Genomic DNA, 71,827 nt, shown 5'->3' with positions numbered 1-71,827 from the left:
TTTAAACACATACCAAAATTGTTTAGCTTTTCCATTTCTAACCCCATGCCAGAAAGACCTTTCGACCAATCTTAGAAAAATGCTGAGTCAAGCAAATGAAGATGGCTCGTAATACTCTGGTACAAACAAGAAAAAGAAAGTAAAAACAAGAGAGTCTTATAGGTGAAAACCCAAACGGGCACCATAAGGCGACGGAAGTTGAGAGAAGAGTAAAAATGAGAGAGTCTTATAGGTGAAAACCCACATGGGCACCATAAGGCGACGGAAATTGAGAGAAAAGTAAAAATGAGAGAGTCTTATTGGTGAAAACCTTTGTAGGCACCATAAGGCGAAAAGGAAGTGAGAAATGAACAAATGAGGAAGATTTATCGGTGAAAACTCTTTGAGACGTTACAAGTCCAACAGGTCTGTGAAATGAAAAATGAAGTTGAGTTATGGAAATTTTGGCAAAAACAAAAATGAGACAATTGAAAGGAGATTGATTAAAAGACTGGGTTGATTAATCCAAAATGCATACCATGATCATTGGTGCCAGTAACTCCAATCAGATAAGTTTTCATTCTTGCTCCAACAGTCATCCAAAATTGGATTTTTCTTTTCATTCTATAATTGTCGAAATCAACATGTTTCGTCACTAATAATCTTACTTTTCTAAAAAAAGCTTTAAAATAAGTTTTATTCCAAATAAATAAGAAGGAATGTCAAGGTATACTACCAAGATTCAAGGTTACAAAGTACGGCCACAAAAGGTGGGAGATAAAAGATATAAGAAAGGTGAAATCAAAAGTGGATCAGCAAAGTCAGAAGGGACATATGATTACAGTTAAAAGGTTTTGAAGGAAAACATACAGAGGAAAATCCTATAGTCAAGAATCAATTACAAAGACAAAACAGTCTTTTCAACCATTCTAAGGCAACAAAGAGAAACGAAGAGAAGCATCACCATCGGCAAGAAAACCCCAGTCAACCACCCTGCTTTAAACTAACGAAGTTTTCTTTGATTTAAAACAGGGGCAAATACAATATTTGTATCAGGAAATACCTGATGAAGAGAATTAAAGAAGTCAGGCGTCCACCTGGAGAATGAGGATGAAAATTGAAGAAGTCAGGCGTCCACCTGGAGAATGAGGATTAGAATTAAAGAAGTCAGGCGTCCACCTGGAGAATGAGGACAAAGAATTGAAGAAGTCAGGCGTCCACCTAGAGAATGAGGATGAGAATCGAAGAAGTCAGGCGTCCACCTGGAGAATGAGGATGAGAATTGAAGAAATCAGGCATCCACCTGGAGAATGAGGATGAAGAAAAGAAAAAGTCAGGCGTCCACCTGGAGAATAAGGATAAAGAATTAAAGAAGTCAGGTGTCCACCTGGAGAATGAGGATGAGAATTAAAGAAGTCAGGCGTCCACCTGGAGAATGAGGACAAAGAATTGAAGAAGTCAGGCGTCCACCTGGAGAATGAGGATAAGAATTGAAGAAGTCAGGCGTCCACCTGGAGAATGAGGATGAGAATCGAAGAAGTCAGGCGTCCACCTGGAGAATGAGGATGAGAATTGAAGAAATCAGGCGTCCACCTGGAGAATGAGGATGAAGAAAAGAAGAAGTCAGGCGTCCACCTGGAGAATGAGGACAAAGAATTAAAGAAGTCAGGCGTCCACCTGGAGAATGAGGACAAAGAAAAGAAGAAGTCAGGCGTCCACCTGGAGAATGAGGATGAAAATTGAAGAAGTCAGGCGTCCACCAGGAGAATGAGGATAAAGAAATTGAAGAAGTCAGGCGTCCACCTGGAGAATAAGGATGAAGAAATTGAAGAAGTCAGGCGTCCACCGGGAGAATGAGGACAAAGAATTAAAGAAGTCAGGCGTCCACCTGGAGAATGAGGACAGAGAATTAAGGAAGTCAGGTGTCCACCTGGAGAATGAGGATGAAAATTGAAGAAGTCAGGCGTCCACCTGGAGAATGAGGATGAAGAAAATTGAAGAAGTCAGGCGTCCACCTGGAGAATGAGGATAAAGAAATTGAAGAAGTCAGGCTTCCACCTGGAGAATGAGGATGAAGAAATTGAAGAAGTCAGGCGTCCACCTGGAGAATGAGGACAAAGAAAAGAAGAAGTCAGGCGTCCACCTGGAGAATGAGGATGAAGAATTGAAGAAATCAGGCGTCCACCTGGAGAATGAGGATGAAGAATTAAAGAAGTCAGGTGTCCACCTGGAGAAAGAGGATGAAAAAATTAAAGAAGTCAGGCGTCCGCCTGGAGAATGAGGATGAAGAAAAGAAGAAGTCAGGCGTCCACCTGGAGAATGAGGACAGAGAATTAAAGAAGTCAGGCGTCCACCTGGAGAATGAGGACAAAGAATTGAAGAAGTCAGGCATCCACCTGGAGAATGAGGACAGAGAATTAAAGAAGTCAGGCGTCCACCTGGAGAATGAGGACAAAGAATTGAAAAAGTCAGGCGTCCACCTGGAGAATGAGGATGAAGAATTAAAGAAGCAGTCAAGGCACCCACCTGAAGAACGAGGGAATGAAATCGAAATGTTGAAATCAAAAGCCCGCTCATATGAAAAAGAAGCACACTTAGAATCAATAAAGCAGAGGAGTCCAACAGAATCCCCAGCAAGAAACAACAAGAGTCCCAAAAGAAAATTCGGGACATAATGAAAAAGAATACGGAATAAGCCAAATGCCCAAGAGTCACCAAGATATCAAGACAACAAAAAACACAAGGGCATGATCTAGATAAGATTTTTATAATTCTTGTACCATAATCTAGTTTAATTTTGTATTTCCTTTAAAGTAAGGTGTAATAAGGAGGTCAGCAAGCAGTAAAAACAGCACGAAGCAGCAGCAACATCACAGTCCCACGGTAGTCCCAGCTACCCAAAAATTCCCGAACTACATTGACCTGATTCCTTTATAGCCAAGGATATGTAGGAAACCTTTGAAGCAGAGGTTCGGTCAAATATTTCTAAAAAATGCTTCCCACGGAGTATTCGAACGGGCAAAAATTGCTCGTATCCGCTCACTTTATCTTTGCACGAAAACTCTTCGAGTTTCCGCACAAAGAGGGGCAGCTGTGAGCACGTGATTTTTGCCTTAACGAAAACTACTCCAAAAATAAATCAAAAAATAAAATAAATTTCTTTTATTGTGTAATTTTTGAATTTTTGCGTGGTGTTAAATATTTGTGTTATGTCTGTAAATGTTTACTTTGTCATAATAAAATGAAAAAATAAAATAAAATACATGTTGCATGCATATAGGATTTAATTATGCATTTAAGAGATAATTTAAATAAAATCACAAAAATATGCATTGGTTCTATTTTAAATGTTTCACTGTGTGATTGATATTTTGTCTATGTGTTAAATAATTGTTATAAAATAATTAATATATTTTTGTGAAGTAAAACTTGTTTTATAATTAAAATTAGAAATTTAAATTAGAAAATGAAATAATTGAAAAAAATATATATAAATGTACAAGTTGTAAAGATTGGACCTGGATTAAAATCCAGGCCCAAATCAATTTACCCCCCCCCCCTGTCAGCCCAATCCAAACAGCCTGTCCGGTCCAGTCCCAAGCTAAGACCAAACGACGTCGTTTGGTCACCTCTCATCAAGGGTCGTTGGATTAAATCCAACCAACGGCCAAGATCTCATCACCCTAACCCAAGACCCTTACCCGATCCATTGACCCGATTCAGTCCAACCCCAACTTTAAACCAAACGACGTCGTTTGGTTTAATGAATTAATCCTGGCCATCTATTCTCCTTGATCCAACGGTCAATATCCACCCACCATTCCCCTATATAAACCCATAACCCTTACCCCGGCCCCCCTAACTAAACCCCCTCCTCTCTACTGTTCATCATCCCTTCCAAACCCCCACTCCTAACCCTAGCCGCCCTAGGATTCCACCGCCTGAAACCCGGCGGCATCAACGCCGCCGGCCACCATCTTGACACCCCAGAACCCCCTGAACACCCTCTATCCGAATATGTTACCTGCTTGGTTCGAATCTCCCTGAAGGTTCTCAAATCTTCATTTGAAGATTCGAGCCAAGTTAAGATCTAAACCTAACAGTCCCAAATCGACACCATAGCTTCCCCTAGTCACCCTGAGTGTGGATCTATCGTTTGTTTGGTTCGAATCAGTTCGGAACTTCTCGAATCTTCTTTTGAAGATTCGGACCAAACAAGAACAAACTCAGATCCGTTTCAAACTAACACCAAATGACCCTTAGGCCTCCCTCACCCTTGTGTCATCTTTGGTTCCTTTCGAATCTGCCTAGAAGTGTTCGAATTTAGGATCCAAGAATCAGAAAACCCTAAAAATTTCAAGACATGGAATTTGCCTGAGTTAAATAGAAGATTGGGGTCTAATCGACCTTAGTCGAAATATTTTCAGTTGAAAATACTTCGACTAAGGTCTGTTTGATTTCAAACAAAAAATCCGAAAGCCAAGTTGAGTTCGAGTCTAATTGAAGATTCAGAGGTATTTTCTATTTCTTTGTGTATTCTACGTGTATTGTTGTCTGTCTTAATAGCTTGTTAATTTTTCATGATTTTATTTGATTAATTCTGTCATCTTTGTCTCATGCCCGTCTATATGGTCAAATATGAAACTATTTCAGTTGGTTGTGATTGTTCATAATGTAAGTAATCGACTCGATTAAGTTCGTCGATTAGTTATATTATGAATTCTCACGTATGATAATGCTAATAGAAACAGTCTGCTTCTATTATTTTAGACTGATTATGGACAAATGTTGTAAATAGTCCCCTGATTAATACTTGTCAATTAAATCATGTTTGTTTGCAAATCAGTAAATTCAAGTGTATGATGTGTATACATTGTTTTCTGAACAGGGCATTGTCAGTATATTGACAATGCTCGTGTGTTTGTTTGATTTATTGTTCAAAGTTAAAGCTCAGTTACTGAACTCAGTGTAATATGTTGCTATAATGATTGGTTCTGAATTCAGTATGATTCTATCAATGTTTGATTGAATGTAATTGTGTTAGGAGTTACCCTTTTTAATCAGAATTCAGTCCAAACTTTAGGATTGGTTATAGCTGCTTAAACAGATTGTAAAATCTGTACTGTGAAATTCTGAGTTTAAAGGCAGTAATAACAGAATTACAGTAGGATTTCTGGGGTATTTTTGGGATAAAACAGTGAGGGAAATATGATATAATAGTGGGCTAATAATGGAATGTTAATGGCTATATTTAAGTAATAAAGGGGGAACAAGGGATAATGGGGCTGCTGAAAATCATGTTAGGATCACATAAAGTATTAAAAAGTAATTTTAATGGAAACTTTCTAATTTTTAAAGGGATAAAAGGTCCAGCCACCATGACAAAGGTGCAACCAGCCCTGTATAAATACAAGGAGCTGGGCAGCTTAAAAGGGGCAGACTTTAACAGACCTTAGAGAATTTTAGGAGAGTTTTTAAGGAGTTTTAAGAGGGCAGACTTTAAGAGTTTTAAGAGAAAAAAGAGAGTGTGAAATTGGGAAAGCAAACAGATTTTTAGGATCAGTTTTCAGAAGAGGAGAGTTTGAGAGATTTTAGGAGAGGAAAAAGAAACAGAAAAGGAACAAAAGAGCAGTCACACACACACACAGATATACAGCAACAGAAACAAAACAAAAAATCAGAAAAATGGGAATTTGAAACTGAAAAGGAATTGAAATTTGAAATATTGTTCTTTTGTTGAATCTGTTCAACCTTACTTGGTTCCATTGATTCAGTTAACATCTGAAGTGTCCAGTTTAAAAATAACTGTACAGTGCATCTGTTTTCTTCGGATCTTATTATTACTCAAATCTGTGGGAATACTGGTATTTTGCTGTTTTTGTTACTGCTGCAACTGCTGAAACTTACTTCTTCTACCTCCATTTCTAGGTACATGTCTTTTAAATTTTAAGTTGGAAAGAGATTCGACATGACTCATCAACGAAGCTTGAATTGAAATGCTATTTTCCAATTGTCCAAGTTCATTAGTTTTAATTTCATCTTTATGTTAGTTAATCAGTAGTGAATTCAATTTGATAGCATGAGTTAAATTGTCTTATTTTGAAATTCATATAAAGCTTTGTAATAATGTTGGCCATTTCGAAATCTCATTGGTATAGGTATATGTGAATTTTCAAAACAGGGAGTAAGGTATAAAAATGGGCCATTGATTACATCCCATAGTACCATTAGTTAAATGTGAAGATGAAGAAGTTACATTAGTAGAATATCTTGTAACAAATATGATTTTGTTTAGATTGATATAAGTTATTATATGGTATGATGACAGGTATAATCATATGAGTAAAGTAAGTTGGTATAGCTCGTCATGATGTTAAAACGTTATGAATGTTTACGCCAAACAGTTAGGTTGCATGTAAGGTAACTTTGTTGAATTAACTTGTATAATAATTCCCTTCCTATAAATTCGATGCTTATCTTCCTTCATAAAACAAAGTGACCAAATAATTAGGCCTATTAGATTAAAAGCGAAAATATGATAATGAAAAGAGATGTACAAGCATAAATTGCCACACTTTACATCAATGATAATTAGAAATAAAATTTGCATTAAGTAAATAATGAAAATTCTCGGAAAATATTTCCTTCCTTTATGAATCATTTATTTTCAGTATCATATGCAATTTATTCTTTGGCATATATATATATGTCATGTTTGTTTAAAAATAGTATTAATCATATTTTTATTCTGTTCTTTGAATTTAAATAGTTGGAATGAATATAACCTATATTCGGAAATCATAATCGACGAATAACCTTTAATAGATTGCAAATTCTTTTCAAAGAATTTATAGGCCTCTAAATAGGAGTTTTCTCATGATTTTTACATAAAAGAAATACATGAATATAATAAACAATTTATGGAAAATCCCTAAACCATTACAAATATTTTGCACAATTAGGGATACGTTCGCGTACCCTGGTTATATTTTTTAAAGTAAAAATTCGGATTATGCGTACGCGCAATTTCGAACGAATATTTAATAAAAGGATTTTTCCAAAAGGCGTTAAATCAATTTCATAAAAACCCGAGATGTACGGTTCATTATTCAAGAAAAACAAATATTCTTGATCCAACACAATTTCGAAAAATGATTGCTTAATAAATATATTATAAAAAGTTATTGTGTACACGTACGCGTGACACAAGTCCGCAATTTTTTTTAACACGAATATACGTACGCGTAATTCGATTCAAAGAAGGGTCATCAATAAGCGGTAGTAAAAACATGTAACATCAATGTATTTAATAAAATCAAGGTAATTAAGCCAATAATAAAAACAGTTAAGCGACCGTGCTAGAACCACGGAATCCGGAAATGCCTAACACCTTCTTCCGGATTAACAGAATTCCTTACTCAGGATTTCTGGTTCGCAGAATAATAAACAGAGTCATATTCTCCTCGATTCAGGGATTATAATTGGTGACTTGGGACGCCTTAAAATTCCCAGGTGGCGACTCTAAAACAAATAAACAAATCCCGTTTCGACTGTCCTTCAATTGGAGAAAACTCCCCACGCGCCCCGCGGGCGCGGCAAAAAGGAGGTGCGACAACTTGTCCCAACTTCGTCTTATTTGGTATGACCTTTAACAGAAAGGTGGGCCACGCGCACGTGTGCACCATAAATTTAGAAGACTCAGAAAGAGGGGGTTTCGTAGCAGTTGTATATATTCACAATTCAAATAATATTAAAGCGGTAAAAAAAAACATTTAGCATGTTAATCATATCATATAGTAAATAAATCCAATTATCGCAGTTATTTTAAGCTCGAATTCTTTAAACCCTGAACCAGTGGTTCTGGGTTACAGTACCAATTTTGTCCCCAGCAGAGTCGCTAGAGCTGTCGCACCTCCTTTTTACCGCACCCGCGGGGCGCGTGGGGAGTTTTCTCCAATTGAAGGACAGTCGAAACGGGATTTATTTAATTATTTCAGAGTCGCCACCTGGGAATTTTAAGGCGTCCCAAGTCACCGGTTTTAATCCCTGAATCGAGGAGAATATGACTCTGTTTATTATTCTGCGAACCAGAAATCCTGAGTAAGGAATTCTGTTAATCCGGAAGAAGGTGTTAGGCATTTCCGAATTCCGTGGTTCTAGCACGGTCGCTTAACTGTTTTTATTATTGGCTTAATCAACTTGATTTTATTAAATATTGATGTTTTCTGATTTTACTACTGCTTATACTTATTACGATTGAAACCTTCTTTGAATCGAATTACGCGTACGTATATTCGTGTTATAAATTAAAAATGCGGAATTGTGTCACGCGTACGTGTACACAATAATTTTTTATAATATATTAAGCAATCATTTCTCCGAGATTGTTTTGAATCAAGAATATTTATTTTTCTTGAATAGTGAACCGTACATCTCGGGTTTTTTATGAAATTGATTTAACGCCTTTAGAAAAATCCTTTTATTAAATATTCGCTCGAAATTGCGCGTATGCATAATCCGAATTTGCTTTTAAAAATATAATCAGGGTGCGCGAACGCATCCCTGATTGCGCAAAATCTTTGTTAATAGTATTATGGCCTTTCCCCCAAAATTGTTTATTATATCATGATAAATCTCCATTTTAAATACCCTTGAATTCTTGAAAAGAATTCACAATTTATTAAATGTTTACAGCTGATTATATTTCCAAATACGAATTATATTCTTTCGAGCCATTCAAATTTTAGGAGTAAAATAAACGAAGTATGATTAAAAATATCACTTTCTCGTAAATATGATATATATATATATATATATGTATATACCCAAATATGAATTACATGTGCAACGACACAAAAAAAAATGTTTTACAAAGGGAAGGAATATTTTTGAAGAATTTTTCATTATTTTTATTTAATGGAAATTCTATTTCTACTTACCCTTGATATAAAATGTTGCGATTCATGCTTATACATCTCATCTCATTCTCATATACTTGTTTTAATCTAATAGGCGAAATTAGATTAATTTATTTACGATGGTAAATAGGCATCAAATTGATAAGAAAGGGAATTATAAATCGATTAATAATATTGCCTTACATGCAACATAGTTGTGCGTCTGAAACATTCATAGCATTTTAACATCATAATGAGATACATCAACTCATCATCCATTAATGGTTCTATATATACCTGTTATCATGCCATATATGAACGTACAACTCACATAATTCAATCCATAACTAAATCAGGTATTAGAATAAACTAGCAATATGGTTTTTGACATTTTTATACTACTCTTTATTCAACTAACAACATCTAACCTTAATCCACAACCAAACAATCGAAATACACTAACCATGCATTTTCTTGATATTTCAGAATACTCTATACCTGACTAACAATGTCATAGGATTTAACTAATAGTCAACTTCATGTCATGTTCCCTATCTTAACAATTCAATCATAACTATAATGAAATTCTAGAATAGATAATATTATTACAACACTTATATGAATTTCAAAAGAGAATGATCAACTGATAATTAACATGTCAAGCATACTTCTATATGAAACAACATGAAACAAAAACTGAAATTTATAATAACAAACTTAGATGAATGGAAAAATAAAACTGCAAATCAAGCTTCATTGATTTGTCATGCTGAATCTCTTTCCAACATAGAATTTAGAAGATAAGTACCTGGAAATGAAGGTAGAAGAAGTAAGTTTTCAGCAGTTGCAGCAGTAACAAAATACTGGCAGAATATCAGTATTTCCACAGATTTGAGCAATAATAAGACCCGAGAAACCCAGATTCACAAGAGCAAAGCTTCTTAAAGAATTTCAGATTTTAAAACCAAATAGTATCAATACACAGACCCGGACAGATTCCAAAAGAACAACAAGGTTTCGGATTTTTCTTTTCTTTTCTATTTTTCTGTTTCAGCTTCACTGTGTGTGTGTGTGTGTGTGCGAATACTCTCTTTTGGTTTCTTTTCTGTTTCTTCTTCCTCTTCAGATTCCAAGAGGAATCTGATTTTTCTGCTTGATTTTTTCTTTTATCTCACTCTAGGTGTATTTTTCTTAAATTCTCTCTTAAAATCTGCTTTAAAATCTGATCCTCAAATCTCTCAATCTCTTCCTATTTTTTCTTCTGAACTCTCCTCTTAAAATTTGATTTTTTATTGTCTTTACTTTCTTTCTATCTGAAAGGCTCTCCTAAGTCAGTCCCAATCCCCCTCTATTTATACAGGGCTGATCCTATCTTTTTAAGTGCTGCCTGGACCCCTTTTCTTCTTTAAAAATCAGAAAGTTCCATTAAAACTGCTTTTGAATACTTTAAATGATCCTATCCTGATTTTAAGCAGCCCCATTATTCCTTGTTTCCCATTATTACTTTAAATAATAGCCAATAACTTTCCACTTTCAGCCCATTGTGCTATCATATTGCCCTCACTATTCTGTCCCAGAAATACCCTCAGAAATCCTACTGTGATTACTATTATTACTGCTGTCAAACTTAAAATCTAACAATACAGATTTTTTTTAAAATCTGTTCAAACCTGATTATTAATCTGATTTAAGACAGCTACAACCAATCCTAAAGTTTTGGACTGAATCCTAACTAAGAATGTAACCTTCTAACACAATTACATCTAATCAACATTTGTAAACTTGAATTCAAAAATAACATTACAACACTATTATACTGAATTCAGCCTAATAATTCAACTGCATTTCAACATTGGACTAAAATCAAACACACACAGGAGCATTGTCAATATACTGACAATGCCCTGTTTAGAAAACAATATATACACAACATTCATTTGAATTTACTGATTTGCAAACAAACATGATTTAATTGACGAGTATTAATCAGTTGACTATTAACAACATTGGTCCATAATCAGTCTAAAACAATAGAAATAGACTGTTTCAATCAGCATTATCATAAATGAGAATTCACAATATAACTAATCGATGAACTTAATCGAGTCGATTACCCACATTGTAAATAATCACAACCAACAGAAACAGTTTCATATTTTGAGCATATAGACGGGTATGAGACAAAAATGACAGAATTAAATCAAACAAAAATATGAAAAATTAACAGGCTATTAAAACAAACAAAATACATGCAGAATACAAAAGAAATAGAAAAGTACCTCTGAATCTTTCAATTTTAACCGGACTCGAACTCAACTTGGATTTGGACTTTGTTTGAAATCAAACAGACCTTAGTCGAAGTATTTTCTACTGAAAATACTTTGACTAAGGTCGATTAAACCTCAATCTTTCGTCTAAAGTGAAAAAGATGCCAAGATTGGAAAATTTAGGGTTTCAGATCTTGGATTTTAAATCCGAACACTTCTGGGTAGATTCGAGGGAAACCAAAGATGGCACAAGGGTGAGGGAAGCCTAAAGGTCATTTGGTGTTAATTTGGGAGGAATCTGAGTAGGGTTAGGTTTCATTCGAATCTTCAAAAGAAGATTCGAAGAGTTCTGAGGGGATTCGAACCAAACCAACACTAGATCCATAACGAGGTAGGCTAGGGGATGCTGTGGTGTTATTTTGGAAGCCATTGGAAAGGTTTGAGTTTTCTGACCCACCTTCGATTTAATATTCGAAGAGTTGGGGTCTGATTCGAAGGAAACTAAGGTCAGATCTGTGTAGAGGAAGCGGTGAGGAGTCTAGGGTGTTATTTTGGTGACCGGCGGCGTTGATGCCGCCGGGTTTCAGGCGATGGGGAATAGGGGCGGCTAGGGTTAGGGGTCTGTTTGGGAAGACGATGAACAGGAGAGGAGGGGGGGTGTTTAGTTAGGGGGGCCGGGGTAAGGATTATGGGTTTATATAGGGGAATGGTGGATTGATATTGACCGTCCGATCAATCAAAATGAAAGGCCAGGATCTACTCACTTAACCAAACGACGTCGTTTGGCTTAAGTTTTGGGGGACGGGTTGAACCGGGTGTTGGATCGGGTAAGGATTGTGGGTTAGGGTGATGAGATCTCATCCGTTGGTTGGATTTGATCCAACGGTCCATGATAAACTACGACCAAACGTTGTCGTTTTGACTCCTTTGGACTGGACCAGACATGGGCTCGTTTGATTTGGGCTGTGGGGGGGGGGGGGTAACTTGGTTTGGGCCTGGATTTTAATCCAGGTCCGATATTTTTTATGTTTTCAACCTATTTTTTATTTCCTAAATTTATTCTTAATTAATAAAATCCTAATCAAAATTATAAAAACAAAAAATCATCATTACAATAATACTAATTACCTTTTAATAACCATTAACACGTAGATAAAACATTAATCACACAATGACACAATTAATATGACGAAAAATAAAAATAAAAATGCATATTTTTGTGATTTTATTTTGAATCAATTATTAAATGCATAATTAAATCCTAGATATGCATGAAACATATATTTTTATTTTATTTTCATTTTGTTATGACAAAATAAACATTTACGGATATAAGACAATTTTTTAACAAACATCACGCAAAAATTAAAAAATTGCACAGTAAAAGAAATTTATTTTATTTTTGATTTATTTTGGAGTAGTTTTTCGTAAGGCAAAAATCACGTGCTCACAGTCCCACTCAATTTGCCAAAGAAATTGCCTTAGGATTCAACATTAAGATTACTAATAAACTTGGTACCTATCTAGACTTTCCAATCTTCAACAATGCTCCCAAGGTTTCTAATTACCAATTCATTATCGAAAAAATGCGGGCTAAACTTTCCAATTGGAAAACAAACTTCCTCAACATAGCAGGAATGACTACCTTAGCTCTTGCAACCCTCAATTCTATTCCAAACCATGGTATGCAATACACCTTGCTCCCCAAGAAAACCCTTAAACAAATTGATCAAACTCAAAGAAATTTTATTTGGGGCACCACTTCGAATCGGAAAAAGCTTCACCTTGTTAATTGGAACATTGTTACCAAGCATAAAGTTTTGGGAGGTCTAGGAATGAAAGATGCCCAATCAAAAAACAAAGTCTTACTAAGTAGCTTATCTTGGAGATTACTTAATAATACTTCCTCCCCCTAGGCTAATCTCCTAATCCGCAAATATTGCAATAAAAGCTTCAAATACTCCTCCTTCATATGGAAAAGTGTCCTTAATGGTTGGAAAACCTGTAGCCAAAGAATTCAATGGCTCCCTGGCAAAAACTCTAACCTAAACAGTTGGGAGACCCAATGGATCCCACAATTACCAACATTGAGAGCTTGCATCGAAGGTCCTCTTAGACAAAATGAGGACACTCTTCCCATCAAGAAATTATACCACAAAGGGAAATGGAATTTTGACAAAACCTCCTTTACTATTCCACCCTCAATCGTGGACAAAGTCAATTCAATACCCCTACATCTTCAAAACTCAGATAAACCTCTATGGAGACCTAGCCCAAACGGTTTATTCAATACAAAATCTTGCTATAATCTTCTGAACCACTGGGACATAAGAACTAATCATGAGTTTGAGTGGATATGGAAACTGTCTTATCCTAATAAAATAAGATACGTCATTTGGCAAATCCTTCACAATAAAATTTCTTACTGTTCATATCTCCACCATATTGGCATCAACATAAACCCAAATTGCCCTAGTTTCCAAGATCAAGAGGAAACCATCACTCACATCTCCTCACATGTCCCATTGTCTCGGGCATATGGAGACAACTTCAAACTACAAACTTGACCCCTAATGAGCCTTTTATGGGGAATTTAGATTAATAGAAATAACAACAATGTCAATAACACCCCCCCCCCCGCATGAATTACATTTACAAATTGGATTTTGAGTTCCTCTTTTTCAACTCCACTGGTTCAACACCCTTGGATAAATCCATTATTGACATAAAATGGCACCCCCCTCAACGTGACTGGTACAAACTTACCACTGATGGAAGCTTCAAACATAAAGGAAACAAATCTGGTATTGGAGGAGTCTTTAGAAACCACAAGGGAAAATGGATATTAGGGTTTCAAAAAAAATAGACAATGCTCTTTCACCTTTACACTCAGAACTCCAAGCAATCCATGAAGGAATAAGAATAGAAACTACTTACGATTTGTTTCCATTAGAAATAGAAACAGATTTCACGGAAGTCATCAATGCATTAAACCAAGGCCACTTTGTCATGACTAATATTGTTCATTCATGCAGGTTATTGATGCTTCAGCAGAAGGACCTGTTCCTACGGCATAACTTCCGTGAAGGAAACCAAGTAGCACACTTTTTGGCAATAGATGCATGTAAAGATGCTTTTTGGAAACCATGTAAGGATACAACAAAACTACATCCAACTCCGCCTCATTTTGTGACCTCACAGCTAGCAAAGGATCTGGATGTTGTCCACCACTACAAGAAGTCACTAGACATTTCCATTTGTAATAGACTAAAACTTCTAGGAACTCAAAATGTCACAAACTTTGGCCCACCAAATTGTGACAAGTTTTACTTTCAAAGTGCATGTACCAAAAATAATTTCTAGTCTTTATATAATATAACTATTGCATTATCAAAAAAAAAAAAAAAAGAATAGAATTGAAAGAGTTTTGCTATATAATTGATTACACGATAATGGTTTTTTTTAAGGCCATGTGATAGAGTAGATTTCGTTATTATACGTGAGGAAAGTCTGCCAATTTACTTATTCGAGAAATTTGAGTCGGATTTTAGATAAATGTTACCATGTTTCACTAGCGAATTTTCTGAAAATATCGGATTTTCAATGAACTCATAAATTATAGGTAGGGGTGGCAAACGGGCGGGTCGGGTCGGATATGAGCGGGTCAAAATTGATAGTTTAAAAAATGGATAAATTATCCAACCCGACCCGTATTTGAGACGGATAAAAATAGGTATATCCGGCGGATAATATGGATATCCATATTATCCATAGCTTCTTAAATATGATCATTTATGAGAGAATTCCTTGTCTTCAAAACTTGAGTAACTGCAATTTGAGGCTTTACAGTGTAAAAGTTAAACACATTAGTCATCCATTTGGTTTATCATTTTCTAAGTGGATAATATGGTTCTTTATCCATATTCGATCCGTTTTTAAATGGTTCATTATTTAACCTATTTTTTGATGGATAATATGAGTGAATAATTGTTTACTTTTAACCATTTTACCACCTCTACTTATAGGTAGTAACTTGTCTACTTAATTTTATTATGATGTGGTAAGACGGTAGGAATTCTTCTCTTAATCAGAAATCTCGAATTTGAAGATTAAGGATAATACACTTGCTAAAGCTAATATAGTGCTAGACTTGCTAAAGCTAGATAAATCACAAGCACCTCAAGAGTCTATTTTAAATTTGAACAACTTCCCAAAATGGTAAGAGGAGCATATAAATGCGAAAAACACGCTTGAAAACTATAGGATAAATAAAAGGAGGCTCATAATTGAATCTTTTGAACCCAAAAGGATACATTTGAATCTTTTGAACCCAAAAGAATAAGTAGTCGGCATTTCGGCAACTGATTCAAAGGTCAATTTTTTTTTTTTTTTTTTTTTAAAAGTTACTTTGCTATAAATATTGATTAATTAATCTTCCTCTTCATTCTTTCATTTCCACCCAATTCGCTTCCTTGAGTTCTTCCATATATTGTACTAGAAAACTAAGATTCTCTCTTGTCCCATAGTTGTTTTCTTCTTCTTTTTCTGTAAAGATCTAAAATGGCTTCTCTACAACAGTCAACACTAGATTTGATAACTCAGCTTCTTCTTGATGATGATGCTTTTTTGGTAAGTTACGGCTCATCAGAAACCAACACTAGTTTTGATTCAAAAACTGAATTAAATAGATTTAAATTCGAGGGAAAAACAGAGGATTCAGTTCAGAAAATGGAAGATACCTTGAAGCGTTACAGAGGGATCAGGCAAAGGCCAGGGGGGAAATTTGTTTCAGAGGTTAGTGACCCGACCCGAAAAGGGAAACGGGTTTGGCTAGGAACTTTTGATACTGCAACAGAAGCAGCCATGGCATATGATCGTGCAGCGCTTAAGCTAAGAGGGAGCAGAGCAATTCTGAATTTCCCACAGAAGGTAATTGTTGTTTCTATATTTTTATTTTTAAAAATAATTAGTTTAAATATCTTTATTTTATTTCTAATGACATATATCTTAAATAATCAAAAATATCATTTTATTTTTAGTTATAATCAGAAATATCATTTTCTAAAGTGTATTTCTGTACTTTCATAATCAGAATATTATGAAAAATTTAAGAGTACAAGTTTTTTTTTCTTTTCAAAATTTAGAATTCATGCGGAGTCAAACAATTCTTGAGAAACTACATGGCTAAATTGATACAGTTATCGATCTTATTGACGTGACATGAGAATTTGTCTTTTTCCTTTACAGGAAATAAAACATGGCTAAATTGATGTTAATTCTTATCCTTTATTTTTTGGGTTTATGGTCCTCTATGGCGGTGCCAAAGGAAATAAGTTTCAAATCTCCCCTGGGTTTTTGCTTTGACTAGTTGCATCATTGTTGTTACTGTATATGTAACATCTTTCTCGCCTTAATTTATGTTTTATGCTTGCGTACACCGTACAACTGGCTCTTTTCTTTATGTTTTACTTTCTCCGTTTTTGATTCCTTAAATCTGAGTTCGTTGTTTACAGCTTGTCCACTTTCGAGCACTGGAGAAACCGAAGGAGGAGGATTTCTGTCTGGAGTTGTAAGTTTATTTGGTATCTTATCTTTCAATTTATGGCAAAGCATTTGCTTACATCTACAACTATTTGTTTTTTTAAATTACAGAGCAAAAAGTGATACATATGATGATGTAGTGGAGAGAGTGGCGCAGCGGCTTGGTGTGGATGATCCCTCCAAAATTAGGCTTACTCCACACAACTACTACTCTCAGCAACCCAAGCCTAACCCCATCAAATATCGGTCCGTGGATCATTTGGTAGACATGCTAATCCATGACAATCAGGTTTGTTAACATGAACTGACTTTATCTTGGGAGCACATGGTGACGTTTAACGCTTTACTCATCATAGCAGTGGACAGTGGTATACTATTTTGGTAGGATCTGATGTGCCAATGGACTAACCACATCTCATTTTGTTTGGGTGGGTGGTAGATTTCTGATATTCTTTATTACGAAGTTCTGGACATTCCTCTGCCAGAATTACAATGTCTGAAGACGTTCAAAGTTGATTTTCATCATTCTAAGAAGGATGAGGTGTGTCTAGTATGGAAAAATCATTTGTATCAAATCAAATTATTACTTTTCCTCATTACATTTTTTTCCCACTGCTTTCAGGTTGAAATTTTGAATGTAAGATTGCCTAAGCAGAGTACCGTGGGGGATTTTCTTAATGGAATCAAATCAAAGGTATAGATAGGTGTAGCAACTTGAATTGCAATATTGAGTCTATGAAAGGAAGAAAGCAATTTCTGCACCCAGCAGGAAAAAAACAGTTTCCTAATGTGGTAGATTTCTTATGTCTAGATGATAAAGTATTTTAGGTACTTTATGCATTAATGAATGTTTTTTGATGGATTCAGGGTTTGTGGAGAACATGTAGGAAAAGGATACAGTCCTGTCTAACTCGTGTTATTTATTTACCTTAATAATGAAGAGTTGAACAGTCAACCTACTCTAACTTGATTGGGATCGAGGCTTAGTAAAAAAATAATAATTGAAGAGTTGGTATTTGCATTCATTTCCTACACTACGAGAGTGTGTGTTTTTCTGCTACTTTGGTTAATACCCTTTTCCCTCAATCAGATTGTCATATTTTGGTTCTCAAGGGTCAGATTGACAGTTTTTTATGCTAGATTGGCAATGATCAAATTGTCTTTTGACAGATTTAGAAGGGGCATGAGAAGTACAAGTTAACAACTTTTGCTTTTCAATTTGTTTGACCATAATTGAGTATGTGAAAGTTCACTATTTTTGACATGTGGGGGTTGGCAATTTTTTTGTGAATTTGTTTTACTTTGGAAGATGGCAATCTTTCTTTTTTTAGGCGAGGGGAGTACTCTCTTTCCCATCAGATTATCTTATTTGAACCATTAATAAAGGATTTGTAGTGAATGTGCACCCTAATGTTTTTTATCGGTGTATATATTATGAAGAAAATCATTCTACATGCATTTTTTTGAGGACATTTGCCTCCCTGTCTTCTCCCTGCCTCCTATCTACAAAGGAAAAAGGAAAACAGCATACGGAGCTTGACTGGCAATACGAGATTTAGATCTGTCATGTATATTGTGCAACCAATATTCTATGTCTAATGTTTCTGTTTAATGATGGCTTCTGTTTGGTATGAGGATATAACTACTGGCATATAATATTGGTTGCTGCAACAGGTAGAGTTGTCCCATCCAAATGCAGAGCTTAGATTACTCGAAATCTTCTATCACAAGATTTTTAAGGTGAGTAATCCTAATATAAGTTCAATACTTTTATCTTTTATTATGTTTGTGTTGACATTTTAATTTGATAGCTAAATGGCCTTTTAAGACTTGCACCGCTAGCTTATATGTTTTTTTTGTCTGTCTATCTAATGCATGCTTTCATTATTGCTAATCTGCCAGATCTTTCCGCTCACTGAAAAGTTTGAGAATATAAATGACCAGTATTGGACATTGCGGGCAGAGGAGGTTAGTTCTCTAGGTATTGTCTGGCTGGTTTCTTCTTTTTTCTCTTTTCCTCATCTCCTTCTGGTTTTTTTACCTCTCTTTTTTCAACAAAATAAAGAAAACTGGTGAGGTTTTGAAACTTTAAGCAGAGATTTGAATTAATATTCCATTCCTCCCCCACCCTCTTTCAAAATGGAGAATCTAAGGTCTGGGTTTTAATTTGATTGCTATGCTTTCGTGTGTCAGCTTTAATTGTTAGGCCTTCTGTTCCACTGACCTCTCTGCTTTAGACAGTTCAATCTGGGCAATTAATGATGATATTTATGGCATAAGTTAGTCTTGTCTACTTGCTTACTACTGCATCTATTTTATTTTATTTTTTGCAGATACCAGAGGAGGAGAAAAATCTTGGTCCCCATGATCGTCTAATTCATGTTTACCATTTCACGAAAGAGACTCCACAAAATCAAATGGTATTACATATTGGCTTGATTGATGTTACTGATACACTGCTGCATCTGATGTTGAAATTAGTAACTAGATTGGTTTTCTACAGCCAGTGCAGAATTTTGGAGAACCTTTCTTTCTGGTCATCCATGAATGTGAAACTTTAGCGGAGATTAAAGTGCGCATTCAAAAGAAATTGCAGGTTCCAGATGAGGAGTTTTCTAAGGTACAGTGCCTGAGCACAAAGCTTTTGCTGCAGATGGAATATGCTTGCATACTTATAGCATGGTGGTTTAATTTTTGAAAGCCCTATGACTGACTTGGGGGTTGACTCTGCACTCTTTTGATGGCTAGTGGAAATTTGCATTTTTATCATTGGGGCACCCTGAATACCTTCAGGATACGGACATTGTATCCAGCCGCTTTCAGGTAGTGTATTGATGTTATCTTGTATTTTCTTCGTCCCCTTGAATTTCATTGTCAACTTACGTATAAGTGTTTGGGTCAGCTTTAGTTGTGTTTTCTTTGTTTTCCAAATTCTGTCCATGCTGAAGATGCTTATATTCCTGTTGCAGAGGAGATATGTTTATGATGCTTGGGAGCAGTACCTTGGATTGGAGCATGCAGATAATACATCTAGGAGGCCATATGTTAGTCAGGTAAATTCTCTAGTTCTTGTGGCTTCTGCATAACCCCAAGATACTAGGAGTTACCTTTTGGTTACCGGATTAAACATGCGAGTAACTCAATTGTACAATCTAAATTTTGGCTCCTCTTAAAGGGCTGTTAACCGATAGATATCAACCAAAGGGCGTTCGATGCTTAGAGGAGTATTTTTTGTGCTATAGTACACGCCATCTGCATGAATTCGGTCGACCGTCTCTGAATCCCCTAAAATTTTATGGGCCTATAAAAAATGACATAACGAATAATAAGTCATCTCGTTTTTTGGCGTTTTAGGGCCATAGAATAGAAATTCTGGACAATTTCCAAACTTTCGTATGTTATAGTCCACGCCATCTGCATGAATTCAAGCTATCGGATCTGAAACACCTAAAATTTTGCGGGCTAATATTGATTTAATTTTCAATCATAGGAGATGGAATTCAGATTATCTGAGATAAATGACATTTTTTACTCAAAGGACAATGATTCACAGCGTTCAGAGAACAATGTTACTACTTCACTGCTTGTTCCTTCTTGCTCTTCACATAGGCCCGACTTATTCAACAATGAAGGGATAGAGCAAGTTGATTTATTACTTCCGCATGCAACAGAGGCAACTGTGATGAACAGAGGAAGTATGGTTAACGTGAATGTAGCACATGATCGGTGCAACGACGGAGGAGAAATAGTGCAGCCTAATTTACTTTGTGAGAAATCAAATGTAGAAATTTATTCAAGTAGTAATGACAAAGTGGAGCATAATGATATTGCTAGAGGAAGTTCATCATGTGAAAGACTTTTGGTTGAAGCTGATGCAATGACCAACATTCAGAACATAGATTCAAAGAACAAGTGCACAATAGCGAGGCTAGAAAAAGATTATGGGATTACTCGCGAGATTCTGGAGCAGCATTTTGGGAAGACTCTTGTAGATGCTGCCAAGACACTACGTGGTAAGTTCACTCTAGTGCATATATTTGAGGCTTGTATCTCTTTTCATGTTATTAAAACTTGCTCCGTTTTAGTTTATCTGAACCTTTTCGCTATTCGAGATTCAACAACAACAACCCAGTATAATCCCACTTAGTGGGTCTGGGGAGAGTAGTGTGTATGCAGACCTTACCTCTACCCTGGGGTAGAGAGGCTGTTTCCAAATAGACCCCCGACATCCTTCACTCCAAGAACTTCCCACCTTGCTCTTGGGGAGACTCGAACTCATAACCTCTTGGTTGGAAGTGGAGGTTGCTTACCATCAGAGCAACCCCTCTCTATTCGAGATTCAAACTATGTAAAATTTGACCGACATTCTAGAAATTTATTTTTTTCATCATATTAACATGAAAAAAATTGTAACTTATAGTAGTTTGCGTATAGTTTTTGAATATCTAAATTTTGAATTTTAAAATATCGAGTTAATATAATCCAAAAGTGACTAGGTCCACATAAACTGGAATGGAGATCAATATGTCTGTATGCTCTTTAATTAGATGAGATGAGTGTTGCTAAGGTTCACTGAAATCCGTTTTTGGAACTTGTTTTTTGTAGTTAGTCGATCAACACTGAAACGAGTATGTAGAGAATACAATATCTCTAGATGGCCACATCATAAGACCAGAAAGGTTTATCGCCGTGTTAGCCAAGGCGTATCTCTACAAAGTGCTGAACAATATGTGGAAGATACTCAACAATGTCCTGATCTGTCCCATGAAAAAGGCACAGATCTTTTGGCGCCGGCTGCAACAGAAAAACCTTGTGATAATCTGATGACTTTAAAGGTTACATATAGAGGCGATATCATTAAGTTTCAACTCTCCCCTTCAGCAACCAGGGTAGAACTGGAGGTGGAAGTGGAAAAGAGGTTTAACATATCACTTCAAAGGTGTTCAATCAAGTATCAAGATGACGACGATGATTGGATTTTGATAACTAGTAATTCAGATTTGAGGGACGGTATGAATTCATTGAGATTGTTAGGAAGAACTACTATGAAATTACTGGTTACCCCAATATCTGAGACATGAATTTTACCTGAGTTATTATGGTTCATCTTTATTGCAGAACTTTAGAGTGTTGTTTCTTTGCCAGTGATATTTGTTGTATGTCTTTGAGCTCATTATAAATAATGGAGAAGTCTAATTTGAAAACCCTTTTGGACTGTTTAATATCAGTTGCTTCAGAAAAAATGATTTAAGTGCCACTAATGGGATTTATATATAAACTTTTTTACAATCGTTGAACCAAGTAACTCTCTACATCACACCCTTTGGGGTGTGGCCTTTCACCGAACTCTGCGCGAATGCTGGATGCTTTGTAAACCGAGCTGCTCTTTCTTTTTTTTATTTGGTATTGAGAGATATTGGGATAGAAATATTAGAGTTCAGGAAAATTATCCTTAACTTCGAGTTTATTGTAGTGTAAATTGACAGATAAATTACTTTGATCAGTAAATTTCGAGTCTACTACAACATATGTTTCAACCATAACGGTTCTTGTGTAGTACAGTAGATAATTGTTGATCAGTGTTTATGGACACTATTGGTATCAAGATTTCTATAGATAAATAAATAGGTTAGCTCTTTCGAAACCTTTAATTAATTTTGTACTTCCAAATATTTTCTCACAATACAGGTGTGCCCGTATACATATGAGTTTCAGTTTTCTCTATCTTTCAGTGTTGCATTATTCGGTTTTGGTTTTAGAAAAGCGCAATCCACTCCGAACCAAAATAACTTTGGTTTGGTTCGATTTTTCTCTTTCCGGTTAAATTTTTTCAGTTTGGTTATTCGGTTATGTCTTATAAGATAATTAACATAATCGAATATTTGTATTTTATGGTGAGAAAATAAATTTTATAGAGAATGAGAAGTAATAATATTAAATTTCTTAAATATAATTTTTAGTATTAGTAATGGATAAAACTTTAAAACATAATATTTAAAAATAGCATGTCCAAACATAAAAATTCAAAATCTAAATCGTAATTCCAATTCAAAGGAGAATAATTCGTGCTTGAAAATATTAAAACCTGAACAAACATAGCAAAATGGCCTCCTGGCCACTTAAATTTGTACCTAATTGTCAACATGGTAAACAAATTTAAAATTTTCTTATTTGAACACCTCAACTTGACGGAAAGAATATTAATAAACAACTTTGATTGTTGACTATGCTACGTGGCAGTGACATAGGTAATGTGGACAAAATGTATGCCAATCACGCAGAAAATGCGCGTGAGTACAATATTTTGATTTAAAAAAATACTAAATTCAAAAGAAAAAATTTAAAATGAAAAAGAAAAGGGAAAAAGCACCTCGTTGCCCATCACTACTCGCCTCTCCCCTCTTTCTTCTTTTCACCATTAGCCTCTCCCCAGTTATCTCCCATCAGTCCACATAAAGAACTAAAAAAAGTATATGTGACCATTTGAGTTTTTGTCCCGTCATCTTTCTCTGAAAATAAGTAATTACAACAAAGGCAGCAGCCATTTTTATTTGTTAGAGAGAGCTAAAATTAAAGTAAATGCATGAAATAGAATTAGTCGCATATTTTTAAATATTTAAAGAAAGAAAAGGCATGAAATAAAATTAGTCGCATATTCAAAATAAATTAAAGAAGGTATTTTTACTTTATTAATTATACTTGATAGGGTAGGTAAATAAATGGTATTCAACAATCTACATGGTACCCTCACATTGTTCCCTTCTTAAATACTTTCACCCTATAGATTACTGGGAAAATTGACATTTGATTTGTAAATTGATCTTGGTTGCCAGCCGTCTGGAATGACATTCGGGGCAGTGACACTTTGCTTTGTTTCTGAAGTAAGTCTCAGGGAAAAAGGAGGTTTCTGTGTGTCTGGTTGTATGCCAACACTCCAAGTTGCCCCAATCATTCGCTGCATAGGTACCCAAGTCGAATTGCTTGTTTGGATTTCAACTAAAGAAAGGTCACCATCTCCATCAACTGCTTCAGATGTAACTGCGAAGAAATTAGGATTGGAGCCTTTGTCCACCTTAAATAAGATATTTGTGTTGTAATTACATGCTATCCTGTAAGGTTCAATAAAAATAAAAGAAATTAAATCGTTAGCCGGTGTTCTTTAGAAGGAAAATAAGAAGAAAAAATCAATTTATTGCTTCTTATTCCCCCCCCCCCCCCAACCCAAATAAATAAATATAAAACCTCCATATAAGATGGAACAAAAAAAGTAACTTTTAGTTTTTGTAGAACAAACTCACCTTTGGTAAAAAATCGAGATTCTTCCTGCATTGTATAATTGTGAAGCTTCACCAGACTTTGCCAATTTTCCAAAGGCAATTCCACTTATATCAAAGTGAACCGGATCATTATTGCATGCTCCTGGGCACTCGTCTGTAAGGGTTACTGTTATTGGATTACCTGAACAATGCGGATTTTGGTCTTGGGTGCACAACACCTGAAAAACAATATCGATCATATAGAGATGCTATGCATTTATGCATGAAACTAAAATATTCATGCACATTTTCTCTTTTGTTTTAGAGTTTAATTTCCTTGTCATCTCATGCAAAATAAGGTACAATTATTCTAAAATTACAGATTTACTAGATGTAACGGAATTAGAAATTATGTCTAGTGGATTCAGAGAGATCTAAAAATATTACATTCGGAATTTGTACCTATATTTTCTCTTATAAGGAGATTTAAAATTTTATATATTTTATATTTTTTACCCAATTAAAAAATATTTTATATATATATATATATATATATTATACCCAATTTACGTTCTCTATCTCCTCGGGTAGGGGTAAGGTCTGCATACACACTACCCTCCCCAGATCCCACTTATGAGAGTTTACTGGGTTGTTGTTGTTGTTTTACCCAATTTACGTTATATAACTTTCTAACAAAGGAAATTCAATGCCACATAAAATGTGTTTACCTGGTAGCATGCACCACATCCAGAGCTTTGCTTAAAAAGAGCTTGATTTCCCGCCGTAATCATTGCATTGTAGGGAGCACTTGCTACGTCATTTTCAAGCCCACATGCTCCACCTAGAACAGAATAGTAAGAATAATTTCTGTTTTTCAATCATTTTGCCCTAGAATCATTAATAAAGTATGTAAAATCAAGACTATATTGGTCAAGCCATTTCAATGAACATTTGTCTACAAAATTCTATTCGTATAATATTTTTTATTATGTAGGGGAAGGGAAGAGAAAATTGATAAAGGTATTCCAAGAGAAAATCAAACCCTTACCAACAAAGTAAAATTCAGATAGCTAGACAACAACTGAACTATTAAAATTTGCCTTCAAAGTTGTATTTGTAATCTAAAGCAGGTTTCATTTAATTTTAATCTAGTAGGCATACTACATAAGTCTTATGAAAAAAGAGAGTAGAAACAAATGACATTTCAAGACATTACCACTCCCAGGACTAGTAGGATTTTCATAAAAAGTTGCAACAGCTTGTGAATAACCGCTTGGTTGGCAAGAGGAAAATCTAACCAAATACGAGCAAAAAGCTACAAAAATCCAAAGGAAAAGATACTGAGAGAAATTTGTAGCCATGGACTAGTAATTATATTTGATTAACTAAGTGATGCTCTAATATTTTTGGCTAATTGCTTATACAATGCCAAGTTAATTGGTACTATTTATAGTTAATAATAAGTATTAGTTAGTTGAGGATATTATCTATGAATAATAAACCATTTTGCCAAAGTTGAGGATATTAATTATGAAAAATGAACTATTTTACCAATTTAAGGTAAGAACTTTATTGCCTCACTATTCAATTTGCAGATTTGTAATGCAGGATTATAAATCAGGTGATTGAAAGATTACTACATCTCATGATCATGATTGACATCATCTCTTTAATTCTTTTACTTCTCTTTGCCATATTCCAACTAAACACCATAAAATTCGAGGTCTCTACTATCACAGAACAAGAGGCATGTAGGAAACATACCGAAATGCATAATAAATAATCATAAGTTGAGAATATCTGTCACGGCTCAAAATTCACTAGTCATGATGGCACCTAATCCAACCCGCTAGGTACTAATAACTATCCAATTCCACTAATATTAATAAGACAATTAAACAAAAGGAATTATCTAAACCTTATACATTCCCCAAAGACTGGTAGTACAAATCATGAGCTTCTAAGAATATAATTTACAAAGCTGATATGAAGTAAATACATCTTATGTTTGAAAAGTACATAAACAGAGTTTTTATAAATCTAAGGCTACCATGAACAAGACGAAGCTACAACAGGAACGCAAGTACATCTTCACATCCGGCAACCATCGAGCACAGCAGCAACAACAACCAACATTTGCACGCAATGTGCTGAAGTGTAGTATCAGTACAACTGACCCCATGTACTGAGTAAGTAACAAATCTAATCTTAGGTTGAAAGCAGTGACGAGCTAGAACATAGGTCAGGTCCAACGCCAATAGCCAACAACAGTTCATAACAACATAAAATAATTAAATAAATAAGTAACTCAGAGATAAAGTGCTCAGCTTTTTCATAGTTTTCCGAAAACAGTTCTGCTTTTCAAGTATATCAGTGAAAACCCAACTCCTTTACCGAAAACATAAAAAATGTAAGTAAGTTTGAAAACTGTGAGTTTTTTCCAAAAATCCTGTCAACAGTAAATATGATGTTTCATGTTCTCCCCAGATAGCAAGTGCAAAATAACTCTCTATGCACATGTGTCAATATATATGAGAAGTCATGAATGACGTGATACCGTACGACATGAGGAAAATACACCTCTATGTCGATATGCCATGTGCATGTCAAATGTGATACGACTCAGTAATAAAACCATATGCATACTCAGAGTATCAATTCACTCAGTCCTCCAAGTAACTCAGTCCTTACAGTCACTCAGTCCTCACGGTCACTCAATCCTCACAACCACTCAGTCCTCACAGCCACTCAGTCCTCACAGTCACTATATCCTCTCAATCACTCGGCACTCGCACTCAGTAGGTACCTGCACTCACTGGGGGTGTGTACAGACTCTGGAAGGGCTCTTTCAGCCCAAGCGCTATAACAAGCCAATCATGGCATATATCAGTAAAACATGATGCGGCGTGCAGCCCGATCCCATATATATATCCTCACTATCAGGCCCTCGGCTTCACTCAGTCATCAATCTCTCCAGTCTCTCGAGCTCTCAATGTCATGAAATATCAGCCCAAAAATAATTATGTGCTGTATCAATAAATAATAACAGAGACTGAGATATGATATGCATATGAATGCGTATGAGTGAGTATATAATGCAATGAAAGCAGATAACTCAACAGCAGAAATGAGCTCAGTGGGTCCCAATAGGATAAACATGTAGCCTAGACATGAATTCTAGCATGGATCACGGCTCAATAGCTGAAGTACTTAGAAATTTCATGGTTACAGGTAAGATCAGGTAACTACACAGTACCACAAAAACAATGGAGTCACAATTCACACTGTACACAGCCACACGCCCATTACCTAGCATGTGCGTCACCTCAACACCAATCACATAGCACATAATTCGGGGTTTTATACCCTCAGCACTAAGTTTAGAAGAGTTACTTACCTTGAACAAGCTAATTCCAATACCGAGTAAGCCAAGCGATGTTCCATGTGTGCTACTAGTCCTACGGGTAAGAAAAGGAAAAGCTCTCAACTACCTACTAACCTTCTACCCTAATACTCGACCTCTACAACCTCCTATCAAGGGTCATGTCACGCCATGTCCTGCCTAATCACTTCTCCCCAGTACTTCTTAAGTCTGCCTCAACCTCTTCTCAAACCCGTCATGATTAACCTCTCACACCCCCTAACAGGAGCGTCAATGCTTCTCCTCATAACACTCACCGCGTCATAATTTCTTTTTAACATTATTTATACATTTGAACTGAAGACTAAAAGGTGGTCAAGTTTGATACTAGATAATATTATTATGACAGATGGCGAAGAAAAGAATAGAGGGTGGAAAATCGATCTCCATCGTTCTACCGGATAAATTACCATTGGCAGAAAGTTACTAGCAATTCTTGTCAAAAGATCAGTATTGAGTACTTGACTTGAGTATTCAATGGAGTGATAGTCCTGGATTAAAATGGCCCTCGCCTAGAAGCATCGACTTGCATTGTAAAAGGTTCTAACGAAAACTCCCCTAGATTCTCTAATGTTGGTATGTAAAGGCCAACTCATCGTTGCACTTATTTTAGAAGGATCAGTATGCATTACCTGATATGACCAAGATACTATCAACCTGATTCTGCGCAAATAAACACTTGGATTTTTTTACAAATACATGGTAGCCCCCCTACTCAGTAACTTAAGAACTGTATCTAGATGCACTAAATATTGATGTAGTGTAACATTGTATATAAGTAATGTTGAAGGCCGATTTGAGGTCGGAATTGGATGTTGGACTCGTATCGGAATGGGTGTTCGGAATTTGTGAATTTGAGTTGTGGGGTGCGGGCCCGGGGTTGATTTTTTTATTTTACTTAAAGAAGCTTTATTATTCGGATTCGTTTCCTATAGCTTTTATTTATGATATTAAGTTATTTTGGCTAGATTCAAGCGTCCGGAGGTTGATTAACGCGGGAAGGGTTTATTAAAGGATTGATTTAGCTTGATTGAGGTAAGTATCTTGACTAGCTTTACGTGGAAGAAACTTTTCCTGACGTGTACATGAGGTGACGAGTATGTGCACGGGCGTATGTGTGGTAATTGACTGGATTAAGCCTTGGGCTATTAATATGCCTTGATTTGGAGTTGTTTGTTATATGAAACATGTTTTTATTTTGTTGTTCACTCCTCGTACCTTTATATTATTGTGGTAATTCTTGTAAAATTGTTGTTGAGCCACGGCTATATCTTGTTGTGGCATTGTATTGTTATTGTGATGATGTTGTGGCACATGTGTACGTGAGGTGCGGATGGTTGTTATTGTTATGTTGTGACTGACATGTGCATACTTCATTGTGAAGCACACGCGGCGAGATAAGGGGGCTTATGCGTGTGTTGCTAATATGGAGAAATACTTCATTGTGAAGCACACGCGGCGAGATAAGGGGGCTTATACTTGTGAAGTTGTTTCGGGAAAATATTTTAAAATGTGAAGTTCACGCGATGTCGAAGGGATAATTTGTGATTTGTGACTCGTGAATTATGATTATGAGGTGTGGTACCTCGGGGTGATTATTGTTGTAAATCTTGTGTTAGAACGGCTCGAGGATTTGAACGGTCATTGTTTTTCATTAATCACTTGTACTTTAACTGTGTTTGGGTTAATTTGTTGTGTTATCACATGCTTACTCTTTGTTGCCATTTATTGATTTTGCTTCTCGTTGTTAGCTTTATATTGATATTCTGCACATGTTTTATGTTTAGTGAGTGTCTTGATTTGAACCTTGTCACTACTCCACCGAGGTTAGTCTTGGTACTTACTGGGTACCGATTCTGGTGTACTCATACTACACTTCTGTATATTTTTGTGCAGATCCAAGTACCTCGGATCGAGCCGGTCGCTAGTGTGTTGAGCCAGATATTGAGGAGACTTCGAGGTATACCTGTTGTTCTTGCTCGCAGGCCTCGGAGCCACCTTCTGCTGATTTTCTTACTACTATTTATTGCGTTTCCAGACAGTACAGTCAGACCTCTCTATACATCCCTATATAACAACACTTCACTATAAAAGTCAAGCTTTTCTGGAACCAATTTTTATGTTATGTTATAATATAGGGAAATTACATAAGTTGGCACCCGAACTATGGCCCAAATCCCGCTTACACACTTTCTGTGGACCATAATAACCTTACACACGCAACCTTTCTAAAGTGTGCCTAGTACACACCTTCTTTGACCAGGTCTAAGCGTGTGTAATACAAACTGGACCAAGCGCGTGGACACTATTTCAAGATAATTTTTGTCTTTAATAAACGGTCAAAAACACATTCCAATGACCCTTTTTAAAAGATTAAAAGGGCCTTAATCCATTTCTATCTATATACTAACCCGATTTTCATCTTCTTCTTCCTCCTTGAAAGCTTTAAATTGAAGAAAATTTTATCTTCTCGAAGCCAAAATTTATTCCTCTTCTTGAAGCTCGAAGCCAATATTACAGTCTTCTTCTATTTCTTCCTTCTCTTTTTTGACATAAGGGTTAAATTTCTAGGGCTCAATTTTAAGATTTGGGAAAATGCATAATCTGAGAAAATTTTGCTATTGTGGTGAAGAAGTTGTGGTGATACAGTCATGGAGTGTTGATAATCCGGGTCGTCGATTTTACGGATGTCCATTTTATGAGGTAAATATCAATTGTACTTTTTTAATCGATTTTATATTCCGTAATAATTTTGTCTCTTCAATTTTTCAGAGGGACAGACGATCGGCATGTAATTTCTTTATGTGGTTTGACCCCCCAACTCCAGAGCACTTGAAAATGGTGATTTTGGGGTTGCTGAAGAAGAAGAGGGCATTTGATGCATTGTTGAAGGAAAATAGAAACCAAAGAAATTGGAGGAGATTGTGTGTGCTGATTTTAATTGCAATTGTGTTGAAGTTGATTGTGTTAGGTAGTTCTAAAGATTGTTATATAGTGTAAGAAAATGAATGAAGTTTTTTGGTAGATTTTGTATCCCTTTGTTAGAAATGAATGAAATCTTTTGGCAATTGTTAATGTTGTTTTGTTTGAGTTTGTTGATGTGTGAGTTAGAATGATTTTTTTGGCAATTGTTAATATTGTTTCGTTTGACTTTGTTGCTGTGTGAGCTGATAGTACAGTTAAAACACACCTCAAATTGTGATTGATAAAATACTAAAACACAGTCAATTAGTGGCTGATATACAACTCAAATGCTGAAAATTTCCAAAAATAACAGCATACAAAAATGACAGCACAAATGCTTAACAACATACCAAAATAACAGCATTCATACAACACTAAAGACACATCTGCCCAGAAATTATCAAGCAACACTAAAAATATATTTCATCATAGAATAAAGGTATTTATTACAATCACCTAATAACAGCAGCCTGCCTTAACAAAAATATACGCTGCCCAGTTTTCAGCATACCAAAATAACAGCAGGCTGCCTTAACAAAATAACAACACTAACAACAAACCTAAATAGCAGTTCCAAAATAAATTACAGTTCCAAAGGGAAATTACAACAGTTCCAAAATAAATTAATAGTGACAATAACAGAATTCAGTGGTTGTTCTGGGATTGCTGGGATGATGAACTTGCTTGACTTAAATTGGATTGAGATGTGGCAGTTCTGGAACGAGTTGTAGCAGTTCTTTCAAGTTGTCTTCTAGTAATGGCTGGTCTACCATTCCATTTTACACCACTTCTTGGCTTGTATGCACACTCCAGAATATCTGCCGAGGACCTCTTTTCACCACCATGAGAGACCACTCTTGGCTTACCTCCACCAGACTGCCAAAAATAGAAAATATTCAGTAAAGTTGTTAAAGCAAACAAGATATAAAATTAACTTTGAACTACTTACAGAAAAACTTGTGAACCCACTGCTTGATTGAAATAGTCCAAACCCAGAACTTCCCCTACCACTACCAGTTCCTCTTCCTCTACCAGCAGCAGCAGGGGCAGAAGTAGTTGGAGTACCAGTTCCTCTTCCTCTACTAGCAGCAGTTCCTCTTCCTCTACCAGCAGCAGCAGGGGCAGAAGTAGTTGGAGTTCCTGTTCCTCTTGCTTTGCCTCTTCCTCCACATCTTTGGATATATGAAGCATTTGTTGGACTAGAATCTGCAGGCCTTGCTTTCTTAGGGCAGCTCCTCTTGTTGTGTCCATATCCACCACAGTTTGAACATGTCATCTCCATACCCCTTCTTGAAAGCTTTCCAGAAGTAGGATGTTTAGTTTCTTCTCTTCTTCTCTTCTTCTTTGGTCTACCAGGCATCTTTTTAATTGGTGGGGGTTCAATTGGTGGATTGGTAGATGTTGGCCACATCTGCATGTTTGACACAGGCTGGATGAATGTTGAATATGCCTTCAGATAGGTGGATTTGTGGTACCAGTGAGATATGTAGTTAATTGGGTCAAGGTTCTTGAAATGCATAGCAGCAATGGCATGAGCACAAGGGATACCCTTCAGCACACCACCTATGTTCACTTTCAGGCAACACTTCTGATACAGCTTTAAGCAATCCCTTAAACATAAAAAGAATTGAATTAGTTGCCAACAGAAACAGAAATTAGAAAAAATAAATATTGACAGAAAACAGAAATAGAAGAATATATTCACCTTTTGCATATAAGACATGATAGTAAGATCCCTTCCATCTTGAAGCTCTAAGTCATGAGTCACACACTTCAAAAACCATGTCCAAGTGAAACTGTTCTCAACCTCTACAATGGCCCAAGCTATAGGAAACATCTGATTATTTCCATCCTTTGATACTGCTACAAGAAGTTGACCCTTACAAATGCCTTTCAGAAAATAACCATCAATGCTAATTATCCTTCTGCAACCTTCAGACCATCCCTTCTTCATAGCATAGAAGCAAACATAAAATGAATTGAAGACAAGCTTGCCTTCACCTTGATCTTCTACCTTCACAACACAAGTTGTACCTGGATTTGTTTGTAACAGAATATCTCTATAATCATAGAGTCTCTTGAAATCATCATGCATATCACCTATTATCTCCTTTAGAATTTTTGCTCTAACTCTATGTACAGTAGACCTACCAACATACATGTCCAGTTCATCCTTAATGAGTTTCTTTAGCTCCCAAACTTTCATATTTGGTTGACACACAATCTAATCCCTGTAATGCTTTGCTAGGTACCTGGAGTTGCAAAGCTTGTTTTTATTTGTTTTGTAACACTTGTGGACAGGACAATACCTTTTTACCTTAAAATTGTTGGATCTGCCATCTTTGCTTGCAGCCAAGATCCATGGACATTTTGGATGCATGCATCTTACCCTCACCCTGCCAGGTTCATTGATATACTTTTCAATTTGAACTTCTTTCTGAATTGCATACTTACTAACAGCAAACCTAAATTGTTCAACACTCTAAAAAATCAGCCCCAACTCCCAGGTTATTTTCTTGACAGTTGGATCAAATATCAGGGCTTTCTTCCTCCTCTTGGCAGCCATTTTCTCATTATGTTCTTCATCAAATTCATCTTCAGCATCTGAAGGAAAACTTTCAGCATCTGAAGACCCAAAGTAAGGCTCATCTGTCCCTACTAAGCCTGTGTACCTATCTTGCTTGCTACCAGTTCTTAATTCATCAAAACCAATATCAACTCCTGCATCACCTAGGTTAATATCACCTCTATCTTTTGGCCTTTCACTCCTTTTCCTCCTATACTTCCTCAGTTCATCCCTACACTCTACAAATTCTTCATGAACATCAGATCCATAATCCTTATCATCAGGAACATGTAAATCTACTCCATCACTCTCATCACTATCACTATTGTCAAAGTCTGAATCATTCTCATTGTCATCCTCACCTTCACTATTATCAAAGTCTGATTCACTATCTACTCCACTCTCTTGTTCTCTTGAAGGTGCAGGGGCAGGAGCAAGAGCAGGTTCAGGAGAAGGAGACGGGGAAGGGGTAGGTTCATGAGCAGGTGCAGATTCAGATTCAGATTCACTATCTTCCTCTTCTTCTAAGACAGTTGTGCTTTTAAAAGCTCCACTATTACACCCATCAATCCCTTTACTAGCCTCATTTATGTCAACAACACATAAAGGGGCAGCATGAGTCACATAAATATCTAAGGTATCCCCATCTTCCAATTCATTACAAATGTCTAAAATATCCTTGTCTGTTAGAATATTTACCAATTTATCTGTCCTATCCATTGGACAAATATACAACTCAGCCACATTTTGAAAGTCATATATCCTAGTGTAGTTCATTAGTTCAATAAGAGACAGTAAATCCACATCTACATCTAAAGTCAATGTTTGACTACCACCCACATAACGAGCAAAGTTACCAGGAACTAATACCCCATCATGGTACCACCTGAGGGTAATAATTTTAAAAGACATTATCTACAAACAAATAAGGGACAAATAAATGGACTTTCCACATGCAATAATTAAAAATAAAGAACTACAGATGAAATATAAAAGTAGAGACAAAGACAAGAGCATATCACATTGTTCAAAGCAATGGTATTACAATAATCAGTTAAACCCAAACTTTACACACGGTTTGCAAACACAAGACAAATCTCTTTTATAAAAAAACTATCTGTAAAGGCAACAAGACGACAACTTCACAGTGATATCGATAATGACAAAAGATTCCCCTTTTAAAAAATCCGATAACCCTAAGCAAAATAGAAGAAATTTCAAAAAAATCATAGATTCAACCCACCCACTACTAAAATAAACGGGTAATGCAAGGAGAAGGAAATTACTAACCTATTAACCGCATAAATCCACCGGAAATCCACGATGAAAGCGTAGCTTGAGATGGTCGTCGGAATCACCTTTACAGTAGCTCCTTCTAGATGTATCGGATTTTGAGTACTGACTTGGGTAAGTTTGGTTTTAACGCTTTTACCTTGTGGGTCGGATAGGGTCAGTTAGGGTCGGGTAGGGTCGGGTTAGTTATTATAAGGTAATGGGTTAAAATTATGTAAAGTCAAACGCGTGACATACACGGATGTCTTATTAACAGGATCTGGTCAAAGGAGGTGGGTACTAGATACACTTTAGAAAGGTTTCTTGTGTAAGGTTATTATCGTCCACAGAAAGTGTGTAAGGGGGATTTGGGCCAAAGGTTGGGTGGTAAACTATGTATTAAGCCTATAATATATGTTCTCTATAACAGCACTTCGCTATAACATCAAAAAATATTTGGAACAAATGAGGATGTTATAGAGAGACTTGACTGTATTGTATTTTGAGATTTCGCATGTACTCTCTGTAGAGCTTATGACTTCGTACTACCATTTTGAGATTTTATTTGACTTTGTATTTCCGCTTTTGGTTATGTTAAAACACTTTTCAACTTTCATTATTATTTAAGTTGGTGTTTAGTTCTGTTGATCTTGCTATGTGATAGGCTTACCTAGTCTTAGAAATCAGGTATCGTTACGATCCTAAAGGTGAGATTTCGGGGTCTCTGACACTAGTGAAGTTTAATTTTGGGAACAATATAGTGCTCGACACATAGGAGAAAAGTTTTAGATTAATTAAAATGACCTATGCTTTTTAATTAGTAGCAGTTCCTATCATTGTAAATACTATTCTAGCTATGTTGTATGTGGCTGTAGGGTCATCAATGACCATACTTCATTGGCAATTGTTCCCAATATCAGCACTTATGAAGTTGCTCTTAGGGGTGTATAAAAAAAAACCGACAAACCGCATTAATTCGATAATCCGAGTCAAACCGAGAAAAAACCGATTATGATTTGGTTTGATTTGGTTTGATGTTGGAAAAAAAAATCCGACCATAATTGGTTTGGTTTTAACTAAAGAAAGTCAAACCGAAACCAAACCAACCGGACATTACATATATAGAAATTTTAGATATATTTAACAAAAAAATATACGTATTGTGATGTAATTTATAAATATTTTTTAAAAAATTTCATAATTTTATCTTTTAAGGTATTATTTCAAAGTTGGACTTAGAACTTTTGAATGTTCCAATAAGTTTTATAACTATTATTATTAGTAAATTAAATAATGCTAACTAAAGCCGAAACCAAAATCAAACCAATACTAATGCTAACAAAAGACATTCAATTCAATACTACGAACGGGGATGTATTAAATATCTATTTTTTATTTTGAAATAATTTAGATAAAAATGCATAACCTACTTTTATTTTTTCTTTAGCGTTTATGTAATTAATACTCCCTTATTAGTCTACTTATTTTAGCATGACTTAATACTTTTAGATTATGTTTATTTTTATTATAACTTTTTAATTAGCAATATTTATATTACATAATTTTACTGTCTTTATTGTTGAATGTTTTAGGATAATGCCATGACACATCTCATATTTTGTATTATTTTCTTGAAAATACTTTATATAGTTGTATCTTACTAGGATTAAAGAAATATTTTGAGCACAAGTTATATGTTTTGTTCTACTAAGATTTTACCGGAAAAAACTCGAATAACCGTAAAACCCGAGAAAAACCAAGATTGAAAAACCCGAGTTTTATTGGTTTGGTTTGGTCTTTAGATTTAATAACCCGACACAATTGGTTTGGTTTGGTAATTATAAAATCCGAACCAACCCGACGTATGTACCCCTAGCAGCTCTTATAGCCTTGAAATCTCACATTTCTTCTTCTGATACTAACAACATCTTAGCAACTAACTGGTCTTCTTCCAGTCCAGTGTGCAGCTGGATTGGAATCAGTTGCAGCTCTCGCCACCATAGAGTCGCAGCTTTAGACATTAGTAACAACCCTCTCCGTGGAGAGTTGCCAGAAGAGTTGGCTCATTTGCAAAGGGTGAAACTGGTTAATGTGACAGGCAATAATTTTACTGGTGCCATTCCATCATTTTTAAGTTTGTTACCAAATATTCGCATTGTGCTCCTCTTAAGGAACTAGTTCATAGGACTTGCAGGAAACAGGTTTTCAGGTACTCTACCTTCAGATTTAGGCCGTCGACTGCCCAACCAGGAAAAATTTTCTTGTTCAAGTAATCTTTTGAGCTGTTTTATCTCGTCTTCAATCTCAAATTCTTCAAGACTCACGGGACTTGATATCTCATGGAATAGTTTCACAGATCCAATTCCTGAATCACTTGGTAACTTAGAATATCTTGAGATTTTACACTTGGGGAGTAATAAGTTTTTTCAGTGATTCAGCATTGAGCTTCTTTACATCACTCACAAACTGTAGGGAACTAAGAGTACTCAAATTTGATCGGAATCCGTTGGACGGTGTTTTTTCTGCATCAGTTAGAAATTTTTCTGCTACGCAAATTTTTGAAGAACAGGGTTGTAAACTGAAGGGCGTCATTCCGGAAGAAATTGGTAATCTTACTGCAATGACAATGATGAGTCTGCAAAACAATGAGTTGGCTGGACATATTCCAAATACTATCCAAAGAATGTTGAACCTTCAAGAACTTTACCTGCAAAGCAACAAGATAGAAGGACCCATACCAGATATTATCTGCAATTTAAAGAATCTTGGTGCATTAGACTTATCAGGAAATCATTTTTCTGGTTCAGTGCCACCATGCTTAGGAAGTGTTACCAGTTTGAGCTATGTTGCGCGGACTCTCCAAAATGTTGCCGTACCCATGTCGGATCCTCCAAAAATGTACTACTTTTGGAGGGTCCGACCCGCACCCAACGACATTTTTGGAGAGTCCGAACAACATAGAGTTTGAGGAAACTTTATCTAGCTAACAACAGGTTGAATTCAAGATTACCTGCAAGCTTAGGGAGCCTTCAAGATCTCATAGAATTCAATGTTTCGTCCAATTTATTCAGTGGGGAAATTCCTCTAGAGATTGGAAATTTAAAGGCTGCAATGCTCATCGATCTGTCAAAAAATGATTTTCCTGGTAAGATCCCCAACATCTTAGGGTACCTTGATCAAACTTTCTCTGGCACATAATAGATTAGACGGGCCTATCCCCGATTCATTTGGCAAACTGCTGGCCTTGGAATACTTGGATTTGTGCAATAACAATCTTAGTGGTGAAATTCCAAAGTCATTAGAAGCTCTTGTGTATCTGAAATACTTGAATTTCTCATTTTAATAAACTCAGTGGAGAGATTCCCACTGGAGGTCCTTTCGCAAATTTCACAAGTCATTCTTTCTTGTCCAATAATGCTCTGTGTGGTGATTCTAAGTTTCATGTGTCACCATGTATCATAAAATCTACCAAGAGGTCAAAGAGGAAGAAGACAATCTTGGTTTTGTACTGCTTTTTCTTGCATTAGCCCTTGCATATGTATTTTTAAGATTGCGAAAGAAAAAGAAGAATGCAGGTCAAGCAGATGTGTCTATGGTAAAAGGGCATGAAAGAATTTCCTATTATGAACTTGAACAAGCAACAAAAGGATTCAGTGAAAGCAACTTGCTTGGTAAGGGAGTTTCGGCATGGTCTATAAAGGGATACTTAAGGATGGTACTCTTTTGGCAGCAAAGGTTTTCAATGTGCAATTAGAGGGTGCTTTCAAAAGTTTTGACACAGAATGTGAGATGCTAAGAAACCTCCGCCATCGAAATCTTACCAAAGTCATCACTAGTTGCTCTCAAAGCCTTAGTATTGGAATACCTGCCTAATGGGACACTGGCTATACTCTCATAACCTGTTCTTGGATTTATTGCAGAGATAAATATAATGATAGATGTTGCATCTGCAATGGACTATCTCCACAATGGCTATTCAACACCTGTGGTGCATTGTGATATGAAGCCAAGCAATGTCTTGCTAGATCAAGATATGGTTGGCCATGTCACTGAAATTGTTAGGTGCAGGAGACGCTTTTGTTCAAACTAGGACAATTGCAACCATTGGATATATTAATTGCTCCAGGTATTATAACTTTAAAGCTTCCTCATACCCAAAACATTAATTCTTTACCCTGGATATAGATTGGTAAGCTTTTCTAATTATTTTGACCATGAGTCAGAGTATGGACAAGATAGAAGAATAGTATCCACGAGTTGTGATGTTTATAGTTTTGGCATCTTGATGATGGACAAGAATGAGACAAGTGATGAAATATGAGCATACGACTGTTGGGTTAGTGATTCTTTTCATAAGGTGGTGGATGCTAATTTGGTACAGCCAGTGGATCATAGCAAAGATGCAGTGTATGTTATCTATCATGGAATTAGCTTTGAGCTGCACTCTAGTTGCAAGAACTAGCATAGAAGAAGCTCTCTGCTCACTTGAAAAGATTAGGTCCAGTTTTGTCACTAGTCAACACTAGGTGGAATCAGACCATCATTCCTATATTTTCCAAATAATGAGATTAAATTTGGTTATATCGTATAAACCTGGTATTTCTAATATATAACGTTCAAATAAAAAATCAAAAAAGTAAAATTCATGTGCAACTTCATTTGAATCTCTTTAAAGAGAGATACCACACAACTTTGAGCTCTCTTTTGAATCTCTTTAAGGTTGTACTGACATGAGATTAAAAATGTTTTATAAGGCATGGAATGTGACAGGTTTTGACGATATATGGCAGTCTACATGAGATGAGAGAGAGAAAAGAAATGACGTGAAGCTGCAGATGTAGAAATAATTTAAAAGAAACATCACTAAAATATATGATTGTTGTGTTGTCAATGGCTACAAATAGTTGTACAAAACATTGGATTAAACTAAGAGAATCATCGATGAAGTGAGAACTACAAAAATCAAAGGGAAACAAATATACAAAAAGATCTCAGCTATAAAAAGTGGGATCTCTTAATCCTCCTTTGAGAGAATCTACACCAACTAATAGACTAACAACACGAGGTCCAGAAGCCTTCAACCAACTATAGATTCATGTTTATTTGGCCTTTCTTCATGGAAAACAACATGTTTCGAATGTACATCTTCATAACTGACACTCTTTCGAATCTCTTTAAAAGCTGTGAGGTATCTAATGGCATGAAACTAAAATGTTTTATAAGGCCATCTATCTGCTTTAATGGTTTTGCAAGTGATTCACAATTCTTCAGAGCAATGTAGGCAATTGTAATTAATGATCTGGTATGCAAGGCTCTCAGGCTCTGGAACCATAGCTGAAGTTAAGCCATTCCAAAAGTGAAATGTGACTGCTTCTTTGAGGATAGTTTTAAATAGCATATCTTGTTCAGCTTTCTCACTCTCCGTTGCTGGTGCTGAGAAATATCTGCCAAAGGAAAAGGGAGAGTTGGTACATATTTTTGTCTATAACCCCCTGTGTTTTGGATTATCATCCCAGCAAGAAATAAGAAGAAAAATAAGCAGATGTTGCTGTTTGGTTACAAAAACCATGACATGTTCGGATGCTGCTGAAGCTCACTGTATGAGATATTAGACAGCCAAAGTTTTTGATTAGTTAGCTTTTTAACTAACTTCTAGTGTTTCTATAGAGTTTTATGCCCCATTTGTTGGAATAAGTTGAGTAATTATGTTTTGAATGGTGTATTTTCAGGATCATGGAGTTGTGGACGCTTTGAGAATGATAAACATGGAAAAAGGCAGATTCCGAACTTGGAAACTTTTATTTAGTTCCCCCTTAAACTTCACGTGGTCATTAATACCCCTTAAACTTAGCAATTTCATAGCCTCGACCCCCCCGGAAGCTGACAATCCTTAGGAGTGTGACACACGAGCTCCCACATGGAATTTTTTTGTCCGTGTGGCATTTCTTTACAAAAAAAATATGTATTTTTATCTTTTAAATCCACCAACTATTTAAATCATTTTTTCGTGCCAAAATCTATATAAAAAAGCTTGAAACAACGTTATTTTGACCATGATTTTTTATTTGGCTAAAGATAATGATGTTTAGCCAAGTTACTTTTATATATTTGGACAGGAAAAGAAGGAATACACATTTAAAACATATTATCATTATGATGTTGGAATAAAAAACATATTATCATTATAAAAAAATAAAAAAATATGTTGTTGGAACTCCATATATTGGCTAAATTTTTAGCTTACAATAATAAAATTTCGACCAAATATTTGTGAATTCGACTCAAAAAAGAAAAATGCATAATTTAACTAAATAGTCATTGCATGAAATAAAAATAAAAGTATACAGTACTTTTCTTTTTGTAGAAAATATACTATTTGAACTTCATTACTTTTGCTAAATCTTTTTTTTATTTGGCTAAAATAAATGAAGTTTCAACTAACTTTTATAGATTTGGACCGGGAAAAAGATACGAAATACATAGTAATATATATTCATTGTATTTAAAAAAAAATACAATTGGGAAAAATATGCAATCCATCTTAAGAAGAAACAACGAGATATACAATTGGAACAAATAAATCGTTATATTTGATTATGTAGCAATTAATATTTGAAAAATACTCCATTCGGAAGCTAATTTTTTTATTTTTCTTCTTCCCCCCCCCCCCACACACACCTAAAAGAGGGTATTCATGCTCTTTGCCACATCAGCATCTAGGAGGGTCAAGACTATCAAATTTCCAAGTTCGGGGGGGGGGGGGGGTTATGGGTATGGGTATTAAAGACCACAAAAAGTTTAAGGGGGAACTAAGCAAAAGTTGCCCAGTCTAGGGTGTCCCGAACATTTTCAGCCCACGGAAAAAAACAAGAAAAGACCAAGTCCAAGTGAACGATTGGAAGAATTGAAGTTGTAACTGAAGGCCAAAAATTTACGTAGCCTACAATGCAAAGCAAGTAGCCTACGTACCTGGAAAATGGGATTAAGCTGAAGACTGGGATGCTCTGGTTTTGCCTACGTGAAGCACACAGCCTACATACGCAGCCTACATGGGAAAAAATCACCTGAAGAAGCTGAAGCTCACGTAGCCTACGTGAAGCCCTGAAGAAAGTAGCCTACGTGAAGCATGAATCTGAAGCTAGGTGGGGCCAACCAAAGGCAATTTTGTCCACTTTTGGGACTTGATATATATAGAAGTTCAGGTCATTTTTAGGTCATCTTTGCTTCTCATTTTTACTCCTTAGTAGCCTTTAGCTAATTTGGGAAGGATTGGAAGATCAACAACACCTTGTTTGGATTTTCTTACTCTTTTAAGTCTTAATTATGTATATCTTTTCATCTCAACTCTTATTTTCCATTTCTAGTATGAGTAGCTAAGCTCCATAGCTAGATTATAAACTCTAATATGAATGGATCTTTGTTCATCTTGCTTATTATTACTTGGATTGTGATTATCTACTTGTTTCCATGCTTTATTGTTAATTTGGTGGTTGCAAACACCAGATTGAGCCCTTTTTATCTAATTCTTACTTGGAAATGTGAAAATTAGATTGGGTAGTCAACAAGTAGCAAGGATTGGAGCTTATGAAGGAATTAATGAAGCTTGATTAATAAAATCAAACTCGGAATCGGAAAATTTCTACTTGGGTCATTATCAATTGGGGCTTATTGAATTCCTTTGGGTTTGAAAGAACTTTTTAGGGAAAAGCTTGGTTATAGTTGGAAAATTCTAGTGGGCAGCTACCAATTGGATCATAATCACTAATACGAAGTATTTAGGCAAGATTAAAGACACCCATGAACTAATTATGCCATATTAAGGTTGCAACCCTGATCCTTCTCTTTATTAGAAAACTCATCTTTATTTGCATTCTACGTGCTCTTTCAAAGTTAGTCATAACTGATCACCACTCTTTTGTTAGAAGATAAACTTAAGAAACATCGAGGTTGCACACTTTTAAACACTTAAGCACACACTCCTTGTGGGATTCGACCCCAACCTAGTTGGGTTTATTATTGCTAACAACCGTCTACGCTTCACTTAGAGGCGTAGGATTGGACGCCATCGGTTTTTTCCCTTTAGCTTATACTTCGTCGGGGATTTAAAAATATTATTAGTGCTAAACTGCACGAATCAATATTTTACGAGGTCAAACATTGACTCCTGATTTAGGAAAAATATCAAAATTCAAATCAATATTGAAATTACCTGTTATGTTGTTAAAATTTTGCAGCATTACTGAAACAAAGTGTTGCTTATGCTGTAAGGGGGCTAAACTAATGCTCCTCTCTTTCAGTACAAGACTCAACAAAGTTATATGAAGTCACCATTATGCATTAGTTAGAGCAGTATATTTTAACCAAATTAGTAATAACATCATGACCATAAGTGCAACCAATAACTCTAGTTAGAGCAGTATATATTAACCAAATCAGTAATAACATCATGACCATAAGTGCAACCAATAATCACAATAACTTTAGTTGTGACGCTACCTATCATGGCAAGAAAAGGAAAAAAGGCAATAATGTTAATATGACTAAATTTCTTTTTTGAAATGGTAATGTTAATATGGCTAACAATTAAAAGTTTGAAATAACAATAATAAATCTTTCACTAATAAATTTAAGCATTTACAATCCTAAGTACCACATTTTATACTTTTGAACTAGAGACGGAAAGGTAGTAAAGTCTGTACCTGGTAATATTATTATGACCGATAGGGAAGATAAGAAAAGAGGGTTGAAACTTGACCTCCATCGTTCTATCGGAGAGATTATCATTGCCAGAAAAGTTACTAGCAACTCTTGTCAGAAGATCAGCTCCATTCCACCTCAATTGTGCGTCGTCATAAGAGGCATAAAACTCCTTCAAACACTCCATTATAAAAGGACTGCAAAAGACGTACAAGAAAGTGAATCTTGGCCCTATGGTAGACAGAAGAGAATATACCTTACATCCTTTATACACTTTTGCCACGGAATACTTGTATTATCCTGTCCTTTTCCCACAATACACTTTAAGAGGTAGCACGGTTTGAGGTTATTCTAATACTAAAATGGAATCCTTTGGTAGCATTTTCAGGCAGCAAAGGACAACTTGAAATTACTTTTTATTTTAGAACAGCGGTGTGTCCAGGCCGACTTGCATGCACCTTGACTAATCCAATGGATACACCTCCCACCAGCAAGGACAACCAAAATAGTTTGTTCATTTGCAGGATGAAAGAAAGCATTATTTCCTCTTTATTTTTATTTATTTATTTTTTGGTTGGGGTTTTTTTTTTTTTTTTTTTTTTGGGGGGGGGGGGGGTTATTTTACTAAAAGAATATGTTATTTTATCCACAAAACGGCAGTAGCCACCAGCATCAGATTAAACAGTAAAAGAGAATAATATTATCCATCCAAATGTCCTTCCTAATTGCCCTTATTTCAATATCCAAATCTCTTCCTCAGTTGGCCCCAATTGTAGAACGCGCAAACCTGCTTTATTGCTTAAATACCAGAGAACAGATGGATATTGCAAGGTCCAAGTATGCAAACTAGAACATGGCAGTTAAGAACTATAGACGACAAAAGTGGAGTTACAAGTACCTTTGCTTTCTAAATGCCATTACAGCACCATTTAGTGTTTTTCCACGTAGGTCATCCTCAAAAGCAACAGTATTATTCAGCAAAGACAATGAATTCAACACTATGATATCCGAGTCAAGATAGATTCCCCCATACCTGCAAGCGACAAGGCAAAAGAGCACATGAAGTTTATTTACAACACTGAAAAACTATGAATTTCATCAAAAGAAATTGAAGATCATTATCACTGAAGCAAAAACAATGCTGCAGTAAAAGGAATTAGCAAGATGTTGATTACAAACAGGACCACAGCTGTAAATAATCCATAGGACCACATCTGTCAAATGCCCCCTTTAGTCAATCCTTCAATCATTATTCAAACAATGTGATACAGGAAAAAGATTGTGACTTAGACATTTCGGAGAAAACCGGTACAATTACACATAAATTTCTATATTTATGGCGAACATATTCTAACACGATCATGATGTCATAAGGTTCTTGGCTTTTGCCAAGAGATGTTGGAGCAAGCAACAATCTATTTTTCCCTAAGGAAAACTCATATAATTCAGCTATTGGCATATATTGCTAAAAAAAACCTCACTCGGAGCAGAAAAATTCTGAGAAACATGTGATCTTGAAAAACCCTTACCATGTGCCACAGGCAACTTCAATGGACTATCCATTATCATATATGCTAACATCCGAAATATTGCATATCACCAGTACAAACTTAGATCCATATTTAGTAGTCTTCTCACCATCAATAATTCCATCTCTTATCTTCATGAACAACCTTTCTTGTTGCTTTCTAGTCCAAGTTTAAGAATATCAGTTTATATGAAGAAGATTAGGAGAAACAAGTACACGATAACTTTGGCATAGCTTTAGTGTTCTGTTATATGAAAATTGTTACCATTCTCAAAAAAATGAAATAAACTTCTGTCAATTGAAGCTCATCTATTGCTACTCTTCCTTCTTTCACTAATTCCCATCACATTCATCAGTTATCCATCCATGAGCTGCATAGTGGTACAGAAGGTACCTGTTTCTGCTTTTCTGATGATCCACGCATCAACTTGTCAATATTGAAATGATAATTTGGATGTTTTTCTATATAATAAGTAATTTTACAGATTCAAATATGCAATCGGGATTTTATGTACTGGTTATTTATCTACTTTGCCTTAGTCGAGTCAAAATGTTATACAAAAGAAACACTAGAGCTTTTGAACTCTGTTATGCCACTCTAGGCGAACGGTAATATATTTGAATTGTTACTAAAATGCATCATCGTAGAAATGACACTTCAAGTAATTGCACAGTACATACTATACAAATACAAGGCCAAGTATATATTTCGCATATTCCTTACTTGTATAGAGCTGCCAGCCTGACAAGTTCACTGTAATGTAAAGGATAATGTTTTGTCTGCTTCCACTCGTACCAGACAGAAGCAAATACATGTGTTGGTGTATCTTGTAGGAGCTCATCAAGATTGGGCATCACAACAGCCACTTTGAAGCTGCGGAAAATAAGCCATCGTCAAATCCATTCCCAATAAACTTGCAAATAGAAGAATACAACACGATAAACATGCACACGTGCATATATGCACAAAGAAGAACATAAAACAATCTTCTTTTTCTTTTTCCTTTGTTGCTTTAAGAAGAACTTAAGACTTCTCAGAAACACCATAATTGGTACAGTCTTCCTGACGCAAACATGGAAACTTCAAATAATTCAAACAAACAACGAGATAACAAACATTAAGAACTGAAGGCAGAAAGAAATTCAGGAATTTACCCATCCTTCACAAAACCACTAAAGAAGTTAAGTTCTATTGTCTCAGAGAAAACCACCACACAGGCATCCGGGTGATGGTTAAGTACGCTCTCAAGTCCCCTATGATACCGAGTGGTAAACATCCATGCAGGAGAATTCCACACCATGAAAAATCTCATAGTACATTTTGCTTTCCTAAAAAAGGAATCCATAAAATTAGCAAAAGACAACCGGGGTTGCAAACCCGGAAAGTAACCCCATCTCTTTCCATCAGCATAGACTTGCCCAGAAACTTCAGTCTCACCTTCCACAGCTTTCCTATTACCATTGTGTATCCCTTTGTTACTCCTAGTAGCTAAATCTTCATCAGTATCATGAACATGTACAGCTCTTTTTCCAATTCTAGCATTATCATTTAATGCTCTACGCTCCGCTCTCTTCCCTTTATTCACATACGCATCATTAGTTTTCACCAATTCAGTATTGAACTTCAACTCTTTGGACTCGAAGGCATCATTTTTGGCCAGCCCCGCCATCTTCTGCAAATCCAAAGCATCACTAACCAGTTCAGATTTTCTCAATTCAGAAACCGAAAGTGGCTTTTTCACCAGAAATGGAACTTTCTTAAGCTCATTCATCAACCCTTTCAATACAATTTTATCCCCTCTAGTCAATCCAGTAATCCCAGCTCCATCAGGATCCTGCAACATGGGATTATTATTTGGATTTAACGCCTCCAAATTCGACTTGAACATCCGGTCTCGCCTCAAAAAATCACTCTTCTTTTCAAACCACTCACCCCACCCTTCCCTCAAAGGTGATCCTTTTAGTAACAAAGCATCTTCAACACTCTTAATCTCACTCAATTTCATTCTCATTTGCACATCTACTGGAAAATCATCAGATCCAAACGCGGCCTTAGATTCATCACTCTTAAACCCTAATCCTACCTTCATCCTCGATTCGAAATTAACGTAATCCTCCCATTCCTCAATCGATCGTTTGTTAAACGCTCTCCGTACAACTCCGTGCCTCTGGTCGTAGAAATACGTAGAGGAAACCCTAGGATACTGGTTGATGAGTTCTTCGTCGTCCTCTTCGGATTCGTTGGATAAGAGGAGCTCATCATCGTTATTGTTGTTGCTATTGTCAGCAACGTCGAGCTCGTCGATGCGGTCGTCAGATGAGCGGTAATCAGCGTCGGCTAAATCGTCGACGAGAGGATTGTTCAGTGAAATGGTGTCGTATGAGAGGGGGTGCGGGTGGTGATTGTTAGGTTGGAGGAAGAAGTTGAGGCGACTGTAGAGGAGCGAAACCGAAAGCAGGAGGAGAATCGCGGCGGCTAAGGCGCAAATGTGAGCGCCGTAAAGCGGACGCCGCCGCGTTCGGAGGTTCCGAAGCATGTGTTATGGCAGCGGTTGGTGGCGATCCAGTGGTCACCGGATTTTTTTAGGGGGGGAGGGGCGGGGGGGGGGGGGAGTGGAGTGTAACTGAAATGTTAACAACTCCTCGTCTTTTTAATTTTTATATATTTATCAAATTCTTATTTTCTTGGTGGACTTGATACCTACTGCTCACTCTTCCAAAATACCCATTGGATACGGAAAGGTAACTAGGAAATTAATTAAGTAATTAACAAATAAACAATGTGTATGGGTCAAAACCTGACCAATAGAGGATTACTAAGAGCCGATTAGGCCAAGGTCGTGCTAGAGATGGAAGGAACCTATTAGCGAGCTGAGTAACTAGGGTCGAGGTCGAATACTCAGATCGGCTCTAACGGCTAGCTTAGTAGTAAGATATTTTAGGAGAATATTCTATGCATTTGTACTTTAAGTTAGGTAAGGGATATGTTTCATATAAAAGGGAAGGGAGAGAGAAGAAAGGGGCAGGTAATATTCTATATGAGAATACCTCTCATGAAAAGTTGACTCTGAAGTAATTTACAAATATTGTCTTTCCACAAAGATTCGATTTGTTGTTCATCTTACATTTTCTCGCATCAGATCCGAAAAAGTCCCCTATATTCCCACATTTGTTTGTCTTACATCATTGTCAGAGAAAAAAATCATCTACCTTATTTAATATTTGGGTGAATCATTCTCTCTATTTACACTTATTGTCATTTAATATATTTATTGATCATTATTGTTCCCCACACACTTATAACCGTACCATTTTAATACCCTTTGCATTAAATTGGTTTAAAGGCAATTATACGTAATTTGTATTAACCAATTTCAGATCTAGGATTTATTATATTTAACTAGGATTTACCCACTATCTTCTTATTTAATTAGTTTAACAAAAAAGCTTAACACTTTATGGTCAAACAATTTGGCGCCGTCTGTAGGTCTGTAGGGATTTTCTACTTAAAATTTTAGTTTATTCTAAATCTAAAAAAAACTTTGCAAAAATCCTATACTTCCTTGTTTACACAAATCTAACATGGCAGGCAACGGAAAGGAAAAGAGGAAGGTGATAGCTAACCTCACCACCAACCTCCTCCACACCATCAACGAAGTGGACGAAACGAAAGGCGAAGATATAACACCAAACACCTCTCCCAGGCGAAACAGCTCACCTCCACCTCATGGTAGCATCGTGTCCTTGCACGGTAAGGGAGCCTCTACATTAACAACAGAAGAGGCACCACCAGCAGTGAAAAAGCTACTTAAGGCATGGTTGACAAACACGCTAACTGGCTTCCTCGACAAGCCCGCTCGGAGGTCGAGTAGAGAAGAGGCGAGGATCGATATTGCATCGGCAGCTGACGGGCAGCACGCTCCCTGCAACAGGTATTACTCACAATGCTATTGATGCAGGTAATGACACCCTCACAACCATTTTGAGGAAAATGGAGGAGATGGAGAACGAGAACAATATGCTCTGCAACCAAATGAAAGAGCATCAAGAGAGGGTAGACAAAATACCGGGTGCCCCAAACTTCTGTCAAAAAGGGACGCCGATCGATTTGATGGGCAGCCATATAGCGACGAGGCTACACCGCACGTCGATCGATTTGTTGAGCAGCCATATAGCAACGAGGCTACACCGCACGCCATACTAAATACCTTCAAAATGTTGTCGTACTTAAAAATATACGATGTCACGACGGACCCGAAGGATCATGTGACCCACTATGTCACTACAGTGAAAGGCAACGACCTCGCCAAAGAACAAGTATCATCCATATTATTGAAGAAGTTTGGAGAAATCCTAACTGTGGGGAGCGCTGACTTGGTACTCACAGTTACCTGCACGTTCCATAGAAACGTTCGAGGAAATGGCAGATAATTTCGTTACCTCCCATTCCAGGGCTAAGAAAGCAGAGGCGAGGGTGAACGACATATTCACCATTAAGCAATCGCCTGGCGAAAGACTCAGGGACTTCCTTGCCCGGTTCCACCATGTAAAAATGACCCTTCCAAATATATCTGAGGGGATGGCGGTAGTCGGTTTTCAAAATGGGCTAAGCAGAAGTGGGTCGAGGGCGACCAAAAAGTTTTAAGCCGACTCATGAAATACCCTCCAACCACTTGGGACGAGATACACAACGCCTACTGTACCGAGGTAAGAGCCGACGAGGACGATCTCAATGGACCTACCCAACGGTTGACCTCAATTCAAATGGAGTCCAGGAAGGACTGGAGAAACGACAGCATGAGAGATCTAGTGGGATCCCGACCTAATCTGGAGAGACATCAGCCTTACGTTAGAGGCGTCCTCATGCCACCTCCACGCCACGATGAATGTCCATCCACCCGCGAACGGGAATCCACCGAAATGAGAGAGGTATGCCCCTTTTATTATCTACTCATAATTTTTGTGTTTTTCCCTCAGAAATAGTCTACACACTGGAGAAGCTCGGCCCAAAAGTGAAGTGGCCACAGAAGATGAGATCCGACCCGAGCATCAGAAAGTCAAATGCCCTATATGACTTTGTGACGACCCAAAAGGTCATCTCTTATTATAGAAGTCAAAAACTATATCCCGAGGTCATAAAAACCTACTTTTGTTTCATCTCGATTTACGTGCACAGCCCGGACGCGTTTCCAGAAAGCTTTTATGTGAAATTTAAGAAAAATAATGAATTTGGACTTTAAAATTGTTTAAAGTTGACTTTGGTCAATATTTTTGGTAAACGGACCCAGACTCATGATCTGATGGTCCCCTAGGGTCCGTAGTAAAATATGGGACTCGGGTGTATGCCCGAAATAGAATTTTGAGGTATCCAGCTTGAGAAAAGAATTTTTAAGGAAAATTATTTGCTGGAAAATATAAAGAATTTTTGAAATGAAATGATGCATTTTCTTTATGGTATCGAGCCCGTATTTTGGTTCCGGAGCCCAGTACAGGTTTAAAAGAATAATTAAGTCGAATCTGTGAAATTTGGTAAGAATCGGAGTTAAATTGGTATAAATCGGACCTTTAGTTGAGAAAATGAAAATTTCAATGTGTCTTAAGGAATTTCATGAATTTAAGGTTAAATTCATAGCTGTTGATATTATTTTGATGATTTGATCGCACAATCAAGTCCTTATGATGTTTTTAAACTTGCGTGCATGTTTGGTTTGGAGTCCCGAGGGCTCGAGTGAGTTTTGGATAGGCCACGAAGTGATTTTAGACTTAGGGAGATTGTTGGTATGTTGCAGCTGTGTAGCATGCCCTGATCTCGCAATCAGGCATCGCAATTGCGATGTAATCAGTGACCGCAAATGCGAGCTTTTGCTTTGTAAATGCGAAGAAGGTCAGGGTCAGCTTTTCTCGCAAATGCGAAGTTGTCCAGATAGGCTAGAGGTCGCAAATACGACGTTTTCTTCGCAAATGCGAAGATAGCAGAAATTCCCAGGGTTCGCAATTCACAATTGTGATAACTGCACCTGTTAAATGGGATTTCATACAGGATTTTTCATCATTTTACAACTTTCTCAAACCCTACACATCCTTAGACGATTTTTCAAAAGCTCAAACTTCTCCAAATAATAAGTAAGTGATTTCTAACTCATCTTCTTCTATCTAATCCATCTTTTTACATAATTTCACTTCGAAATCTAAAGTTTTTCATAGGAAATTGGGTGTTTTTGGGTAGAAATTAGGATTTTTGAATTTTGGGAATTTGGACCTCAATTTGAGGTCGGATTTCAAAACTAATTGCATATTTGAGTTCGTGAGTGAATGTGTAATCGGGTTTTGGTTCGAACTTCGGTTTTTGACCAAGCGGGTCCGGGGTCGATTTTTGACTTTTTGGGAAAAACGATGTGAAATTTATTTTCATACATTAGAATTGGTTTATTTAGAATTTATTAATGTTATTAAGTAAGTTATGACTAGATACAAGCGGATTGGAAGTGGAATCGAGAGGTAAAGGGGTAATTGAGGCTTAATCTTGTCCGGAGAATTGAGGTAAGTGTTTGTCCTAATCTTAGCTTGAGGGATAGAAGTTGTGGTCTTATTTGCTATGTGTTAGTATTGAGTACGACGTATAGGTGTGGTGACGAGTATCTATACGTTGGTGTCAAGCATGTCTGTGAGTCTTATATCATGATTGTTGTGACTCTATTATATATCGTTCATGCTCAAATTGATGATTATCAATATTGAACAAAGCTTATGAAAGTTTCTTGGTAATTGACTATTGTTGAGTATTGGCTCAACTTGAGTTTCATTTTGTAAAGTAATTGTTGAAAATGAGATTGGTTATAGCTGAATCCCTTGTCGGGGTGTTATTGTTGATATTGTTGATTCCCTTGCCGGGACGTATTGTTTCTATTGTTTGGGTGAGGAAGAGTGTAAAGAACGAAGGATAATACCGTACATGATATTGTGAGTGAGTGTTAATGCATGAAAGGTGATAGTGTGTCGATATTGTGAGTGTTAATACACGAAGGGTGATGTCGTGTCATGATTTGAGAGTTAATGCACGAAGGGTGATGTCGTGCCGATATTTTGAGAGGTAATGCGCGAAGGTGATGTCGTGCCACTTCTGCTGTTACATATGGTAAGAACGAGAATAATAGCACGAAGGGTGACGTCGTGCACGTGTTATTGTTTTCCTTTTTCCTGTTGATTTAACTATGGTGTTCTTTATGCTTCTCTATTAGCTTATTGTTATAACTTGATATTTCTCGCAGCATGTCCCCTTTCCATTTTTACCTGTTATTTCCTGCTATTACTGTTCTATTCGTATATGATATAACTGCACAGGTTTATATGGTTGTCGTGTCCTAGCCCCGTCACTACTTCGCCGAGGTTAGACTCGATACTTACTCAGTATATGGGTCGTTTGTACTGATACTGCACTCTGCACTCTTTTGTGCAGATTTCGGTGCCGGACCCGGTGAGTAGCTGAGGTAGCTACCTTCAGTCCAAGGAGACCAAGGTAGATCTACTGGCGTCCGCAGAGCCTGAAGTCCCCTTCCCTGTTTTAGTTTTTTGCTGTCTTTTTTCGTTTCGAGAATAGTTGTACTTTTTTTTCTAGACCAGTATTAAATTCGTAGATGTTCATGAAATTGTGACACCAGATTCGTGGATAGACATGTATTGGATTATCTGAATTTGTTATAGCTCTTCCGCACTTTTCATTTGCTTAGATTTAACTACTGTATATATATATATCTGTTTAGGATAATTGCTAATGTGTTAAAACTTTAATAGTTGGCTTGCCTAGCTTTCACGAGTAAGCGCCATCACGACTCCCGAGGGTGGAAAATCTGGGTCGTGACAAGTTGGTATCAGAGCTCTAGGTTGCCTAGGTCTCACAATTCACGAACAAGCTAGGTAGAGTCCGAGGGATCAGTACGGAGACGTCTGTGCTTATTCTCCAAAGGCTACAGAGTTTAGGAAAACTTCACATCTATTCTTTCCTGTCGTGCGACTTGATTGTCAAATGCTAATTGAACTTCCACTTTATTCTTTCGTAGAAGGTGACAGCACGTACCGCTTCATCCGCCGATCAGCAGCTCGAGCCCCAGTGGCAGCTCCTATGCAGGGCAGAGGACGAGGCCGAGGTCGTGCTAGAGGCCGAGGCAGGGGCAGGGCTCAGCCCAGAGCAGCAGCACTAGCGGCGGAGCCTCAGGTAGAGTTTGATGAGGAGGTTCCATTCTAGACTGTTCCAGCAGGACCAGCTCAGTTCCCAGAGGGGTTCATCGCCACCCCGGTACTCCAGGATGCTTTGGTCTGTCTAGTGGGCCTTATTGAGAGCGTCACTCAGGTAGGCATATTCCTTGTAGTGCCAGTTGTCTCTCAGACTGGAGGAGGAGCCCAGACTCTTGCTACTAGCACTCCAGAGCAGATGGCTCCCCAATTTCAAACTCCAGCAGCTCAGCCAGTTGGAATAGTTCAGCCGGGTGTGGTAGCTCAAACCGGTGATGAAGCAGTTATGTCTGCTGATGCTTTGTGGAGGTTGGACAGGTTCACCAAGCTCTTCACTACTACTTATGGCAGTACATCTTCAGAGGATCCTCAGGACTATTTGGACAGCTGTCATAAGGTTCTACAGAACATGGGGATAGTGGAGACCAATGGGGTCGACTTTGCTGCTTTTCGTCTATCAGGTTCCGCCAAGACTTGGTGGAGGGATTATTGTTTGGCTAGACCAGTTGGGTCATCAACTTTGACTTGGGATCAGTTCTTTCAGCTATTTCTAGAGAAGTTTCTACCTATCACTCAGAGGGAGGACTATCGGAGGCAGTTTGAGCATCTCTAGCAGGGTTCTATGACTGTTGCTCAGTACGAGACAAGATTTATAGCCTTGGCCCGTCATGCTCTTATTACACTTCCCACCGAGAGAGAGGGGGTGAGGAGGTTCATTGAGGTACTCGCTCAGCCGATTCGATTGCAGATGGCTAAGGAGACATGAAGCGAGATTTTTTTTCAGGATGCGGCCAATGTGGTCAAGAAAGTTGAGATGGTTCCATTACAGGGGAGTAATCAGGGTTCTAACAAGAGGCCCTATCATTCTGGAAGGTTCAGCGGTGCCTCGTCTAGAGGCAGAGATTCTTTTGGTAGAGGCCATGCTCCCAGGTCGTTTCATTCAGCATTACAGGCTTCTCACGGTGCTCCAAGTGGTCGTGGTTCTCATATGCAGTATTCAGATCAGCTACCTTACAGTGCATCACTAACTCCTATCAGTTCACCTCCGCTCCAAAGTTTTCAGGGTGGTTACTCAAGCCGTTAAGGTCAGCAGTCCCAACAGCCGATGACTTGTTATGCTTGTGGCGATACGAGGCATATTGCTAGATTTTGCCCTCAAACACCAAGTAGTTCTCAACATCAGGGTTCTCGTGCCATGGTTCAGGCAGTGGGTGTTCCACCGCTCGCTCAACCAGCTATAGGTAGAGGTCGAGGTATTAGAGGTGGAGGTCAAGCCGTTAGAGGTGGAGGTCAAGTCGTCAGAGGTAGAGGTCAGGCAGCTAGAGGTGGAGGCCAGCCAGCAGGAGGTCGTCCTCGGGATGTAGTTCAGAGTGGTGGGGCCCAGCCCCAATGTTATGCTATTCCAGCCAAACCTGAGGCTGAGGCCTCCGATGCAGTTATCACAGGTATGGTTTCAGTTTGCAGTAGAGATGCTTCAGTTCTATTTGATCCAAGATCCACATATTCCTATGTGTCATCTTATTTTGCCCCTTATTTGGTTGTGCCTCGTAATTCTTTGAGTGCTTCTGTATATGCGTCTACACCGGTGGGTGATTCTATTATTGTAGATCGAGTCTATCATTCGTGTGTGGTTATTACTGGGGGCCTTGAGACCCGCGTAAATCTCTTACTTCTGGATATGATTGATTTTGATATCATATTGGGGATGGATTGATTATCCCCTTATCATGCTATATAGGACTATCACACCAAGACTGTAACCTTAGCATTGCCGGGGTTGCCTCGTTTAGAGTGGAGAGGGACTCCGGTCATTCTAGCAGCAGGGTTATCTCATATATGAAGGCTCGGCGTATGGTTGATAAGGGATGTTTGGCCTATTTGGTGTATGTTCATGATTCTAGTGCTGAGGTTCCTTCTATGGATTCTATGCCAGTTGCTCGGGAGTTTCCAGAGGTTTTTCCTACAGACCTACCGGGGATGCCACCCGACAGGGATATCGACTTTTGCATTGATTTGTCTCCGAGCACTCAGCCTATTTCTATTCCACCATATCGTATGGCCCCACCAGAGTTGAAAGAATTGAAGGAGCAACTGCAAGACTTGCTTGATAAGGGCTTTATCAGACCTAGTGTCTCGCCCTGGGGTGCACCGGTGTTGTTTATCAAGAAGAAAAATGGGTCGATGAGGATGTGTATAGATTATTGGTAGTTGAACAAGGTCACCATTAAGAATGAGTATCCATTGCCGAGGATTGATGATTTGTTTGATCAGCTTTAAGGTGCCAAAGTATTTCTGAAGATTGATTTGAGATCTGGATACCATCATTTGAGGATTAGGGCATCTTATGTCCCTAAGACAGCTTTTTGCACTCGGTGCAGGTATTACGAGTTCCTGGTGATGTCATTTGGGTTGACAAATGCCCCAACAACTTTTATGGATTTGATGAACCGTGTGTTCAATCCTTATTTGGATTCCTTTGTGATTGTCTTCATTGATGACATTTTGATCTACTCCCACAGCCGAGAGGAGCATGAGCAGCATCTTCGAGTTGTTCTTCAGACTTTGAGAGACAGTTAGTTGTATGCTAAGTTTTCAAAGTGTGAGTTTTGGTTGAGTTCAGTTTCCTTCTTGGGCCACGTCGTATCGGCAGAGGGTATTCAGGTGGATCCTAGGAAGATTGCGGCAGTCAAGGATTGTACTAGACCCACATCAGCTATAGAGATTCAGAGTTTCTTGTGTTTGGCGAGTTATTACCATCGGTTTGTAGAGGGGTTTTCATCCATTACAGCCCCGATGACCAGGTTAACCCAGAAGGGTGCCCGGTTCAGGTCTTCAGACGAGTATGAGGCGAGCTTTCAGAAGCTTAAGACAGTTTTGACCGTGGTGTCGGTGTTGGTTTTGCCCACAGGTTCAGGGCCATATATGGTATATTGTGATGCATCTCGTATTGGACTTGGTGCGGTGTTGATGCAGAATGGCAAGGTTATTGCATATGCTTCGCGGCAGTTGAAGATTCATGAGAAGAATTATCCAGTTCATAATTTAGAGCTAGTAGCCATTGTTCACGCGCTGAAGATTTGGAGGCATTATTTATATGGCGTGTCATGTGAGGTGTTCACAGATCACAAGAGTTTGCAGTATTTGTTCAAGCAAAAGGAGCTCAATTTGAGGCAGAGGAGGTGGTTGGAGCTATTGAAAGACTATGATATTACCATCTTGTATCATCCGGGGAATGCCAATGTAGTGGCCAATGCTTTGAGTAGGAAGTCAGCCAGTATGGGCAGCCTTGCGTATATTCCGGTCGATGAGAGACCACTTGCTTTGGATGTTCAGGCTTTAGCCAATCAGTTCGTGAGGTTGGATGTTTCTGAGCCAGCCATGTTTTAGCGTGTGCAGTCGCTCGGTCTTCATTATTTGAGCATATAAGAGATCGACAGTATGATGATTCTCATTTGCTTGTCCTTAGGGACACAGTGCGGCGCAGTGGTGCCAAGCAGGTTACAGTGGGATATGATGGAGTTTTGAGGATGCAAGGTCGTGTTTGCATGCCTAATGTGGATGGACTTCATGAGTTGATTCTAGAGGAGGCCCATAGTTCCTGGAATTCCATTCATCCAGGCGTCGCTAAGATGTATGAGGACTTGCGGCAGTATTATTGGTGGAGGAGGATGAAGAAGGATATTATTGCGTATGTAGCTCGGTGTTTGAATTGTCGGCAGGTAAAGTACGAGCATCAGAGACCTGGTGGTTTGTTTCATAAGATTGAGATTCCTGAGTGGAAGTTGGAGTGTATCATTATGGACTTTGTTGTTGGACTTCCACGGATTCGGAGGAAGTTCGATGTGGTATGGGTTATTGTTGATAGGCTGACCAAGTCAGCGCATTTCATTCATGTGGCAGTTTCCTATTCTTTGGAGCGGTTGGCAGATATCTATATCCCTGAGATTGTTCGTCTTCATGGTGTGCCCATGTCTATCATTTCTGACCGAGGTACGCAGTTTACCTCACATTTCTGGAGAGCAGTTCAGTGTGAGTTGGGCACACGGGTCGAGTTGAGCACAACATTTCATCCTCAGACGGACGGATAGTCCGAGCATACTATTCAGATTTTGGAGGATATGCTCCGAGCATGTGTTATTGACTTTGGAGGTTCGTGGGATCAGTTCTTGCCATTAGCAGAGTTTTCCTACAACAATAGTTACCAGTCGAGCATCCAAATGGCTCCCTATGAGGCATTATATGGTAGGCGATGTCGGTCGCCGGTTGGATGGTTTAAGCTGGGAGAGGCTCGGTTTTTGGGTACAGATCTAGTACATGATGCCTTGAATAAGGTTAAGATCATTCAGGATAGGCTTCGTATAGCACAGTCCAGGTAAAAGAGTTATGTTGACCGTAAGGTTCACGATGTGGCATTCATGGTCGGGGAATGGGTATTGCTTCGGATGTCGCCCATGAAGGGCGTGATGAGATTTGGGAAGAAGGGCAAGCTAAGCCCTAGGTTCATCGGGCCTTTTTTGCTTCTTGATCGAGTGGGAGAGGTAGCTTACAGACTGGTGTTACCGCCGAGTTTATCAGCTGTGCATCCAGTGTTTCATGTGTCCATGCTTCGAAAGTACCTCGGCGATCCTTCTCACGTGTTAGACTTCAGCACTATCCAGTTGGACAAGGACTTGACCTATGAGGAGGAGCTGGTAGCCATTCTAGACCGACAGGTTCGTCAGTTGAGATAGAAGAATTTCCCTTCAATTCGTGTGCAACGGAGAGGTTAGCCTGTTGAGGCAGTGACCTGGGAGTTTGAGTCCGATATGCAGAGCCGATCCTCGTCTTTTCACCGACTCAGGTACTTTTCAATGTCCGTTCGAGGACGAACGGTTGTTTTAGAGGTGGAGAATGTGATGACCCAAAAGGTCATCTCTTGTTTTAGAAGTCAAAAACTGTGTCTCGAGGTCTTAAAAACCTCCTTTTGTTTCACCTCGATTTGCATGCGCAGTCCGGCACATTTCTGGAAAGCTTCTATGTGAAATTTAAGAAAAATAATAAATTTAGCCTTTAAAATTGATTAAAGTTGATTTTGGTCAATATTTTTGATAAACGGACCCGGACCCGTGATCTGATGGTCCCGTAGGGTCCGTAGTAAAATATGGGACTCGGGCATATGCCCGAAATTGAATTTCGAGGTCCTCAGCCCGAGAAAAGATTTTTTAAAGAAAATTATTTGTTGGAAAATATAAAGACTTTTTGAAATGAAATGATGCGTTTTCTTGATGGTATCGGGCCCGTATTTTGGTTCCGAAGCCCAGTACAGGTTTAAAATAATAATTAAGTCGAATCTGTGAAATTTGGTAAGAATCGGAGTTGATTTGGTATAAATCGGATCTTTAGTTGAGAAAATGAAAATTTCAATGCAAACATCCTTAAATGATTTGGTATAAATCACTTACTTAGCAGAAATTCCCAGGGTTTGCAATTCGCAATTGTGGTAACTGCACCTGTTAAGTGGGATTTTAGACGGGATTTGTCATTATTTTACAACTTTCTCAAACCCCAAACATCCTTAAATGATTTTTCAAAGGCTCAAACTTCTCCAAATCATAAGTAAGTGATTTCTAACTCATATTCTTCAATCTAATCCATCTTTTTACATAATTTCACTTCAAAATCTAGGTTTTTTCATAAGATTGAGTGTTTTGGGTAGAAATTAGGATTTTCGAATTTTAGGGATTTGGACCTCAATTTGAGGTTGGATTTCAAAACTAATTGCATATTTGAGTTCGTGAGTGAATGGGTAATCGAGTTTTGGTTCGAACTTCGGGTTTTGACCAAGGGGGCTCGGGGTCGATTTTTTACTTTTTGGGAAAAATGATGGGAAATCTATTTTCATGCATTATAGTTGGTTTATTTAGCATTTATTAATGTTATTAAGTAAATTATGACTAGATACAAGCAGATTGGAAGTGGAACCGAGAGGTAAAGCAGTAATTGAGGCTTAATCTTGTTCGGGGAATTGAGGTAAGTGTTTGGCCTAACCTTAGCTTGAGGGAATAGGAGTTGTGGTCTTATTTGCTATGTGTTAGTATTGAGTACGACATATAGGTGTAGTGACGAGTATCTATACGTTGGTGTCAAGCATGCCCGTGAGTCTTATATCATGATTGTCGTGACTCTATTTGTATCGTTCATGCTCAAATTGATGATTATCAATGTTGAACAAAGCTTATGAAAGTTCCTTGGTAATTGACTATTGTTGAGTATTGGCTCAAGTTGAGTTTCATTTTGTAAAGTAATTATTGAAAACGAGATTGGTTATAGCTGAATCCCTTGTCGGGTGTTATTGTTAGTATTGTTGATTCTCTTGTCGGGACATATTGTTTCTATTATTTGGGTGAGGAAGAGTGTAAAGCACGAAGGGTGATGCTGTGCATGAAATTGTGAGTGAGTGTTAATGCACGAAGGGTGATGCCGTGCCGATATTGTGAGTGTTAGTGCACGAAGGGTGATGCTGTACCATTATTTGAGAGTTAATGCACGAAGGGTGATGCCGTGCCGATAATTTGAGAGTTAATGCACGAAGGGTGATGTCGCGCCATGATTATGAGAGGTAATGCACGAAGGGTGATGCCGTGTCATTTTTGTTGTTTCATATGGTGAGAACGAGAGTAAAAACACGAAGGGTGATGTCGTGCACATGTTACTGTTTTCCTTATTCATGTTGATTTAACTATGGTATTCTTTATGCTTCTCTATTAGTTTATTGTTAGAACTTGATATTCCCCGCAGCATGTCCCTTTCCCATTTTTACTTGTTATTTCATGCTATTACTGTTCTGTTTGTATATGATATAACTGCACAGGTTTATATGATTGTCGTGTCCTAGCCTCGTCACTACTTCGCCGAGGTTAGGTTCGACACTTCCTCAGTACACGGGGTCGGTTGTACTGATACTACACTCTGCACTCTTTTGTGCAGATTTTGGTGCCAGATCTGGTGAGTAGCTGAGGTAGCTGCCTTCAGTCCAGGGAGACCAAGGTAGATCTGCTGGCATTCGCAGAGCCTGAAGTCCCCTTCCCTATTTTAGTTTTTGTTGTCTCTCTTCGTTTCGAGAATAGTTGTACTTTTCTTTCTAGACCGGTATTTGTAGAAATTCGTAGATGTTCGTGAAATTGTGACACCAGATTTGTAGGTATACATGTATTAGATTATCTGATTTTGTTATAACTCTTCCGCACTTTTCATCTGCTTAGCTTTAACTACTGTATATATATATATATATCTGTCTGGGATGATTGCTAATGTGTTAAAACCTTAATAGTTGGCTTGCCTAGCTTTCACGAGTAGGCGCCATCACGACTCCCGAGGTTGGGAAATTCGGGTCGTGACAGAATTCTACCAGGAGTGGGGTTATAAAATCGAGGACTGTATCACCCTGAGATAGGAGGTCGTGAACAGGCTTCACCAAGGGCACTTGAAAGAACTGATGAGCAATATCGAGGGAGAGCCAACTTCGGCCGAGGGCGTGAACAACACCAGGGACCGCCTAAACCACCTTCCCCAGCCCGAACCATTCATATGATCATCGGAGGAGGCGACGACGCATCAATCAACAACGTGAAATTTACCACCACCCACAAACTCAAATGGCCCATCACTCACGAACGGTATGACGAACTCGAAGAAAGTATCATCTTCGATAAGTTAGATACCCACGGTTTGGTTCTTTCTCACTATGACGCCCTTGTCATTACTTTAAGCGTTTTTGATACCGATGTAAAATGTATTATGGTCGATGAGGGGAGCGACGCATGCATCAACCACCCTCGAGTTCTCACCCAAATGAAGCTCGAGGACAAGATGGTGCCACGTTGCATCAGACTAACAGGTTTTAACAATGTAGTTGAGCGAACATCTGGAGAAATCACGCTGCCCATCCTGTCCGGCGGCGTCACTTTGGAGACCACGTTCCACATCATGGACCAGGATACAATGTGCAATGCCATCATAGGTCGACCTTGGATACACACCATGAAAGTCGTCCCCTCCAGCTTATATCAAGTCATCAAAATTCTCACCCCCTGAGGAGTATTCAGCATCTGAGGAGAGCAACGCACTGCCCGAGAATTCTACCGCATCGCCTAAGACTGCACATACACCCAACAACTGAAAGGTAAGGTCGATGAGGCATAGCAATTAACGAAGTCGGGGTCGGATGGCGATGAGGGAAAAGACGTCATCAGAGACCCCGAAATCGTAGAAGCCACAGGGTCAACCTTAGAGGACCTTGACCCCGTCCAACTAGACGATAATGATCACATCAAGAAAGCTTTCTTCGGCCATAAGCTCCAAGAGCCAGGTAAATTCCGCCAATTCTTAAAAAGTAATGTAAACCTATTTGTTTCTTCCCATGTAGACATGCTAGGTATATAAAGGAGATAGCAACTCACAAGTTGAACGTCGACCCATTTTACAACTAGTAAGGAAAACTGGACGAAAGTTCAACTCCGCAATAAATGACGCAGCCCGCGAAGAGGCTGAAAAATTGTTAGAAAACGGTTCTATCAGAGAATCGAAGTACCCTCAGTGGGTCGCCAACGTGGTCATGGTGAAAAAGAAGAATAGGAAGTGGCGGATGTGCGTAGACTTCACAGATCTGAATAAAGCCTGCCCAAAAGACTCATTTCCGCTGGCCCATATTGACCAACTCATCGACACAACAGTCGGGTACGAGCTGCTAAGCTTCTTGGACACCTACTCGGGCTACAACCAGATCTTCATAGAGGAGGAAGACCAAGAAAAAATCACTTTCATCACCCACCAGGGGACATACTGCTACAGGGTAATGCCGTTCAGGTTGAAAACGCAGGGACGACATATCAAAGGCTGGTGACCAAAATGTTCAAAGATCAACTCGGTAAGACCATGGAAGTATATATAAATGACATGTTGGTCAAGTCGAAAAGGAAGAAAGACCACATCGACCACTTGCGGGAAGCTTTGACATACTTAGAAGGTACATCGTGAAATTGAACCCCAGAAATGCGCCTTCGGCGTAACCTCGGGAAAGTTCCTCGGCTTTTTGGATCGCAATGAGGCATTGAGGTTAACCCCGACCAAATCAAGGCCATAGAAGGAATTCCAGAAAACTTGACCAGCAAGAAACATGTGCAGAAGCTGACCGACCGTATAGCCGCCCTGTCAAGATTTATCTCACGGTCCTCCGATAAGTGCCACAATTTTTTCGGCGTACTCAAAAAGATAACGGACTCTAGTGGAATTTCGAGTGCGTCAATGCCTTAAAAGAACTAAAGGCCTACCTGTGTTCGCTCACATTGCTCGCTAAAGCGGAACCCAGAGAGAGTCTTCTTGTCTACCTGGTCGTGTCCGATATCGCGGTAATTGCAGTCCTGGTAAGAGAAAATAAAGGTATGCAATCTCCAATCTACTAAATTAGCAAAACTTTGGTCGACACAGAAACGAGGTACCCCCACCTCGAAAAGCTAGCCCTGGCCTTGGTGTTAGCTTCAAGAAAGCTTAGACCCTATTTCCAATGCCACCCCATCTCGGTGGTCACGACTTTCTCTCTAAAGAGTATCCTGCACAAACCCGAACTGTCAGGCAGATTGGCCAAATGGGCCATAGAGCTGAGCGTGCACGATATAACCTATCAGTCGCAAATGATGATAAAGTTGCAAGTACTTGCCGACTTCATCGCCGACTTTAGTACAAAGATAATGACCGAAGTCGAAAGGGAAACCGCCAGTACTTCCACCAAAATGAACGACCAATGAATTTGTACACCAATGGCGCTTCTAACGCATCAGGATCTGGACTGGTGCTCGTGCTCGAGGTCCCAACAGGCGAAATAGTTTGCTAGTCCATACAGTGCTCTGATATGACTAATAACGAGGCAGAGTATGAGGCCGTGATTGCAGGGTTAAAATTGGCACTCAAGTATGGAGCACGATGAGTAGTCCTACGATGCGACTCTCAACTCGTCGTCAACCAAGTCACAGGGACTTTCCAAATCAAGGAACAACGGCTACAGAAATACCAGGCCGAAATTTGCAAACTGTTACCCGAGTTCGATGATAAGTAGGGATTTTGACTACTTATTTGCACTCTTTTACGTTCGTTTTAGCTCAAATTGCTTAAAGGTATTTTTGAAAACTAATGAAATGTGCTTGCTTGCAGGAGTGTTAGAATATGAGCTAAAAAGATGAAAATCAACTCAAGAAAGAGTAATTTTGGATAAGGACAAAAACAAGGCTAAAAGGGCACTGTGCGGATCGCACAATATTGAGTGCGACTGCAGATCATGAAGAAAGCCTATGACAAGAAATGCTCTGCAAAGTGCGGACCGCACAATTATGGTTCGGCCACAGAAGATAAAGTTCAGAGAGATGGGAATTTAAGGTCAAGCAGAAATGTAGACCGCACAATTTTTGTGCCACCGCATAATCAAGAGTGCGGTCACCCTAAAAAATGTACGATCCCCAGAAGTACCACAATGCCAAAGCCCAAGGTCAAAAAGTGCGGACTGCACTATAATTGGTGCGGCTGCAGAAGCAAAAGTGCGACTGCACTCATAAATGTGCGGTCCGCAGAAGTTGAAGGAGTGCGGCCGCAACCCCGAATTGTGCGGCCGCAGAACTGGAACCTGTCAAGCCAAGTCTCAATGTGTAGACCGCATACATATTTATGAGCCGCACAACCTCCGCATGGATTTAGCTTAGTATAAATAGAACTTTTTGTCATTTTTAGGTGAAGTTTTGTAAGTTGGGAGCACCTGAGCTGTTTTTATTTATTGTATTGGGTAACATTGTACTAAATTAGCTTTTAAATAATAGATTTTCTTTCCTTAATCAAGTATTATGAATTCTATCTTAGTTTCTTCTTTAATTTCTTCATTTTCCATGAGTAGCAAAACCCTTGGCTAGGGTTGTAACCCAACCCTAGTATGGTACTTAATGGGTAATTGATTTAGTGCTTATTTATGATTGGGTTTATGATATTTAGACTAGTTCTTGCTTGAATTTGAAAATTGATGGTTGCAAACATTGATTCATGCCTATTTGACTTAGTCTCTACTTGAGAAAGAGAGATTAATTCTAGGAAAACTTGGCTAACTAGGTATTGGGGTGAATTCAAGAAATTGATAGCCCTAAGTAAAGGGTCGAACCTAGAGATAGTAAGACCCGACTAAAGCATTTATCACTTGTTTTGTGAGATACCCGTTTGGACTTGAGAAAGCCAAATCGGGCAAAATCACTCAAACTACCGAGAGGTATAGAGTGAATAATTGAGTGTGATTGCTATATTGTATCTCGATCAACTAAACATGCCCTAAAACTCTAAATAGGTAACCAACTAGGCGGAAGTTGTAACCCTAGATCTTTTATAACTTGAAAAATAATCAAAACAAATAATATTATCTTTTAGCTCTACAATTATAATCAATAGCTTAAAAGTAGAAGTAGAAACAATAATTGAAAATGTGGAAGTGTAATATGGGATACATCACACAATCACACTAGGTGTATACCTTATCCAAAATCTAACTCCCTGTGGTTCGACCCCGACTTGCGTTGGGTTTTTATTATTGCTTCGACTGCCTCATTCGATGAATGCCAGCTTGATCAAATACCTCGAGTGCAGAACATCGAAGTGGGCAGCCTCGCTAAACTGGAAGCGGCCACCAAAAGCATAACCAGAAAAGGAAACACGGTCACTCTCCTCCATTCAACGATCGATCAAATCGAGGTACGAACTATAAACTTGACTTGGGACTGGCGCAATCGTATTATCTCATATTTGCAGCACGAGGTGCTCCCACCTGATAAAAAAGAAGCCAAGAAGCTTCGAATGCAGGCGGCCAAGTATAACATCATCAACAATGACTTGTACAAAAGAACGTATGGTGGCTCCCTAGCAAAGTGCTTAAGACCAAATCAAACGCGGCGTATCCTCAAAGAAGTACATGAAGGTCACTGCGAAGCTCATACCGGCAATCGAGCTCTCGTCAGATGCCTCATACGAGCGGGCTACCACTGGCCCACGATGAGGCCGCCGACTTCGTAAGAAAATGCGAGCAATGCCAAAAGTATGCCCCCTTGATTCACCAAGCGGGAGAGCACCTCCACTCAGTCACCTCGCCCTAGCCTTTTATAAAATAGGGAATGGACATCGTCGGACCCCTCTCAGCGGGACGAGGTAATGTGCGATTTCTTTTAATTTTAACTGACTATTTTTCCAAATGGGTAGAAGCAAGTGCATTTTCCCAAATACATGAGCAAGAAGTGATCACATTCATATAAAGGTACATCATATGCCGCTCCGGCATCCCCAAAGAAATCAGTTGTGACATCGGGCCCCAGTTCACTGAGAAAAAGATCACCGAGTTTTTTGAAAAATGGCACATCAAAAGAATACTCTCTACGCCATATCACCCCGGGGGAAACGACAGGTGGAGTCCTCCAACAAATCAAACTCGAGAACGCCAAGGGACTGTGGCCGGAATTGCTGCCGGAAGTGCTATGTGCATACCGCACAATGTCGAAAACAAGCACAGGAGAAACACCATATTCGCTAGTCTATGGAGTTGATGTAGAAATATCGGTTGAGGTCGGAGAACCAAGTCTAAGATATTCATATGAGAGTGGACCGATTAACGACGAAAGCAGGAGGCAAGACCTCGATGAGGTCGAAGAGCGAAGAGATATGGCTTATATAAGGATGGTCGCTCAAAAACAACAAGCAGAGCGATATTAAAATAAAAAAAGCCAAGGTCAGACCGCTCAAAGTAGGGGACTACGTACTTAAAGCCAAAACGCAGGCGAGCAAGGACCCACGAGAAGGAAAACTAGGGACTAATTAGGACGACCCATATCAGATTACGACAGCAGCAAGCAAATGGTCATTCCAACTAGAAACAATGGAGGGGAAGTTATTTCCAAACAACTAGAACGTCGCCCACCTCAAATATTTCAACTTCTAAGAAAAGATAAGTGCCATGGAATGTAGGGGAAAGCAAAAGTATGAGAGGACGACGGCCGAGCCAGCAACCGTATCTTCTCGGCCTCAAGAGCGGCAACTTGATTACCAAGGCTCGAAACATCTCTCTCGAGCCCGCCAATTCGCTCATCAAGCCGTGCGTCCCTTAGTGCGGCCGTTTCTGCATCATTTGCACGTTTAGACCTGAGGACACGGATAGAGTCCTCTAATGCCGCCACTTTTGCCAAAGCCGCTACCCTGGCCTCCTCGCTCCCCTCCAACTCTGCCACTTTCTCGATCAACTCACCACTTAGGCCGAAAACTCTAATTGAGCTTTGCTCAAGCTTGGCCCGCATGGACACCATTTGCGCTTGAAGGTCGACACACTCGGCCACGACCCCCTTGCTCACCTCGAGTTCATCTTCCTTGTCTCTAAGCGCCCCTTCGAGCTCACGGCATCTACCGATGACCCACATAAGCTCCTCATCCTTATGGTCCAACTCATCTCTAAAGGACTGGAGGTTACAATCTACTCTAAACCAAGCACGCATCTCACGGTACTTGTTATAATACTTGCGGTACTTCAAAACCATTTTCTAGAAAACAATCTTCCATTTCTCCTCTCGTCGGGCGCTCTCGATCTCCAAAATGAAAGTCTAAAAAAAATATAGAAAAGAAAGGAAGAGCCGAAAAGAGTTAGTAAAGATAGAAAGGGGAGACGGGCGCAAAGTGCAAAAATAACAAGGAAGAAAACTCACCCTCAAAACCATCCCAGATATGCCTAATGACAAATCGGCATCCTTAAGTACTTGAAGAGTCATGTTCTCAGTGGCAGAGCAAAAAGGGACTAAAGAAGGGACCACGCTCACCGTGTCAGCCAACAATCCGTAGTCCAAAGGGATGACAATCGAACGATAAGGCCCATCCGTTCTTACCTCAACCCGGGTAAACCCTTCATCGAATATTCTCTCTTCCTTGGGGTTGACGTCGGAGCCGGATTTGTAATCATCTATGATCACTCCTTTCGCCCTCTTCTCAGCTGAGGAGGGGACGTCAACCCGCTCTGATGTTGACGGATCACTCATCAAAATGACCGTAGTTACCTCAGGTCGCTCCTCTCCTTCCACGGAAGCAGTCTCCACATTTGAAAGGGGGCACAGTCTCTGCGTCCAAAGTCATGTCGCCCCCTGGTTCAGCCGTGGTCAACACGGGATAACCCTTCGCGGGCCCCTCATTCTCGGTTGCTTTGCCGTCGACCTCTATTCTCCTTCTTTTTAGCGGAGCCTCTTCCTTCTCGCCCTGTGATGACTCATCCACTAAATGAAACACTGAAGATGCCGGAATCTCCGCTATTGGGGAAGCAGCCTGACGGCTAGGTCTACGTGAGGCCGGGGTCCGAGAAGGAACAGAAGTCTAAATGGACTCGCTTGCAGCCACGACGAGTAGAGGCCCAATCGAAGCACCTGACTGATGAAAAGCAGGAGTAGGATCCCTTGCCCTCCTCGGAGCCCTCCTACCTACCAATAAAAAGAGATAAAGTAAAAAAACGGGGAGAGAAAAGACGGTATGAAGGTCAAAACGACTAAGACCAAAGTGAAATAACTCAGTGGTCGAAGGTTTGCGCCCAAACCTCTCATTGAAGTGCGACCACTCACGGATCTCCACCGTGTGAGGCAAAATTTGTCTCTCCCAGTCGCGAATGTCGGCGACTAGCGAAGGAGGATCCTTCTCGGCTAAAAAAGAAGAGAAGAGGGAGAACGATTAGGTCACCAAAGAGAAACAACAAATAGCCAGTTAGGAGAAACACTTACGAGCAAAGTTCCACGCCTCAGAAAAACCATTAAGGTTCGACACCACATGCTCCGTCCTCACGTAGAAGATATTAATCCAAAAACGACGATTTATCTTATGTCCATCTTCACCACCAATCTCTTGGTCCCGTGATGGCGAAGGTATATTATCGTACCCCTGTGAAAACTTGGGGCGAAGAGGTGAAGCAGATGACGGAGAGAAATCCCACAGTTGGCTAGCTCCGCATACTTGAAAAGCATAAGGAAAAGCTTATAGATATACGGGGAAAGTTGGACCGGACAAATGCCATAATAGCGGCAAAAGTCCTCCGCCAAGGAAGGAAGAGGAGGCGTATTGCCGACGACGAACGGATACGCGTAGAATGCACAGTATCCTGAGTGATGTATCTGCACCACATCGTCACCAGCCGGGATAAGGTCGACATGGTCAGGAATTCATCATTTAGCCCTAAATTCAACGAGTACATCGCATCCATCTCAGAAAAGACGGGCTCAGAATCATCTTCAGGTCACTTCGAGAAGTCTAACCTGGTCCTCCCCGAACGGGGAACTATCTTATCCACAGTGGGGAAACTCTCATCTTCTACAACAATGGCCACTCCTTCATCATGAGAAGGCATGTTCACAGTCAATGGGACAGGATCAGAAACTCCCTCAAAGTTAGAAGATGCTAGTCATTTTTCTGTCACGTGTATGGGGAGAATGTGCGAATATGAATGGGGTAACAATAGTAGAAAATGCTAGAGAAGGGAAAGACAAAGATGCAAGAATTCTGAAAAGAAGAAGGGAAAGCTTGAAGATTCAAATGCTTAAGAAATGCAACAGCTTAAATGAGGAATTCTCATCCCTATTTTTAAGAATATTGGCACCCTAATCGAGAAAGCCAAGCGCCGCCACATTGATTTCAAAACGGAAGAGGCACGAGAAACCACGTAACGTATCGGGAACATGCGCCATAATGACGCATGATGAAATGACGTCATTTCAAACTGACGTAACGGTCAGATGTGGCTCTCAAAGCGCCACATCGTCACCTCGCCATAAAAAGGTTACTCCTCGGTCAGCAAGCCCAGATTTTTCAAGTTGCAACTGGCGAAGTCCGCCCATCAAGCTCGTCCAAAAAATAACCCCGACGAGCGAAGGGACTAACTGTATGGATCAAAATCTAACCAAGGGAATCTTGCCCAAGAGAGGATTGCTAAGAGCCAATTAGGTCGAGGTCGTGCTCAAGATGGAAGGAACCTATTGGCGAGCTGAGTAACTAGGGTCGAGGTCGAATACTCAGTCCGGCCCTAGCGGCTAGTTTAGTAGTAAGATATTTTAGGAGAATATTCCATACTACACTTGTACTTTAAGTTAGGTAAGGGATATGTCTCATATAAAGGGGAAGGGAGAGAGAAGAAAGGGGCATGTAATATTCTATATGAGAAGATCTCTCATGAAAAGTTGACTCTGAAGTAATTTATAAATATTGTCTTTCCACAAAGATTCGATTTGTTGTTCATCTCACACTTTCTCGCATCAGATCCGAGAAAGTCCCCTATATTCCCACGTTTTGTTTGTCTTACATCATTGTCTGAGAAAAGAATCATCCACCTCATTCAATATTTGGGTGAATCATTCTCTCTATTTACATTTATTGTCATTTAATATATTTATTGATCATCATTGTTCCCCCACACACTTATAACCATACCATTTAATACCCTTTCCATTAAATTGGTTTAAAGGCAATTATACGTTATTTGTATCAACCGATTTCAGATCTAGAATTTATTATATTTAACTAGAATTTACCCACTATCTTTTTATTTAATTAGTTTACCAAAAAGGCTTAATACTTTTTGGTCAAACAGAATCGTCTCTCTCATGTGAGCTTCGCAAAGGAAGCTCTAATAACAAGAATGCTTGGCTTTGTCAACTTACTTATTAATTAATTAATCAATCAATCAATCAATTAAATTAATATAGTAGTTAGTGTAACCATTTTCAAAATCCCTAGTGATTAAGCAATCGCTGCTAAAACCTTGTAGGTATGTACACAACAAAAAAAATGCATTACATTAAATCACAGATGTATACATCAAAATATGTCCTGTAAAAATTCATGCCTCATCTTAGGAATCTCATTTAAATTTGAAGGGGAAAGATTTGCTCTAATACATAGGCTTGGTGAACATAATTTGTTAAAGGACGCATTTTAATGTATATATTTGTGATTTAATGTACTAAATAATTTTTTGTGTGAACACCAGGGCAGATAAAATTATATATATGACTTTTTATTTCTGGGATTTTACATATTATTAATTATATGTATTTTGTGACTTTAATATTTCTTTATAATAAAATATAAACGCTTTAAGTGGAAAATGTAATCGGTATTAAGTCGCATATAAGCGACCTATCAACCCTTGAAATGCCACAAATGTCCTTTAGCTCATACATCGAAAATGGCGACGAGCCTTTCACACGCTACGCACACTGAGCGTGAATACTGAAAAACAAATGTTGAGTACGCTCAAGTTGCAGCTACCGTCGCCGGTGCTTAACACAAATTCCGACCAAGGAGTCGCCGGGAACTTGGATTCCGGCCGGCGGTTTAGTATCCGATTGCCGCAACGACAATTGGCGTCTCTCTCCGTCCAATCGGAAAATGCTTCGTCATCTGAGCCGTTAGTTACCTCTCATCTGAATTCCACCTTTGGATATTCTTCTTCCTCGGCGGTTCAATGGACTCTAACTCATCGCCATATTCATATCCTCAATTTCATTGCCTGCGCTGTATGTACTCTTTCCTTTCACTCTCTTACATATAAACATATAAACACATCTGAATTTTGCTTTATTGTCTTTATTTATTATTTTAATTACTTGGGGAGATTTTGCTAATGCGAATATAGGAGATTTATTGTCTAAAAATTGGAACATTTTTGGGGGAAGATTGGAATATTGCTAAAGTCTGTTTGGCTGCTTAGAAAAACTAGGGAAAGGAATGATTTTGTTGATAAGCAAACATGAGGAAAAGAAAAAAGAGAGTAATTTTAGCCTTGGTAGATAGAGTTACCGAGTATATGTATGGGTGGGTGGTAGTAGGTCGAGTGGGACAGTAGATTTGCGCGCAAGCTGATCCTGACACCACCATTTCTAAAATAAAGAGAGTAATTTACTTTAACACCTTTATAATATGACAGGTTATGGATATAGCTTATTACAAGAGATGATAAACCTATAAACAGTGTTTGAGTTTAAAATATACCCCCAACTGCGTCATATTACAAGCGTTTTTTGAGTGATTTACTGAACACAAGGAAAAAAAAGGAGTTGGACAGGCTGTATCTTTGGAAACTATGATTCTTTGGGTATGAGAAGATGTAAATAAGTTGAATATTGACTGCAAGTTTTTCAATCATTTAATTTGAAACCTCTGGCTTCTCTATATATTTATGTGTGTGTGCGCGCGTGGATAAGTATATTAGTGTTATTCTCATACATTGTTCATTCGTGTAGTTTTGAGCGATTCCTACGACATTCGAGCTGTTGTGCATATTTTCTCTCTATTGGCTTGTGGATAACTTGACTAGAATAAGTTATAAGGAAATTACTCACGGATTTCTTAGGTTTCTGCCATATTGTGCTTGTTTCTTGTTTTGTTTTTGTGTTTAAGATAAACCCTGCCTATGTGACCTTCACATCTATGTAAGATTCATATTATCGAGACTCACATTGTCAGTTCCAATTCCACATAAAGGAGTAGGGTTGCTTAGGTAGATGACTGTTGTAAACTAGCCAAATTATGACATCTACTTTTGGAAAACTCCTAATTTGCCTTAAAAGACACACCATGGAATTTTGGAATGAAGCAAGTCCAATAGAACAGAATGAATATGGAAGATTTGTATAGTTCCTCCCAACTATTTTGGGTTGAAACTTAGTTGTTGTTTGTTAGCTCTCAGTAAAATACTATTGCTTTCTCGCCTTTCTTTCTCTTTTCTCCCGTTCATGGAGGACTGATCCAATTAAATAAGCGCGAACAGTATCAGCTTTACAAAGCAAACACCTTACTCCAATTTTCAAAAATTTAATTTATGTAGTTCCTGCTATACCAATGGAAATGTTAATGGCTCGCTTGTGGCGGTTTGATCGCATAGATTGTACTTTTGTTTTTGAAGTTACTAGTTATGCAGCGAGTAAAGTGGCTATTATGAATGACTAAGTTGGGACGTTAATCCCCAATTTTTTTTTGCATTGTTTAATTTGACATGCAACATTTAAATTATGTTAAATTAGCATATATAATGTTTACAATCTGTCATATGATCCTAAATTTGTTACGTACCAATAATGTGCATAATCATAGCTCGTCATAAGTGAAAACCTTTTTGTTCCTTCTTTTTTCTCCTTCCATTGAAGCC

The 71,827-nt window shown here is 38.4% G+C and overlaps 5 protein-coding genes across 12 annotated transcripts in view; 3 read left to right on the top strand and 2 right to left on the bottom strand.

The window, feature by feature from the left end:
- The first annotated feature begins 15,582 nt into the window (after nt 1–15,582).
- LOC104229842 (uncharacterized) lies at nt 15,583–21,906 on the top strand. Its single transcript, XM_009782561.2, has 13 exons — nt 15,583–16,072; nt 16,657–16,712; nt 16,796–16,973; nt 17,124–17,225; nt 17,307–17,378; nt 18,359–18,424; nt 18,587–18,652; nt 19,018–19,104; nt 19,188–19,304; nt 19,433–19,507; nt 19,654–19,737; nt 20,175–20,697; nt 21,290–21,906. Exons 1-13 carry the CDS (start codon nt 15,704–15,706, stop codon nt 21,763–21,765), a joined length of 2,271 nt encoding a protein of 756 aa, XP_009780863.1. The 5' UTR covers nt 15,583–15,703; the 3' UTR covers nt 21,766–21,906.
- Nucleotides 21,907–23,462: 1,556 nt separating this feature from the next.
- LOC104229843 (putative expansin-B2) lies at nt 23,463–25,301 on the bottom strand. Its single transcript, XM_070145824.1, has 4 exons — nt 25,157–25,301; nt 24,669–24,781; nt 23,983–24,179; nt 23,463–23,793 (listed from the first exon to the last, which is right to left on the bottom strand). The coding sequence occupies exons 1-4, from the start codon at nt 25,299–25,301 to the stop codon at nt 23,463–23,465; spliced, it is 786 nt and encodes a 261-aa protein (XP_070001925.1).
- Nucleotides 25,302–36,783: 11,482 nt separating this feature from the next.
- On the top strand, nt 36,784–38,253 carry LOC138868281 (receptor kinase-like protein Xa21). Its single transcript, XM_070145823.1, has 4 exons — nt 36,784–37,061; nt 37,235–37,308; nt 37,691–37,834; nt 38,084–38,253. Exons 1-4 carry the CDS (start codon nt 36,784–36,786, stop codon nt 38,251–38,253), a joined length of 666 nt encoding a protein of 221 aa, XP_070001924.1.
- A 748-nt stretch (nt 38,254–39,001) lies between these two features.
- Nucleotides 39,002–46,984, bottom strand: LOC104216138 (uncharacterized protein At4g19900). 7 transcript variants are annotated; one of them, XR_011407509.1, is made up of 6 exons: nt 45,544–46,984; nt 45,113–45,262; nt 44,390–44,548; nt 43,759–43,893; nt 42,863–43,057; nt 39,002–39,607 (listed from the first exon to the last, which is right to left on the bottom strand). XR_011407509.1 is itself a non-coding variant. In XM_009766135.2 (5 exons), the coding sequence occupies exons 1-5, from the start codon at nt 46,923–46,925 to the stop codon at nt 39,421–39,423; spliced, it is 2,049 nt and encodes a 682-aa protein (XP_009764437.1). In that variant the 5' UTR covers nt 46,926–46,984; the 3' UTR covers nt 39,002–39,420. The 7 variants fall into 7 exon arrangements, 4 of the variants coding, with proteins under 4 accessions (XP_009764437.1, XP_070030356.1, XP_070030355.1 ...); XM_009766135.2 differs by lacking the exon at nt 44,390–44,548; XR_011407511.1 differs by lacking the exons at nt 39,002–39,607; nt 42,863–43,057; nt 43,759–43,893 and adding an exon at nt 44,654–44,796 and having other exon boundaries at nt 44,452–44,548.
- A 22,821-nt stretch (nt 46,985–69,805) lies between these two features.
- The window catches only part of LOC104216139 (uncharacterized), a 4,594-nt gene continuing 2,572 nt past the window's right edge, over nt 69,806–71,827 (top strand). For both annotated transcript variants that reach the window (XM_009766137.2, XM_009766136.2), the window contains exon 1: nt 69,806–70,196. In XM_009766137.2, coding sequence (XP_009764439.1) covers nt 69,921–70,196 — 276 coding nt within the window. In that variant the 5' untranslated portion in view covers nt 69,806–69,920. The remainder of the gene's footprint in view (nt 70,197–71,827) is intronic.

This window comes from Nicotiana sylvestris, chromosome 5, assembly GCF_000393655.2.
Source record: "Nicotiana sylvestris chromosome 5, ASM39365v2, whole genome shotgun sequence".
Taxonomy (NCBI): domain Eukaryota; kingdom Viridiplantae; phylum Streptophyta; class Magnoliopsida; order Solanales; family Solanaceae; genus Nicotiana; species Nicotiana sylvestris.
This window is presented reverse-complemented; position numbering and strand designations above follow the sequence as displayed.

Coding starts and splice junctions, on each gene's coding strand:
- LOC104229842 (XM_009782561.2), top strand. CDS start 15,704: ATGGCTTCTCTACAACAGTCAACACTAGATTTGATAACTCAGCTTCTT. Junction 19,105..19,187: donor AGACTCCACAAAATCAAATG/GTATTACATATT, acceptor GGTTTTCTACAG/CCAGTGCAGAATTTTGGAGA. Junction 19,305..19,432: donor CAGATGAGGAGTTTTCTAAG/GTACAGTGCCTG, acceptor TTTGATGGCTAG/TGGAAATTTGCATTTTTATC.
- LOC104229843 (XM_070145824.1), bottom strand. CDS start 25,301: ATGGCTACAAATTTCTCTCAGTATCTTTTCCTTTGGATTTTTGTAGCT. Junction 24,180..24,668: donor GATGTGGTGCATGCTACCAG/GTAAACACATTT, acceptor ATTGTTTTTCAG/GTGTTGTGCACCCAAGACCA. Junction 23,794..23,982: donor ATCTCGATTTTTTACCAAAG/GTGAGTTTGTTC, acceptor TGAACCTTACAG/GATAGCATGTAATTACAACA.
- LOC138868281 (XM_070145823.1), top strand. CDS start 36,784: ATGACAATGATGAGTCTGCAAAACAATGAGTTGGCTGGACATATTCCA. Junction 37,309..37,690: donor GTCAAAAAATGATTTTCCTG/GTAAGATCCCCA, acceptor TTCTTGCATTAG/CCCTTGCATATGTATTTTTA. Junction 37,835..38,083: donor CAGTGAAAGCAACTTGCTTG/GTAAGGGAGTTT, acceptor GATTTATTGCAG/AGATAAATATAATGATAGAT.
- LOC104216138 (XM_009766135.2), bottom strand. CDS start 46,925: ATGCTTCGGAACCTCCGAACGCGGCGGCGTCCGCTTTACGGCGCTCAC. Junction 45,263..45,543: donor AGTGGTTTTGTGAAGGATGG/GTAAATTCCTGA, acceptor TATTTTCCGCAG/CTTCAAAGTGGCTGTTGTGA. Junction 43,058..43,758: donor ATGGCATTTAGAAAGCAAAG/GTACTTGTAACT, acceptor CGTCTTTTGCAG/TCCTTTTATAATGGAGTGTT.